Genomic DNA, 64,455 nt, shown 5'->3' with positions numbered 1-64,455 from the left:
CACAAATGCGCTTCTGGAAGAATGGTCAAAAATGCCCATAAACACACTCCTAAACCTTGTGGACAGCCTTCCCAGAAGAGCTGAAGCTGTTATAGCTGTAAAGGGTGGACTGACGTCATATTGAACCCTATGGATTAGGAATGGGATGTCACTTAAGTTCATATGCGAGTCAAGGCAGGTGAGCGAATACTTTTGGCAATATAGTGTATATCTGCAAATCCGATATCTTGTATCTAATTGGTTTTTCGTTAATTTATCATATTTTGTAAATATTTCTATTGTCAACACTTATGATCCACATCATAGATTAATAAGGATACAGTAAAACCTCGGCATACAAATTTAATTCGTTCTGGAGGCAAGCTCTTAAGGCGAAAATTTGCAAAACAAATTTTCCCATAAGAAATAATATAAATGCAGATATAACTAAAAAAATATAACACACAAAATATTAACAGCTTTCACTGACTTCATAAAATTTGTAAACTAGATTCAGTTGGCTTTGCTTGGCTTTCCACTGACACAAGCAAGTTTTGAATGGCTCCCAGGCATACACGCAACTTAGCCAGCGTTCGGTATAGTTCTTTCATATGCTGAAAATGATTCATATGCCGATGCAAATTTCTTGCAAAATTTCAATTCTTAAGGCGAAAATTAGTAAGGAAGGGCATTTGAATGCCAAGGTTCCACTGTAATCACAATATATCAATTTCACAGTAAAAGTATATAGTGCCAATATGGTAAGTTAAACATTTTAACTGGTTTCTTCACAAAAGCAGAAGTCATTGATATGTTTATGGTATTGAGAGAATGCTTTTCACACATGCACACACTGCACACATAGTTAAGTAGCGCATCTGCTATTTGGGTTAAGAATAAGTGGGAAGTAGAACCTTATAATACAAAGATCACAATATACCATTGAAATGAATACATTTACATTTAATTTGTAATTTAATTCTTTGAAACCTCTTTCCATAAATAACGATGGAAAGGAGTATCTCGTCCTACTGATCCAGATACTGGTTCACTAGGTCACAGACTAAGAGTATCATCAGTCTAAATGAACTATTCTTCATCATTTCCTTACCATGATCCATTAGCTTAAGGGCCATATATCATAAAAACTGTATTATCTTTCTTCACATTCCCACACTGGGGCTCGTGTCTAGGAAGGGTGCAGGTACATCCTCCCACAACTCCCATGTGCATTTTCCTGCTAAACTATTAGAAACCAGTGTCAAGTCTAAAGTGGATTATTTCCCAGTATGAACATACCTTCTAGTGCCCCTTCCATCATTCAAACATACAAGTTCCCTTTCCTCCAACAAATCTTCCATCACTTGACCATTTACATCTGTGTGCTCACTCCCCCAACGTACATTATGAGCATTAAAATCCCCACACCATATTACCTTCTGTTTATCTTGACCTTGAATTCCCACCATTTCTCCAAGTTCCAGTCTTTTATACGGGTTATACATATTTATTATTACCATTCCCTGCCCCTTACACCATATCTCAGTGATAATATATTCAGGGTTACTACCTGTTCCCACTATCCTATACGAAATACCTGATTTAATCAGTGTAGCACATCCACCACCACCTCCCTCTTCTCTGTCCTTAAGAATTATAACGTAACCCTGTGTTACAAAATCTAATCTAGGTTTTAACCATTCCTGCACACATATTACATCTGGCTTAACCATTTGCCTTGCTATAAAGTGTTTAAACATTTGTCCATTTGCTATGAGTGATAGCGGGATGATTTCCCGGTTAAATCTCTCACTTCTTCCCAAGTCACCCCAAAAAGCCCAAAATGGTGAACTGCTTCTTTTATGACAAGCTGAATTTTTTGGATTCCACCCCTGCTGTACTATTTATCACTCCTGCAATGAATGTCACAAGGTTCTTCTTTCCTATTACTATATTTTCATTTAAGATATGTTCAGAGATTTCAACTTGTCTCTTTGTTTGTACCTCTTCTTTAGCTCCTTCACCCCTCACTTGTCTTGCTGCCTCTGCATACGATATTTTCTTTTCCACCCTTACTTTTTGAATTTCACCTTCACGTTTCATTATTTCACATCCCCTGTATGATGTACTGTGAGCTTCTCCACAATTGCAACATTTCATTTGTACTCCCTCTTCACACTTTCCATATTCGTGATTTCCTCCAAGCCATGCACACCTACTTTGTTCTGTACACCTTGATGCCACATGTACAAACCTCTGACAGTTAAAGCATCTCATATGCCTTGGAATATAGTCCCTCATCATGTAACTCATTAAACCCAGTATAATCTCTCATTGGAACTCGATCAAAACTGTCCCTGTTTCTCTTCTTTCCCCATTTGTAAATGATTTCATTCTTTGAATATCCGCAATTACTCCTCCTTTCAAATTGTCTTTAATTTCCTCTACACTCATGTTAAGTGGCACACCTGAGATAACGCCCCTCCTTCCCCTATTTCTGTGCATATCCACCACTCCCCACTGACTTGCCTGCTCTTCTTTGTTGCAGCCTGTCAAAAATTTCCATCCTGGAGTACTTTTGCAAACTCAGTGTCCCCTACAGCTTTGTTTAATGTTTAATGGATTCATTTTGCTCACCCCTATTTTATCTCTGAATCTCACCACACATTTTTAATATTTCCCTTATTTCTTCCTTCAGATTCTCTTGATATACTCCTATTTGGTTTTCCCCCATCCTACTCCTCACCTCTCTCCATGTTTCCTCTGATACTATCCCTTCTTCTCCATCTCGCCTAGCTTCCATACTTTCATCACTGTCACTTGAATTACAATTTTTCCCTGATAAATTTAACGAAACACTTGCGTTTAGCTACCGCAGATTTACTTCTACCTTAAGATTCTGCAATCCTCCTGTCCAAGGATTCAACCAAAATAAATTCACTGTTTTTATTGCTGTTGTTCTCAATCGTTCAAACTTTCACCTAGTCTCCAAGGAAACACCTTTCTTACAAGTCTACCATAATAACAATAAAAAAATCCTCTTACAAATATAACGTTATTTCTTGATAGGAATAACAATATGTGTTTGCCTTAAAAAAAATATATATATACGTGAATCACAGAATTTAACACAATTTAAAAAAATAAAACAAACTAACAACAAAAAGAACTCGAAACGCTAGGAATTAAAAACAAAATTTTACTCAGATGTTTGTTCTTTCTGCTACTTTTTGCTCATTATTAAGGCCCAAGCACTACTAGTGTGCAAAGCCCTCTTGTTCTTCTAAGGATTTTTTTTTTCCAATCATCCGGGCACTTTTGGGGGTCTTAACATGCTCAAAAACTCATGAAAATCAGCGCCTCAGTTCAGTTCAACAACTGAACAACTTTCACAATGCATGTCATTGTCATATAATATCATCATATATATCAATATATAATGTATAGCAATACTGATATAGCAATATAGTTTAGAGGGAGAGTCATTGTCCCTTTTGACATCACTGGACATTGCTATGATCTGTTTCATTACACCCAAACTGTCATTTTTGTCCTTATATAATTTAGAGGCAGAGTCAGTTTTCTTTTTGCCATCAGTGTACATTGCTGTGATCACTTTCATTAGACCCAAATTGTCACTTTTGTCCTTTTGGTATTTCCCCTTTAAACACATGTACCCACTCTGCCCACTGTTTCTGGTGCACCTGGGCGGTGATGGCGCCGTTGCTTGGGCTCGATCATCATTGCTTGCAACTATATTTTAATTTTCTGTTTATTCATGCTTCAGTGTTCTGTGTTCTTCTTTCCAGTTTGCTAGTTTGTTCTTACCAGGATGCTAGCTTGTTATTCCAAAAATCACAAGTAGAGTTTTATACAGATTAGAGGGCGGGATAAAAGTCTCCATTGGTCCACTGCTCTTCAACCTACTGCCCTTCTCTAGCCAATCAGTAAAGTGATGTCACTGATGCGCAACACTGCCAGTTAATGTTTGAACCTGTCTTAAGCAAGTGAGAAGATTTAATTAAAAAAAAGCTTCTTATATTTTTGGCTTTTGTAGTATCTTGTCAAATCTCCTGTTATTATGCTAAAGAGTATTTTAATGAACGAATGAATGAAGTGTATCATTGTACAGTCATTAGCATCACAGCATAGAGTTATTGATGCTAATGAGTTATTGAGTAGAGTAGTGCCCTAGCAGCACTAAGCTCACGTGTTCAGTTTCATCATGATGAAATGTATACCTTTAAAGTAATGTCATTCATTTTGTGTTTACTCTTATCTCTGTATTAACCCAGACTCTTAATCAGAGTCCTGTATCACTGCGTCCACAGGCCCAGGTCAGTCAGATGCAGAGTCAGGGGCAGCAGGATCAGAGATGGACACATGCACTGATCAGGCAGTGGTGGGCCGTCAGGGCCAGCAAGACCTGGCCTAAACAGCAGTGATCTGAATCAATAACTTGCATTTTAATATATTTAATATATTTTTCCATGAATGTGTATTATTATTGTAGTGTATATTTATGATAAGAGTATTTATCCAATCATATTTCAGCCAGTAGCTGACATCATGTGTTGCCAGAGTGAAAATCTGCCTTAAGGCCTTCAGAATCAATAGTGCAGGCGCCCATAGCTTAAAATAAGTGGCAATGAAATTGTTACCTTAACCAATCAGATTTCGTCACTGGGGCCATCTAGCATACGATTACGTCAGCACGTCAATTTCCCGTCCTTTGATTGGATAATTGGAGTAGTCAGAGGCAGCGAACCGCACATATACATTGTTTCTATATTCACTGCGTCTCATTTCGGATGCTGCATCATCCGGAGATTACAGTTTGCTGCATACATCATCAAGAATGTCTTTTTTGAGAAAAACCTTACCTTTTTTGAGAAAAGCCTTACCTTTTCCTTCTTGCTGCCCAGCTCTTATGTGAACATATCAAATGCTCTTGCAGGGTATTTCTATTGCAGGTAGAACTATCGTCATTAGTCAGTTGGCAGATGACAGTCATTTTTTTTAAAGAACAGCTCTCAGATTCTTGTAGCGATCAAAGTATTGGAGTTAGGTGGGGGAGCACAAGGTCTCTAACATCCATCAGCTCTGTGATGTCATCATGGAGGAGTGGAAGAGGACTCCAGTGAAGCTCTGGTGAACTCCATGCCCAAGAGGGTTAAGGCAGTGCTGGAAAATAATGGTGGCCACACAAAATATTGACACTTTGGGCCCAGTTTGGACATTTCCACTTAGGGGTGTACTCACTTTTGTTGCCAATGTTTTAGACATTAATGGCTGTGTGTTGAGTTATTTTAAGGGGACAGCAAATTTACACTGTTATACAGGCTGTACACTCACTACTTTACATTGTAGCAGAGTGTCATTACTTCAGTGTTGTTGTCACATGAAAAGATATAATAAAATATTTACAAAAATGTGAGGGGTGTACTCACTTTTGTGAGATACTGTAATTATAATATATATGAACTGATCGCTTCCACAGAAAATTTAAAAGAAGCTGATCGATGACTTTACCTAGTTTAGGGTCTAGAGGGACAGACTGAGCTGCATAAGTAAGTCTTGAAAGACCTTCTGCTAAAGAGAGAAGAGCTTAAAAGAAGATCTTTTTGTAACCACTGGTTAAATCTTTTCTGAGTTTTATCAATAAGTGGCAGGTAATTAAGAGTGCATCTTTCATTTTGGTCTTTCACAATTAGAACCCCTAAATAAGTAACATTATCTGGGATATTATGAATAGAACAATAAGCACAGTCTTTAATAGCAAAGAGTTCACATTTCTGTAAATTAAATCGTAAGCCGGAGGCTTCTGAAAACAAATTGATAGTTCTAATTGCCAGGGGAATTTGTGTATCATCTATCAAATTTGAATAGTCTAAAATATCAAATACTAATTTTATATTGTTTGAAATATGTCTGTGACAGAGTGGTGAAAATGAATACTACAAATCTCTGTAAGAATCGACTACGCCACCCTGGAATTTATGACCAGGGTACACTACACACCCTTAACTATGTAAAAAAAGGGCACAGGTTCAACTTTCTTACAAGGGTTGGGCAAGAGATGTGGATACAAAAATATAAGCTTTATTATCACAAACAAATAACCTTATAAATAAAAAAACCAAAGCAATATCTAGCTTAAAATGATCATAATTCCAATTGCTGCTGATCTCCTTCAAAAGAAATAAACTAAGAACACACTCAAACACACAAACTTACAGAGCTGTGGCCAACTAATATCAGGTGGGCTAAAGCAGCATATGTTTCACAATCACACACTGCCAATGCACACATTCACACTCACTCGATACCCAGTGAGATTGTTATAAGTGATCAACACGGCACAACACAGCACACAGTGATGAGAAAACACTTCCACCGGAAAAGTGTGAGAAAGTCAGCCTCCCTGTATTTTAGGCCCACAGCCTCTGTAACAAATTAGAAACAAAATTAGACTAAATAACACTCACACACAAAAAAAAAAAAAAATAAACATAACACAACTTAAATCAATTTAATAGCAACACAAAATAAACTAAAGAAAATCAATAAATCCAAACCACACTTCTAAATGGATAAAACCATGAAGAACCTCAGCATGTTCTATATAGGCCACTAAGACCCAATAGAATCAGCAAAAGGGGCAATTACTTCAGATATCACAAACGATTAAAATGCAATCTTCACAATTATAAAAACAAAACAATTGAAAATGGAGAACAAAATAAATGTAACACGAAAAAAGAACCAGGAACAAAACAACAACGTTGCTCTGGATCCCGAAACCCTCAAAAACGACTCAGTAATACATATCAGGCAACGCGGGCAAAAACTTAACGAAACCAGCATGGACACCACACAGTATAGAAGCCCAGAGATGATACTAATGCGAACGTACTAGATAATACAGCCGTCCGCCACACCAAAGCAGAGCCGGTAACCATACGAACAGTGTAAAACGTGAGGATGATGCCGACAGTTTGGGAACAAGAGTTCAGTCAAATAGGCAGCCTAACAACACACAAGCTGTAAATTAGATTATTTCACATATGAATACGATTGATACAAAGATGCTAACATTAACAAACATAGAAAAATACTAAACTATGCTGCTATAATGCTTACCTTACAGGTACATACGAAGTAATTGACCCATGATAAGGCAAATGTGGGAAATTTCTGAAACTTTTACTTGTCTTATACCTAATCATTAAGTATGTTTGATTTTAATCAGTAAGGGAAGGTTAATGCTAATTTTAATTCTAATTTTAATCATTTTGAATACTTTCTTTTAATCCTTAAGATAGATCCAAGTCAGGTTTAATCATTAAGACATGAACAAAGAGATTGGATAAATTGTTTAATCATAGATAATGATTAGGGATAAATTGGTTAATCATTAGATTCATTCAGTTATGTTTAATCATATGATGATTTTCAATTTGGTAATCAGTACTTACTTTCATTATTAATCACCGATATGTTGCACTGATATCTAATTAGCGTCTCTAATTTATTGATTATTTGATAATAATCATAGTTATTTGATTATTTGGTTATCTAATAATTCTTTCACTGTTAAGCACCTGCCATAATCATTAGTCAGCGGGTAAGCTTATGATAAATAGATAAAATTAGCATAAACTTAAACATAGAAGTTATAGGACAAAAAAAATATATAAAATCATAAAAATAGAGTTGAGCAAAACTGGCTGAATCATCGTTAGTGGGTTATTATTCTCGAACTTTCTGGCTATGGAGTAAACATCACAAGGACATAGGCTAGCACATTGTACCATATCACGGTGTTGGCTCCACTGAGACCGAAAAAACATGTTGATGAAGTTCAGAATCCTTGGGCTTAAGGGCGAGAACACCATAACAGTCTTATTTGACCCAATTCTGAATAGAGTGTTTATTTTAGAAAAATTAAAGTTAAAACTACCCTTATATAATGTACAGGTGTTATATCACGTCTTATTATCTTATGAAAATAAAAAGTAGCTTACTGTAGCAAGTGGAAAGTTGGTAAAAGTCCTTGTGACATAAGTAAGAACTAAACAATAGGCACCGAGACGGGAGGGGATTTGGAGAAGATGTTATTGAAGCGCTAGCAAAATATTATTGCAGTGGCGGATGTTAATGTAAACATAGGGACACAACACACCGAGTAAGTGTAATGGAAAAGCACAGACTTTAATAGAGAGGATTTAGGAATTTAAATTAAATTAAATTAAATTAAATTAAATTAAATTAAATTAAATTAAATTAAATTAAATTAAATTAAATTAAATTAAATTAATCTGACTACTCCTAGCCTAAATAAATAAATAATGAACAAACTTAACGTAAACCAACCTAAACTATGCACAGAGCTATTTTGCCCTTTTATTTTTTACCTTATTACTTGGGTAACCTGATGTAGATTAAGGATAGTGCTCACAGCCTAAATAGTGGGAATACATAGAATGGTGTAAATGTAAATGTGATAATAAAAATAGTGGTAAAGTCCTCAGATTTCTAATAAATGTCAGCCAGTCACCTTGAACTACACAGGAACAACCACAACAAATACATGGAACATGTGGGTGAATGTTGAATTAAAGGTGTAAGGGGTATAATGATATAAATATGTTTTTTGGGCTAAATAAGGTTTAATAGAAGTTAGATAGATCAACAATATGTGTCAATATTAAAACTTGTGACCCATAGAGTGTATGAAGGCCACAGAAATGTGGGGCTGTTTTTCAGGGGGAATAATAGGTGAATGTCAAAACAATCCATAGAAACATAGAATCCAGCAAGGTTAGGCAGCTGGGATAAAGGGTATATATACTGGGGAATTTGTGAAAGGGGGGGGGGTGCTTGACTGCATCGATTCATGAATCTGTGTATTTGAGTGCCAGTTTCGGTGATATTTTTCTATATAAAACCCGTTGCTTTTTCTCATCCAAGCCTGGAGGAGTACTTTATTTCTTTGTTTTTCTGCAAATTTCTAATTGGAACTACACAACTATTGGATTATATTGGTAACTGGAGAAGGCTCTAGGACCACCCTGTGGTGTCCACCTGGAGGGAGGCTCTGGTTTCCGACACAAACCATGATATAACTAGCCAAACTGCTAACAACCATACGCAGGCAGGCACATGAGAACGACGCACACCTGACTGACGAAAACCAGACCCTTATACACACCTGTGGCTGCTAATAGGCTACCAATACCGTGACATCACTACTGGGAGGGTCTAACTACCCTGCCACATGTCTATTAGTTAAAAAGCCAGATTTTGATTCCTCTATTATAGAACTGAGAACATTCTTAATTCTTTTGGAGAATATTTGGGCCAAAAATTTATAGTCATTGTTTAACAAAGTAATTGGGTGCCAATTTTCAATAAAAAGTGAGTTTTTATTCTGTTTAGGGATGAGGGATATTATTCCCTAAGATAAACTGGGAGGAAGTTCGAGGTTTTGGATACTCTTAGAGAAAACTTTTAAGAAACTCTTAAGAAAAAGGGCAAGAATGTCTGTGAATTGTTTATAAAATTCTGCAGAGATGCCATCATTACCAGGTGATTTATTACACTTCAGAGATTTTATAGCATCAACAACCTCTTCCAGGAGTATGTCCTCATCACAGCATTCTTTATCTAAAAATTGAGTAGAAGAATCAGCACAATAACTAGATTTATAAAGATTATGAACAAACTGAGAAATAACTAGGGGATCATCAGTGACAAGACTGTTAATATTAAGATGATGAACTGTGTTACATTTACCTCTATGTCTTTCAAGATGAAAAAAGTTTTGTTCCCCCTTTTCCAACCATTTAGCTCTTGACCTGACTAAGGCCCCTTCTGCTTTCTGTTATAAATTTCATCCAGCTTATGATGTAGGTCACTTAAATGCATTTTTTCTTCAGGTGACACACTATCGGGAGATATCATGGAAAGAGAGGTAATTTCAGATACAACCTGCTCCTCCAAAGCTTTGTTAAATTTAGATAAAGAGCTACCATAGGCTTTCAGATATTTGCCAATTTCAAAGTTTAATAGTTCCCAATACCTGCCAAAAGTGCCCTCCTTCTGTGCCAGATTCCAGTGAAAGTTCTGGTTTAACATGTCCTAAATGAGAGTTATTCATTTTCCAAAAGGAATCATATCAAGCAGTTACAGAAGCAGAAGAATTAATATTTATAGAAATTGCCTTGTGGTCTGTTAGGGGAGTATTTCAACTGACACATTCTCTTTTGAGAAGCTCCCAGAGATTAACCAGAGGTTAACCAGAGATTAACTGCTGCTGTTGTATTTTTGCACAATATTTTTTTACATCATTTCATTTAATCTTATTTTATCTCACTTACATTCCATTACACATGTTCTTTTCTTTCCTTGGTTCTAAGTGTCCTGTGTTTTTTGTGTTGTCTTTCTTGTATTTATTGTCTTTTGCACTGTCTTGTCTATGCCCTGTTTGCACCTAGCTGCACTGTGCACTTTACATGGCTAAGACAAACTTCTGTCCTAGCTCTGTGGTGTTGTTTTTTTTTGTGTTGAACTCTTTGTTGTTGTATGTTTATGTAGCACCAGGTCCTGGAGAAACGTTGTTTCATTTCACTATGTACTGCATCAGCTATATGTGGTTGAAATGACAGTAAAGCTTCTTGAATCTTGAAATCAATTCAAGATTGTTTGGTACCACTTGCGTTACTCCACGTGTAAGCAGTTTGATTAGGATGAATCTCTTTCCAAATATCAGATAGATTGTACTTCTGCATGAAATTCTTCAAAATAGCATTTGAAGAGTTTGACTGCTTAAGAGGCCATCTATCAACTAGATCATTCAGAGTGATATTAAAGTCTCCCCAAAAAGTAAATAAGCATCTGGATATTTCTGAAACCAAAACAATAGTCTGTCGTCTAAGGACGTAAAAAGTTTATCATTTTCAGAATTGCAATTGTGCCCATAAATATTAACCAAAATAAAGATCTGATCATTCACATGTAAAGGTAAACATAAAAAGTGTCCCAGAGGATCTGAAAACCCCCCGAGGATATTTCCAGAAAAAGTGTTCTTTAAGGTAGTGACCCCTGCTGACCTCTCAGAACCATGAGTAAACCAAAGATCATTATTCCACTGTGACCTCCATAACTTTATATCATTATTAACAAAATTTGATTCTTGAAAGAAAATAAAATCAGTTTTGAGTTGTTTCGCATATAAGAATAAAGCTTTCCTTTTAACAGAATCTCTTAACCACCTGGTATTAAGTGAAACAATCGAGCAAGACATAGAACAAAAGCAAACAAAGCAGTGAAAAAGAGAAAAATGGCAAGTAAAAAACTACAAGCAAATGCGTAGCTCTTCTGAGCTCCATCACTTACTACAAGGAACAAACACACAAGTCTTAAATTAAAGTGTCTTGAGTCAATAGTCTGAAAGTAATAACACTGCAATCAGCAGCATAGGAATACCGTGTATGTAAAAAAAGTCATAACTTAATTTGACCTTCTCCCTGAATAAACGCTTGAGCCCCAGCATGGAAGGCAATTTTCCCGGCCTCCCGTGCTTGTTTAACAAGAGGCCATAGATTAGAGTGTCTCTCTCGGTCAGCTTTGGAGAAATCTTCTTTAAAGAGAAATCCGTTAGCTTTGAAAAATGCTGAGTACTTGGCGCGCTTCCACACTTCATTCCTCGACATGCATGAAATAAACTGTATAATAACGGGTCGTGGACGAGAGTCAGACGGGATTTTCTTACCTAAATGATGTACAGTGTTTATCATTTCTGAAAGTTGTCCTGATTCTTCTGGTAGAACATAGTGACAGATCTTAATGGCCTGTGCACGTACATTTTCATCGTTGATTTCAACTGATTCAGCTGATTCTCAGCGGACTCGTGGAGCCAGGTCATAGACTGATTCAATTGATTCTCAGCAGACTCGCAGAGCCAGTTCATCGACTGATTCAGCTGAGAATCTCACGAGTCTCAGCACCTCTAAAGTGCGTGAGCTGACATTCTTAAATGCCAATTTATCGGCAAAGCACTTTATGTATATAGTTATGCTTTTTGCACATTTTGCATTTTTGTTCAGTTTGGTTGTTTTATTCCTTTTTTAAAATATTTATTTTTATTCCATTTGGATACTTTTACATTTAACATATTTAATTTTTGGTTAACATAACTGATTTGCACATTTTTCATTTTTATATTTGTGTTAAAATTTGTGTGTGTGTTTGTGTGGCACTTTAAAATAAATGTTTATTGCCCTGGTATAGTAAGTCTTGATTCTTTTTAATTTACACAGAGACATGTTTATCATCCCTGTCAGTGGCGGAACAAACGCACATTGTGCCCTGAGGCAAACATGAACGTTTGGTTCCTTACCCATCATGCAATAGTCAAAGATTTTCTAAAAACTTGCAATTACTATTATATACACGCCATCACAGAACAGTAAATAGCTATACTCATTAAATTATTATAGTATATAATCACCTGCATTAATCCCACCATTCAATTACTACTTCTTCTTCTTTCAGCTTTTCCCTTCAGGGGTCGCCACAGTGAATCATCTCTCTCCACCTATCCCTATCTTCTGCATCCTCAACACTTGCACCCACTAGCTTCATATCCTCATTTATTACATCCATATATCTCCTCTTTGGCCTTCCTCTTTTCCTCCTGCCTGGCAGCTCCATGTCCAACACTCTCCTACCAATATACTCACTCTCCCTCCTCTGGCCATGTCCAAACCATCTTAACCTGGCCTCTCTAACTTTGTCCCCCAAATGTCCAACATGAGCTGTCCCTCTGAGGTACTCATTCCTAATCCTGTCCAACCTTGTCACTCCCAAAGAGAACCTCAACATCTTCAGCTCTGCTACCTCCAGCTCTGACTCCTGTCTCTGTCTCAGTGATATTGTCTCTAAACCATACAGCATGGCTGGTCTCACCACTGTCCTGTACACCTTCCCCTTGATTCTTGCTGAAATTTTTCTGTCACACAGAACTCCCGACACCTTTCTCCACCCATTCCAACCTGCCTGCACTTGCTTCTTTACCTCTTTCCCACACTCTCCATTACTCTGTACTGTTGACCCCAAGTACTTAAACTCCTGTACCTTCTTCACCTCTTCACCCTGTAATCTTACTGTTCCACTTCCCTTCCTTTCATTCACACACATGTACTCAGTCTTACTACGACTGACTTTCATTCCTCTTCTCTCCAGCGCAAACCTCCACCTCTCCAGGTTTTCCTCCACCTGTTCCCTGCTCTCACTACAGATCACAATGTCATCTGCAAACATCATTGTCCAAGGAGACTCCTGTCTGACCTCCTCTGACAACTGGTCCATCACCATAGCAAACAGGAAGGGGCTCAGAGCCGATCCCTGATGCAGTCCCACCTCCACTCTGAACTCCTCTGTCTGACCTACAGCACACCTCACCACTGTCCTGCTCCTCTCATACATGTCCTGCACCACTCTGACATACTTCTCTACTAATCCTGACTTCCTCATACAGTACCACAGCTCTTCTCTTGGCAAGCTGTCAAACGCTTTCTCCATGTCTACAAACACACAGTGCAACTCTCTCTGACCATCCCTATACTTCTCCATCAACATTCTCAGAGCAAAAATTAAATCTGTTGTGCTCTTTCTGGGCATGAAGCCATACTGCTGCTCACAAATTTCCACTACCTTCCTTAACCTAGCTTCCACTACTCTTTCCCAGAGCTTCATTGTATGGCTCATCAACTTTATCCCCCTATAGTTGCTGCAACTCTGCACGTCACCGTTGTTCTTAAAGATCAGCACTAATACACTTCTCCATTCCTCAGGCATCTTCTCACTCTCTAAAACCCTGTTAAACAGACTAGTTAAAAATTCCATTGCCGCCTCTCCTAGACACTTCCAGACCTCCACCGGGATGCCGTCAGGACCAACTGCCTTTCCACTTTTCATCCTCTTCAAAGCCTTCCTGACTTCATCCATTCTAATCTTATCTACTTTCTGTTCCACAGAGTTCACCCCTTCTACTCTTTGTTCCCTCTCATTTTCCTCATTCATCAGCTCTTCAAAGTACTCCTTCCATCTCCTCTTTACACTCTCCTCACTTGTGAGCACCTTTCCATCTCTATCCTTATTAACTCTAACTTGCCGCACATCCTTCGCATCTCAATCCCTCTGCCTAGCTAACCTGTACAAGTCCTTCTCTCCATCTCTAGTGTCTAACCTAGTGTACAACTCATCATACGCCTTCTGCTTGGCCTTAGACACCTCCCTCTTCACTCTGTGCTGTAACTCCTTGTATTCCTGTCTATTTTCTTCTGTCCTGTCCATGTCCCACTTCTTCTTGGCTAACCTCTTCCTCTGAATACTATCCTGAACTTCCTCATTCCACCACCAAGTCTCCTTATCTTCTTTCCTCCTTCCAGATGACACACCCAGCACCTTCCTTCCTGTCTCCCTGATCACTTCTGCTGTAGTTTCCCAGTAATTTGGCAGCACTACCTGACCACCCAGAGCCTGCCTCAACTTCTGTCTAAATTCCTCACAACATTCCTCCTTTTTCAGCTTCCACCACTTGGTTTTCTTCTCCATCTCTATCTTTGATCTCTGCTTACAGACCATCAAATTTATCCTACACACCACCATCCTATGCTGTCTGGCTACACTCTCTCCCACTACCACTTTATAGTCACTAATCTCTTTCAGATTGCCTCTTCTACATAGTCTACCTGTGTGCTCCTACCTCCACTCTTGTAAGTCACTCTATGCTCCTTCCTCTTCTGAAAATAAGTGTTAACCACAGCCATGTCCATCCTCCTAGCAAAGTCCACTACCATCTGTCCTTCAAGGTTCCTTTCCTTAACTCCAAAATTGCCCATCACCTCCTCATCACCTGTGTTCCCCTCACCAACATGTCCATTAAAATCTGCTCCTATTACCACCCTCTCACCTGTTGGAATACTCTCTATCACCTCATCTAATTCACTCCAGAATCTCTCTTTCTCCTCTACCTCACAATCTACCTGTGGGGCATAACCACTAACAACATTCAACATCACCCCTTCAATCTCCAACTTCAGACTCATCACCCTGTCTAACACTCTCATCACCTCCAGAACATTCCTCACAAACTCCTCCTTCAGGACCACACCTAACCCATTTCTCTTACTATCCACACCATAATAAAACAGCTTGAATCCTGCTCCTATACTACGAACCTTGCTGCCCTTCCACCTGGTCTCCTGTATACACAGTATATCCACCTTCCTTCTCTCCATATCAGCCAGCTCTCTACCTTTCCCTGTCATAGTACCAATATTCAGAGTTCCTATTCTCAGTCCTACACTCTTACCTTTCCTCTTCTCTTTCTGTCTACACACTCTCCTTCCTCCTCTACTTCTTGGACCAACAGTAGCCCAATTTCCACCAGCGCCCTGTAGGTCAATGGCGGCGATGGCGGGCGTTGTTAACCCGGGCCCTGATCCGGTATGAAATTTAGAGTACTGACGATTCGCATGGTTAAATTTGGGAATGTTTTACGCCGGATGCCCTTCCTGACGCAACCCTCTCTATTTATCTGGGCTTGGGACCGGCACAGAAGTCACTGGACTGTGACCCCATGGCTAGATTCCCACCATTCAATTACTATAGGGTGAAAAAAAAATCCACCACTATTTTCCAGCATGATTAGAGTTTGTACAGGAAATGAGGGCTACAAAAGAATCACTGACTCGATTCATTTCAGTAAGTGACTCAACGAAACCCGAGTCTTTAAAAAGAATAGTTTTTACCACCACTAGTGCATAATCGCCCATCTTCTCACTTGCTCAAGACAGGTTCAAACACTATCAGTGTCGCACATCAGTGACGTAACTTTACTGATTGGCTGGAGAAGGGCAGTAGGTTGAGAAGCAGTGGACCAATGGGGACTTTTATTCCGCATCTTGGAAAGAACACAGAAAACTGAAGCGCGAATAAACAGAAAATTAAATGATGAACAAAAAGTAGCAGAAAGAACAAACATCTGAGTAAAGTAAGTACAGAAATTTTTTTTTTTTAATTCCTAGCGTTTCGGTTTCTTTTTTTTGTTTGTTTTATTTTTTTTAACTGTGTTCAATTCTGTGATTGGCGTGTGCAATACTTATGGCACTAATTTGACGCCACAGCAGATGGCAGTAAAAAGAGGCAAAGAATCAGAATGGACACAGTAGATCTGCTTGCTGCTTTGCAGCTGGTGTGGACACACCACCACCCTAATGACCTCAAAGTGTGATGCATGTTCTTATTATTATTTTATCTGATGAATTATAGTCATGTGTATTCTTTCATTTCCTTTAAAAGTAATAATATTCAGTGATGAGTCAATGGGTGAGATGCTACTTCTCAGTTCTTTAATTATGCTTCATTAGTAATTCTGTCTTGCAATCTGAGGGGGAAGAATCATTAACAGTAGATTTTTTGAGAACAGGGAGAGCTCAGCCCTGTTAGTCTTTTTATACCAGTTGGCAATTTTAATAAGACAAATAAAAAAAAAGAACTTAATTGTATAGTTTATTTGCCTCATAATGTTTCAGCTCAGTGCGTGTAAAGATGTGCAAATGAGAGTAATATTTTAAGTACAAGGTGTTTGTTTATCAGGAAATTAAAATAAAGAAACCATAGCAGAGGAAATGTAGTAAAGTGAGGGTGTGGATGGGGTGGTGTTTCCTGTTTGCAGCTGCCTCAATGTGGATTTTATCTACACCCAGATGTCTGTTATCTTTACAAATAGAATAAAATTAAATGGAGTGAATTTGAGCTCAGCTCATTGACTCTCATTGTGCTGATATACTTTTTAAGTTATCATTTGCTAGAAAAGAAAGTATGTAGATATTTCAAACTTCCTAAACTGTCATGTAAAAGTTTGAACATCCTGCATTTACCAATTCTTTGTTAAATGTAAAGTAATTGGTTCAGTTTAAAATATTCTAGAATTACAGAAACCTACACTCCACATCCACTTTATTAGGAAAACCTTCACGTTCATGCAGTTCTCCAAGCCGTCGAGCAGCAGAATACATAAAAACAAGCAGATACAGGTTAGGGGCCTTAGATTTGCATAAACGTTGGAAAACCTCATAATGTGAAATTCCCAGGAAATCAGCAGTTTCTGAAATACTCACATAAGCCCATCTGGCACCAAACACCATGATACAGTTAAAGGCACAGAGAGCACAACTTTTTTCTGTTCTGATGTTTAATAGGAACAGTAACTGAGCTCCTGACCTGTACCTCCATGATTTTTTGCATTGTGCCACTGCCACATGATTGGCTGATTAGATAACCGCATGAATAAGCAGGTTTACAGATAATCCTATTAAAATATGTATGAATGTATTTGTTACAGTTAGCACTATGTCTAGTGTCTGTTGTAAGATCAGTCTAGACTTACAATAACATCTCCAGGGTGCAGTACTTCACTTAGGAATCTGTAAAGGATTTAAACAGAAGCAACATCGTAGACAGCAAAGAGCTTCAGAAACACTTTATTTGGGTCTCTATAGTAGTTATTACCTTTTGTGGTGTTTTAACAGACAGCCTGTGAGAAGACTGTTTCTGTGATGCAGCATGTCATTAAGAGGACTATCGCCTACGCCAGGGGTAAGACCAAAAAATCCCAGAATAACATACTCCCATAATACTGTAATCAAGCTGCAGTTAGAGGCAGTGGGTGTGACAGAAACATTATGTGTATTATGTAAGTGTTCTGCTGCAAAGCTCTTGAATAAAACACTTCTTTCATTTTCTCAGAGGCAGCAGGTCCTGACCCGAGGCCGAGCCCTGCACAGTTGGAGTTGCAGACATTGAGGATTCTACCATAACTGTTAATGCTATTGTGCTCTAGGGTTTCACTTCCAGCCTCCTCTGGGCTGTGGCTGAGTCCTGACACACAACAGATAATTCACATTTCAGAAAACACAAACACATTATTGTGTAGAGTATGAAAGACACACATGTAAAATCACGGGTCATCCAAATACTAACTAAAGCCATGTTGGTGTTTGTGTTCGACTTCAGTACTGTATGAGAACGACACTGTTGTTTTTAATGTTCTAATAGAATAATGTGAGTGAAAGGAAGTGCTGATCAGGGATTGCTGTAACCAGTTGGTCAGTTGTATGCTGCTACAATGGAGGACTTTAATTTAAAGGCCACATTATTAGGATGCCACTACAATATATTCACAACAGTTTCTCAGTTACAGCAACAGACTGTTAAGACCGTTAGACACCACATCCTTATCAGGAACATGGCATGACACCAAATCCTAACTTCTGTATTTCACTTTTACATTCATCATGAATAGTCTAATGTTTCACTAATAATGTTAGTCTAGTTTCTAGGGAAATATTAGAGACTTAATTTATCAAAATTTATCAAAATATTCAGTAGCAAAAGTGGCTTATGGAAATTATGTTTTTGGGGAAAAATTTATTGATTTTTAATGAGCACCGGCAGTCAGAGGGCCAGTACTATCTTACATATAACATGTTAAGTTTTGCACTTCTCTTGAGAAAGATTGGTCTTATGAAATTTGCTTCATGATTTACAAAATAGTTTTGTACACAATCTGGTTTCTTACCTTATTGTGGAAAATGTGTTAGTATGTTCACAAGCTAGTAATTAAGTGATCATGTGTCTTTTTACAAGTAACTGCTGAATTTATAATATAAATCAATCAATTAACTGTTAATTGTAATTTATTAAGAAAAAAATATTAATTTTATTAATATTTTTCTTAGCAAATACATTAACTATCTGCCTTTCATTTGTGTTTATTTGCTGATCCACGAGGTGACTAAAGAAAATAAAGATTTTAAATAAAGGTAATGTTCTTGAGAAATACACAGAATTTGTGTTATTCCTGTGAGCTACCACTGTATCACCTAATTCACATGAACAGTTTACTTATAAGGGTGAAGAAACAAAGTGTTGTACAAATGTAAAATAGAAAAATTGATAAACTGTAAAATGCAGCATTGAAATATGCATAAAATAATTTTGGTAGAATAAAGCTTGTAATAATTCAGTTTCAAGTATCTGTAGGAAACACAACAGGAACCAACTCTTTCTTTTCCCTGGTACATCTGTCTGTGGTCTATCTAACAGGCTATATCCATACAAGCAACAAGCCCCTCTTTTAACCATCACTTTCTATCATGCTACAGTTTGTCTTAGTTAAAAAATATTGTGTATTTTTTTTGGGATATATTTTCCCCTATTTTCATGAAGGGTGTCAATAATTCTTATTTTAAAAATAAATGATAGAAAAACATTATAAATAGCTGTTTATATCATTTTCCTTTTAAATACATTAATCACATCAGCATATTTTGTTATCTAGTATTGACCATAACATTTTATTTCCTTCATTTTATCAGCCTCCATATGGACATGCGAAGGTTAGTTCACATCGTAGCCAGCCAGGTGAGAAGATTAATGAGTAACCTAAGCCTTGAGTTCTTCCGAGTTATAATGTTACTAAGCACTGGGATGGAAAAGCAGTGTATGTTTGATGTGGCAGATGGAGGTTATTATTCAAAAACAAGGTGAATGGGAGTGGCACCTCAGGGCTCCAGGGGCTCCACTTTGATCATGAGCTTAGGTTACTGACTGTGTGGAGCTTCACATAAGATTTTTTGGGGTAATGTGATGTGTTTTGCATGTGTAAGGTGTGAAAGTTGGTGCTGAATTATTGAAATGTATTTTACATTTGATATTTACACTGTTTTATTTGTTTTCCTCTGGCCTTTTGATATTCACCACTCCAACGCTCTGACTCAACAGTTTGGGTGCATGTTTAAGTAATCTTACATTTCAATATTTCCTTTATGGAAATAGTATTGTTTTTCCATTCACCCTTTGTATTGTGTATCTTTATTCAGTTCTTGCTTGTCCACCACACCATTTAGCTTCCATATACAGTAGCTATTTGACTAGGGTCAAAAATGGGAACTGCAAGTGTTTGGTTTTTCCTGCCCCTTCTCCTCATTATAAACAGTGTTCCACTTCCCCAAGAGTTGGAAAATTGGATAATTAATTTGTGCTAATTATAAAAAGCAGATTCAGTGGTACTTGTGTAAGGATGCTTTCTAGACCCCTTACATCTGAGTACCATTTAAACATGAGCAGGATGATCAAGCAAGTGATGTTTAAAGAGTCAATGATTCAAATCATCAACTTGCACATACACTACATAACATACACATAGAGTCGCGAACCAGTATAGAAACATTAATTAGGAGTGGGAGCTAACTGTTTTATTTATGTTTAGTCAGTCAGTGTAGTTAGCGGGCATACTACGCCCAAGATTTACTACAAGATTCTTGGGTCAGTTAGAATGTGTTTTGTTTTATTCATTTCTTTGATTTAAGCTCCGCTCATGGCTCTCACTGTTGAGTGCGCCACTTTGAAACATTTGTATATATTTTTGTAAACATTGTTTCTTTCATTTCAACTCTGGTTTCCACTGTAATCAAGGAGCAATTGGGTGTAACGATGTAAATTCTTCACTAAAGTTTGCTAACGCTTATTGCAAGTCTTGAGTTTGTCTCTCACCCAGAGAATACCATATCAACACATGGCTGATATAGTAGGACTATATTTATAGTAGAAAAATTCACAGACAACTTTCAAAAGAACACCTAATTCACCTGATTCAACTCAAGAAGGCGTTAATAACTGATTCAAATAAAATTCAAATTTTATTCATCACATAAAAAATCATACACAGTACGACGTGTAGTGAAATGCTTTTTGAAATGCAAGTGAAATTACCTTGAAATGCAAGTGTGTGGACATGAAAAATAAAGGGATATAGTTAAAAATATAAAGAGAAAAATAGGGAAAATTAAATGTAGAAATTGGAGACAAAAATAATTGTGAAAAACCAATAGTTATCAGATATGCATATGCAAATATGTGTGTATATATATAGATATATATGTATATAAATATAGATATGTATATAAATATAAACAGTGAATATAATATAAAAATATAAAATTAAAATAAGAATATATATAAATATAAAATATAATATAGTATAATATAGTGTATATATAAAAATAAAATAAAATATATAAATAAATAATATATGTGTAAACTCTATAATATATAGAAATTTTATAGTGATAAGGTTTTAGTGATGAACAAGATTATTTCATCACTAGTTTTTGCAGAACCTGCAGACCCCTAGCCATCACTTCAACATCTATGCTATGTGATTAAAAATAATTTCATTTCATTTCATTGTCTGTACCGCTTATCCGATCTATTCTATTCTATTTGATCTATTCATCGGGCATCAAGGCAGGATACCCCCTAGACGGAGTGCCAACCCATCACAGGGCACATGCACAAACTCATTCACTCATGCAATCACACACTACTGGGAAATTTAGAGACTCAATCAGCACAATCAGCCTAGTAGCATGTCTTTGGACTGTGGGAGGAAACCGGAGCACCCGGAGGAAACCCACCAAGCATGGGGAGGACATGCAAACTCCACACACACAGTCAAAGTCAAAGTCAAAAGAGCTTTATTGTCACTTCAACCATATATAGCTGATGCAGTACACAATGAAGTGAAACAATGTTCCTCCTAGACCAGAGGTGCTACACAGAATGAAAACAAAGTACAGTTGACATGGACAAACAGAACTAAACTAAACTATTCCTACAAGGTGCATTCTTTACAAACTAAACATACAACATAAGTGCACAAGACACATGACAAGACAGTGCAGACAGACAAGACATATAACGCTGACTCTTGTGCAAAAAAAAAAAAAAAAAAGCAGTGTTAACAGTGGATGCAAAGACAGATAGAAACAGGTTAGGACATTGAATATATATGTAGAAGTAACAAAGTAATTTAAGTTACAACAGATACATTTAGTTAAAGTGACCAAGTGAACGGTTATAAATATTTAAAAGTATTTATAAAATATTTAAAATGTAAACAAGATCAATGTAAAAGTGAGCGGGAGTGAGGCTCAAACCCAGGAGGTGTGAGGCAAAGGTGCTAACCACTAAGCCACAAAATTTCAATTTTAAATTCGTTATGATTTTTTAACTGCACGCCATCATTGCCCTGGAGGAGCAGGACCGAGCAGGATACAGAGTCTGCCTGTGAATAAATTAGCTAAGGTCAGGATAATCATATTTACTGTTTACACCTGTTGATGTTAGCCTAATGTTGACTTAGCTAACATTAACATACACTCTTGTTGCTAGGTACCTTCAGACTGTTAGCTAAATATTTAATGTAGATTAGATCATTCTGTGTACCATGAAAACGAGTTCACTTTAAACCGCACAGTTTCTGTCAGCAATGTCTGACTCTGGATGCTAGTTTAATGTTAGACTCAATATGATCATAACTCAGTCATTTTCTTATCAGATGACAGATGAGGTGGATAGTTAGGATACATGGAGAGGGATTGAATGGATAGATAGAGGGCAATAAAAAAAATTTCTGTATATTAAAGTTAATTTTTAACTTTTAAAAAATTTTAATGTTTGTGAGATTGTGTGACAATCTTTCATCCTGTTTACCAAATAAGTAGTGCATCTATTGTGTTATCAATTTTCACATCCTTTTGGATTACAGATCATTATTTCCTACCCTGGTATAATGCAGTTTTGGATGCATAAAAATGAACTACTTTAGGTATTTGTGCTGCACAGAAAATTAGCACCAGGAATGTATTTTTTTAATTTGTTCATTAACTAAGGGTGGTTGTTATACATGAAAGACAATTATTAAAGTAATGACCAACATTTTCATATAATTACATATTAATTTTGCTGCTGTCTATCTGCAACTGATATTACAAAATAGTGATTCAACACACAGTTCATAAAAGCATTTTGCTGTTTCTATTCAAAACCCCTGCCGTTTGGTGGATATGTCTCTGACAAACGTCCTCTGCAACATTTGATTTACTTTACATTTTCAGGTACAGTGCTTAGTTACAATAAAAGTTTGTTTAGCAGTAGAAATTGAGTCTCACATTATTTAAATTTTATTCACACACAAAACATTAATGGTGAACATTTTTGACTATAAAATGATTCTCTCAAGTCTTGGTGATCGGCCCCTATTAAACAATAAAGAAAGTACGACATCTTTTTTATATACATAGTTTAGCAGCCTACTATTGTTTTTGGCAGAATTCATCATTATAATCAACTTAATTATGTCCTGTATTTTATATCACCATAGTCCCTGAATGTATGTAAATGCAGGAAATGGGATTCAAATAAAAAACATTTTCCCCCATTTTGTGTCCTCCCCCACTTCTCAAAACAAAGTTCACTCTTGCCTAAAATACCAGAATGTTATTTTCAGCCCAATGGTTTTCACAGAGGAAACATCTGTTTTAAGAGGAAACATTGCTAAGCTAACCCATGGCAGCTTGTCTACTGGGGCAAGTAGAGCAGGATCCTGCAATTTATATCAGCAATTTACTAAATGTTAAAAGTATACAAGGCTTAATTCACATCTCAATACATTGTAAATTCTACTGGAATATTCAGTGGAATCTCAAGAACAGTGGAGTTAGTGTCATTGTGGCTAGTGATAGTGGCTTGAATTACTGTTTCTGGATCAAGCTCGCTAATCATTATGAGGAAACTAATGATTGTAGAAGCTTAAATATTCTGTCTGTCTCATCTTTTGATCAACCAACAAATTTTACTATTTGACAGATTTTCTGTTGATTTGACAATTGTTTTTGCTCAATTATCCATCGAGTTAGAGTTAATGTACCTAGTGGTCAAAAAAAGGGATGGGAACTAATAGTAGAAGATCTTGTTTCATAGCAAATATAAATATAATTAAATATGACAACTGTCCATAAACAAAGGTGCAGAGAGTATTCTAATGATGTACAGAGGTATTTACCACAAATTTAAGATTGGGAGAAGGAAAGGGAGATCTATGGAGAGAAGATAATGTCTGTTCACCAGAAATATGTATACACCATGGTAATCTTATATCCCACACAAAGGCTAAGGGGGAAAAAAATTTTTGTCTGGTTTTTGGTTGGAAATCTACCTAAAACCTGTTAACCCTGGCAAAGGCACATCTATGCAACTGTGTCAAGGAAAAGGATCTGTATCTGTACAGGGTTACTCTAATGTTTTTTGAGAGATGAACAGAGAGAGAGAGAGAGAGAGAGAGAGAAGCAGCACAGAGCTGTGTGAATGTGCATCAATAAAAAAGCAGCTGAAAAGTGAAAACCATTCATCAGGGAAAAAAGGCCTTCATCAGGGGGAAAAGGCCTTCATCAGGAGGAAAAGGCCTTCATCAGAGGAAAAAGTGGAAAGTTTTAGACTGGCCGATCACCATACACCAAACCCAACTGTGCAGCATTTCACATCCTGAAGAGGAAATTGAAGGGAGAAACACTACAAAACAAACAAAAACTGAAAGAAGCTGCAGTACAAGTGTGGTAAAGCATCACAAAAGAAGAACACAACAGTTGCAATTTTATCAAGCAAGGGATATATATAACCAAATAAGTCTTGTGTACTGTTGGTACCATTTTTTTTTTGCTCACCAAAACATTGGGTGGTCTGCCACTAAAGGTGACATGCTACAAGTTGTTTAGCAAATCTAGATCCATCTACCTGGAAATTATAGCCGAAATTCATCTTTTCATCTCAAATACTAATTTGTAGTCTAAACTACCTCCCTGTGCTTGAGGCATAACCCATGACTTTCATTTGAAATGTGTCCCATGACAATACAGATATACAGACAGTGTTACTGAGTGTTCCCATGCGAAATATTGCTTCTGAAATCTGTTGCGATTTTCCTAATAAGCAGAAGGTCACTTGACTGTAGGGCACTGTGGACGAATCGTAAAATCACTTTCACTTACAGGTGAAACTACACACAGACTATGTAAACATCTCACATTAATGTTCTTTATTATTTTTCATAAATGTTTTTAACTCATGAGACAAGGCCATCATCAGATTAGATTTAGGTGATAGGTGGGGGTCGACTCTGGTGATCTTCCTCCCATTCAATGCTTTGTTTAAGAGTATAACCTCTAGGCTTTTATATTGTCACACCTTCAAGGCCTGCCTTTTCACTGGACTTGATGACTACAGTGCCACTGCAGTGTGTTCTGATCTCCAGTAAAAGATTCCTGCTGAACACTACTTCCGAGTCCCCTGGTCTGCTTTGGTGAATTCACACAATTCACAGTATATACTTTAGACCAGTCAACATACAGATGTGTTTATTTGTTAAATCTGTATTACTGACTATACAGTTTACTGTTCTGAGGAGTTAAATTTACTTATCACTGTTGTAGCTGACCAGCCTGCTGCTAACAAAAGACAGTCAAGGAGGAGTCCATAGATATTTCCCTGCTGTTTTCTGCAGAAGAAGCAGTGGGAACATGCTGAAAAAATGTGCAGATCTGTGGCCTTTTTTTGCTGAAATACTCCTACTGCTTATGAGACAAAGAAACTGCTCAGACAGTAAACACAGACAAGCAGAAACACAGTAATTATTATATATGAAATGAAAATAGTTTTCAGTCAAGCCCATATTCAAGTTCTTTAAATGATGGTGTAGATATTTTGATTGAGCCTTTTGTAATTGGTCATTTTACAATCACTTTTGTCCCACACAAAGCACACCGTATCCCAACTGACACCCAACAACTTGTTCAGACAATGTCGCACTGTTTCACTCATTATTCAATTATAGTAGGACTTGTTCATGATAGGAAATTCTAAAATAAAAACTTGAACGAAAAGGAGGAACGGGAATCTATCCAACCCAACACATGACAATATTCTCTAGTATTTATAAACATTTTTGACTCATGAGACAAGGAATCAGATTACTCTAGATCATATGACATTTCCTCACACATGCTCAGTGTCAGGGGCGTTTCTGGGATTAGAAAACATCACGGGCTGAGCCAAAAACATCAGGGGCTAATTAGGGAGAGAGGGTAAGCAAGAATAACATGTTTCCTATTTACTTTACAAATATAACTTTTTAGAAAACAAAATTCCTTCAACACAACTTTAAACAGCAGATCAACAAAGAGATGAATATAACGGACAAACTGGATAATCACAAGGCCAAAAACCCCAAACATACAAAACTAAATATGGTGCTTACATTTTACAATGTAACATCAAGCTAGTCATACGCAATATGCTTAATGCAACACTGAAAACCTGCTAAGTAACACATCATCTACAACTCTGAAACACTGCTAAGGTCTGTATGTGTGTAGCAAATAACAAATATATATAATATGTAATAATAAGTAGGTGGCACGGTGGCCTCACACCTCCAGCGTCCTGGGTTCGAGTCTCGCTCCCGCTCACTGTGTGTGTGGAGTTTGCATGTTCTCCACATGTTAAAAAAAGTTTATCTCCTCTTGGTTCTGATGCCTGGGTGTCATTCTCTCATTTCTATGTTGCTATAGTCCTGTTGAAGAATCATGCTCATGACAGCAGATGACCACCTTTAATATTGACATGTGGAAACTCAGTAGGTTACAAAGCATGTTGGACCATTTGGTTTCTCCTCATCTTGAAGGAGAATAAGCCCCTCCACCACGACAAGGTACGGTCCCAGTAGAGGGGTTTGATTCATTCATAGAAAGCCCCTAGGCAAAAGAAACATCCTTCATGTAATCACTAACATAAGTGAGCAAAACAAGGGAATGGAGAAATAAAATATTTTACCTCTTCCTGGTCTGAAGATGAAGTGGGCACAGGATCCGGCCTAAGTGAAAACAGAAAATAAGCAACTCACTTAACTGTTTTTATGTTTATAATCTGCTCTCACTACTAGACTGGTAAAATGACCAAACTCACCACAGTATATTTCTAAAATACTGAGGCACATTAAATTTCCAAATGAGAAAACAGCAAACTCCAGCAATGAGGGTTATGATGTACAGAATCCAGCAGGTTTTGGATTCTGAAGCTGCAATGCCATTGAGAAAGTATTATAATTAGTTCACAGTTCACACAACACACATCATCAAGATTTATATCTTGAGATTTATATCTCAAACTGAAGCATTGGTGGTAACGTATGTTTCAGAGGCCAATATCCTTATCTACCTCTTTCCAGAAGGTTGCATGTTATGTAAATCACACAGTGTAGAGCATATAAGCGAAAGGGGTCTGTTGGTTTTCCATCATGCACTCCAGTACATTAGACTATAACTGGAACGTTAAGACTAAGAAGTTGAATAAATGTAGGTTGACTTGTAATTTTATGTTTATTTATTAAACTCTGTATTTATAAAAAAAGAAAACACATTTAATGTAAACTGTCAACTGTCTCACAAGTAAGAGCATTTATATTATATACATATTAATAAGTATACAGATTATATACATACTCACATTGTTTAACATGCATGTAGAGAGAACCTACAGATTTCCCATACTGGTTAGATGCCACACAATAGTAAAGTCCGTTACTGTCAGGGTTCAGCTGAATAATCAGTCTGCTATTAACACCGCTGGAAAGAGTGTCGTTCACTGGAAAATATCTAAAAGGAAATCTATTTGTTAAATATTGGTATGTGTAATTGTATAAACAGCATCTATACAGATAAACATCATACTGTGGAAAAACTGCTGTCAAAACACTTATTTTGCACGTCATGTTTTTAATAACAACATTTGCAGTGACTTGAGGCATGTATTAGCATTTAAACTATTTAAAACTCTATGCCCCAATGATGTTGAAATTTACATTATTAGAACAAAGTTAAAGCTACTAGGCTTTGTACTGATGATACACACTTTCTAAATACATCATGCAAAATATCAGCATAATAGAGAACAGAGTGGTCCGACTTTAAGACTGGATTCAGATCAAATTATTAAACATACAGATTACATTAATAGATTATTAACACATTGTTACAAATCAACATTAAGATAAACTCAAAACCTAACAGTGTAATAATATAGATTAGGTTATTTTTATTTGCTATTACTGTTAAAGCCAAAACAGAAACCAGGCCTGTGCTCTCAGGTTCATCATTTATCGTGTAACAGGTACAACTTTGCTGTTAAATATGATAAGCCACATAATATGGCTCATGTACAATAAATATCTGAATGCTCAATTTGTTAAACATTTTATTTAAAGTTTATGTTTTTTTAGTTTATTTAAAGCTGCTTTGTACCAGTGCTTATTTTTAAAAGAACTATAAAACTGAAGTGATAAAGCCTCCACATTTATTATTTGACAGATGAACAGGTGCAGCTTCACTGTTAAATTTTAGAAACCATATAACATGGCTTATGTACATTACATTTCATGATTATTATACAAAGACAACTCGGCTCCATTACCTGCTCCAGGTGAAGTTTGTAGGTTTTGGATTAGCATCTGCTTCACACTGAAATTCACGAGTTTCCCCTTGATCACCTGCTGAATTAATATAAACCACCTGAGGAGGATCTGAGAGAAAAATGAAAAGAAACATTAATACTTTACACAATGTTCTGTTTCACAATTCAGTGAAACAGAATTAGGTGTAATACTGATATTTACAAGTAGGGCAAAAAGGACAAATCCACTATCATAATAATATTTATAACTGACACCCAGTCTTCATTAGCATCCATTCTGCTTTGTGTTACTGGTTATTTAATTTGAAATGAATAAGAATAACAGTACACCCTTTAGTGTCACATATAATACTATAGTTCTAGAGACTTGTTTTAATTAAGTTTAACAAAATATACTTTTGTTTCAGTATATGATTATAAGCATCTGATTAAAAATAAGGAACTTGGCATCTTACAGTGAACATTCAATGTGTAACTCAGTTCCAGTTTCTCCTTCAGACCAGGGTGTGTAACCTCACACTGAACCTTCTTCTGGTTTAGATCTACAGATGCATTTACAATCAGGCTGCTTTTAACAGTGTATCTTCCTTCAGAGTCCACAGTGACAGTATTTTGTACTTTCACTGAGTTATTTAAAGCACCCAGACTCCATGACACTTCTGCTGCAGGCTTTGCATCACCTGCAGTGCAGATTGTTAAAATCACATCAGTGTCACCAGCAACAGCAGGAACATCGGTGGTCACACTGACAACAGGAGGAACTAAAAACAAACAAAACATAAACAAGCATTAAAAAAACATCAAAAATGTTTTTTATTGAACAGTGAAGGTGTTGTAGACTCGTTCTGAGAAGTCAGACTTTAGAGCAATGTACTTCACACTACACCACTTTATGATGACAAAAAGGTACTGGATGCCCAGGTAAGCTCAAGTTCAAGTAATCAAATGCGTTTTGGTATACATTTGAATGCCCTTTCAACAGCCTGAGTGTTTAGTTTTTGTATTTATCTAGGCTCAGCCATTTTAAATATTTACACAACAGTATTTTAAATCATGTGAACAGATCATGAACTTGAGTCAACAAAACACAATGTACATTTAACCCCAACTAACGTGACAAAGAATACTACCTACTTTTCGTCAAACTGCGTTTTGACAGTTCTAGGTGAAAGGTCGTCCAATCAGAATGTGCCACGTCGCGAAGTCCCTCCCCTTTATTATCCAGTCAGAACACATTGTGTTAGGAAGTGCCTTTCCTCTCTTAAACTTTTTTTTTTTTGCCGTATATGGTGTGATTTTGAATCTTTTATTAATACCCTTTATTTTTGAAACATAAACGGTTATATGCAAAATAAAAAATATTTTAAATTATGCATCACATTTTATTCTGTTTCCCAGCGCGTTCCTCATATTCTGAAAATATATTTTATGAAAATATCCTCATACTCTCTTTTGTGACCTGAAAATTATATTTTAATTCAAGTACCAGGATTCATTCTGATTCTCGCGGTCGCAGACCACGTGTTGGTGGCGGATCGTTACGAATGGTACTCTTCCACCTTCTGAAACGAGGATATGAAGCGACAGGTGTATATGGTTGCTCGAGAACTTGTGACAGGTGTATTTGGGGGGAAAAATGCTCAAGAACTTTAGGGTATATAAGAAAGGAAATGGTCTAACATTTTCCATGAAGAAATCCAGGGATCAGCATGATGGTTCATGGTAAGAAAACTTGTTGAATTTATAAGGTATTTCTTTTCTCTTAAAAACATTGTTTAAATAAACACTTTATGTATTCTCAGCTTGAACAGTTCAAGCTGAAATTCATCAGGTGAATCAGAGTAAGCTTTTTCTATTAATTTCTCTTTTATTTTAACTCTTCTGTACTTTTTTTTAAATATGTTTTTCTCTTTAATAAAGTTACCCTGGAAGAGCTAGAGGGTATTAGCCTCACTCAGATGGAACCAGGTACCGTGTTTTTTTGTTTTTGGCCTCTGTTATTTAGCTCTGGTAAAAACTTTTTTTTTACTACGCATGACAGATTTTACACACGTTATTAATTCTGACGAGTTTGCGAGGGACTCGGGAAGCGACAGTCTCGCCGAGGATTCGGATTTCATTCTAACAGGGGCTTCACTCGCGATCTCACGAGATCACTGCGTTCCGCAGGGACTGAAATTCGTCAGTAATAGTCCGTCGATAGTGAAGAGGTTGTTTACAGGTATGTCTTTTATTTCTATATTTATTTTTCATAAATATATACTGTATATTTATAACGGGTCGTTAAACATTCTTCTAATCCCATACAGATCCGGCTGAATCACACGCGTGTTCACCTGCGTGTTCAACCAGGGAAGTGGAGTGCGGATCTCAATGCATGATTAACAGTGTGTTTGTGTGAATAAGTTTTTTTGATACAAGCCTTCTTTTTTAAAAACAATCAGAGACCGAAACGGATAACGCCCCCGAACCAAATCAGGAAGCAGAGCGATGCCGGAGAGAGCGCGGACATCCCGCTAGACCTCTGTTTAAACACAGGTTTGCTCAGCGACGGGTTAACAGTATGTTGTTTATGTATATATTTAGATTACATTTCTTCTTTATATACCTATACGTATAAGATTTTTGATAAGGATTTTTTTTTCAGGCAACGTCTCTAACCAGGAAGTGAGACCTGAATGGTTCCGACGGCCGACTCTCCGCCAGTGCCGTGACGGAGGATTCTTGCGCTTCGCCTCTTCGGCAAGATCCTCTACAGGCAATAGAAAATGCAATCCTCAGTTTAAATAGATCTGATAATCCGTTTCTGGAAATTGAAGCCACTATTTGTTCTATAAACACAGAAGCGGGAGAGAGAGAGCCGTATGGTGAGGAGGGGGTAGAAGGAGGTGCAGGTGGAGGAGGAGGATATGCTATGGCCAAAGACGAACGTAGAGCCGATGAAAGAGAAATCAATGTCACGACACACGAGAATTTTAATGCCGTAAAAATGAGATGCGTGTTAACAATCCCACCAGGAGACATTCCTGATATCGCTACATTTTATCAAAACGTGATTGGCCTCATTCAAGAATCGGTCGACGATGCGAGAGTGAGTGCCGTGAGTGCCGACTGCCCCGATTTGATTTTTTATGACTTTGAAACGTTCGCCAATGAGAACGGCGTGCACATACTTTTTCTGGTGTATGCAAAAACGTTGAAAGGTGAAGAGAGGTGGTTTTACGGTCAGGACTGCGTTAAACATTTTCTTATGTATTTCAGAAATGAGCGCTACAGACGTAACGTTTTTATTGCTCACAACGCCAAAGGGTTTGACGGCTATCTGGTTTTGAACGGTATGCTGAAAGAGGGGTTATCGCCTCGGTGTATTCTCATGATGGGGAGTAAAATCCTCAGTTTTGAGGAGCCTCATTATGAGCTAAAATTCATACACTCTCTGTCTTTCCTTCCCATGCGTCTGAGCGATTTCCCAAAAGCCCTAGGTTTTGCCAGTCAGACCAAGGGGTATTTTCCTCATAAATTCAGCTCGGCAGGGCGTCTTGTGTACGTAGGGTCCTATCCTCCTGCCTCCGATTTTGCTGTAGAACGCATGTCGGAGCGCGAATGTCGGGATTTTCACAAATGGTACGCAGAGGCCGCGTGTGGCGTTTTTAACTTTAGGAAGGAAGCTCTGCGTTATTGTAAAAACGACGTGATCATACTCTCCCAGGGTTGTGTCAAATTCAGAGATCAGTTTCTCGGAGAGACGGGGGTGGACCCGTTTGATTCGATCACCATAGCGGCCGCCTGCATGAAAGTGTTTATCACAAATTATATGACAAATTATATGACTAAGACATTGGCCATACCCTGCCCCTACAGTTACACTCGGATGTGTAAAAGATTCTCACACGAGTCTATCCAATGGCTAGAATGGGTCATGGTGAAATACAAAATCTTTATACAGCACGCTCTAAATATGGGGGAAAAGCAGATCGGTCCTTTTTTTGTAGACGGTTACGCCAAGATCAACGGAGAAAAATACATGTAGGAATATTATCAGGTGCTTTTACCACGGCTGCTTGTTGTGTTTGAACCCGGCGGAGACGTGCCCGTTGAGAGGTGTCAGTTTCGGCGAATTGTGGACGAGAGAGAGTGAGGACGTTAGAGTCTGAACACGACGTCCACGTGACGGTGGTGAGAGAACACGAGTGGCTTGAGATGAAAAAATCTTTCGAGTGTGTGAGTTTCTCCTTACGTTTAATCCTCCGGAGCCTCTGATCCCTCGAGCAGCTCTTTATGGAGGGCGAACGAGCGCTCTTAAGCTTAGACACACTGCGGGGCCCGGGGAAATGGTGTTGTACGTAGACGTTGCCTCTCTGTATCCTTACGTTAACAGCGCCTGCCCTTACCCTTTAGATCATCCTACGATCATATACAAAGATTTCGGAGACCCCAGAAACTACTTCGGTCTTATCATAGCCACGGTCTACCTGCCTCACGGTTTCTTATTTATGTGGTCAAGGAGGGGGAGACTCCTTTAGAATTGGGTAATTACCTAGGCAAGCTGACCGACGAATTGGACGGAGATAGCATACAAGAGTTTGTGGCTGCAGGGCCCAAGAGCTATGCCTATCAGACGAAGAATAAAAAAAAAGTGGTGATACGCGTCAAAGGCATCACACAGACCCTAGAATGTTGCGAGAGGGTCAACTTTGACAGCGTCAGAGATCTGGTGGAGGATTACCTAAGGATCTCTGGGGAGGGAGGGGAGGCGGGCGCTATCAAGATCCCTCAGCATGGGATAACTCATGATAAAAAGGGCTTCTCGTTAAAAAACTCGACATTTCAGAAAAAGCTTCAGGTTGGCTACGACAAAAGAAGACTCTTTCCAGACCGTTCGGATATTATGGTCGCCGAACGCTCTCCGGTCGTCCAGAATATCAAAATACTCGACCACATATTTACCAGAAAACAGATAGCTGAAAAACTTTATAATTTTTAGAGGGGCAAATAAATAAAATGTCGCATGTCGAGATTTTAGAAGAAACAGATTTCGAACACAGGTTCGACTGTCCTTTCTCTTGTATGAAAACGGGCCCTAGCGGCTGTGGGAAAACCTATTTTGTGAAAAGTGTATTGGAAAATTGTGAGTGTGTCATGAACGTAGTACCCGAAAACATTGTGTGGGTCTACACTTCTTACCAGCCTATGTACGATGAATTGCAAAAGATGAATAAAAAGATTAAATTTGTCAAAGGGCTTCCTGATTCTTTCGAAGATGAAAACCTGTTTCCTCATGACTTAAACCATTTGATCGTTCTGGACGATGTTATCTTTCAAGCATCCGGACATCCTGAAGTGGTTAAAATTTTTACTCAGTACAGACACCACAGAAACATGAGCATCATAATGCTGACTCAAAACGTGTTTCAGAGAGGTAAACACAACCGTACCATTAGCATGAACTGTAATTATCTGGTAATGTTTAAAGACCCTCAGGATAAACTACAGGCGAGCGTATTAGCCCATCAGATCTTTCCCTCGCAAAAGAGTTATTTCCTGGAATGTTTCGAAGACGCTAGCCGAGATCCTCACAGCTATTTAATCGTCGACCTCACCCTGATGTGCCCAGATCGCTACAGGATGAGGAGCGGGCTGCTTCCTCATCAGTGCTCAATCGTGTACGTCCCGAAAACGTAAGGCATGATGGCTCGTATAAAAAGGAACGCTCCCTTGCTCGCTGCTCTGTACCACGCCGCTCCCAGGAAATGTAAAGACATTCTCAAACGCTGCTCTCCTGACTTTATCAGAACACTGTGTGAGATCTCTTTAAACCTTCTCAAGGGTAACATCCCCTTAACCCCTTCACAATACAAAAAACTCAAAAAGTGGAGAAAAATTATCAGGCTGTTGGCCGATGAAAAAACCTGTTTAAAGAGCAAACGTGGGGTTCTGAAGAAACAGACCGGCAGGTTTCTTTTACCTTTGCTCTCGACCGTCATACCTCTGATTGGGAATCTTATCGGAGAACTCTCTAGTAGACAGTAAAAAGTAAAATAAAAAAATGACTTTGAAGAAAGCTCAGAAAATGTTTCTCGTCTCTCCCCGTTGGTTAAACGGTATGACTCGACCTACGGTCAGAGAAACGGCCGAAGACGATTTGAACGATAACATGAGGGAGGTATTAAATGAACCGGGGTTGAGTTCTTATGAAAAAATAAAAAAATACGATTCTTTACTGCAGAGATATTTGACGTTGCTGAATCAGGATCGACGAGATGAGCGTAGAGTCACTCTGATGTTATGGGAGAGAAACGAGGATGGTGAGGAGGACGAGGAGGAGGGGGCCTCCGCCGGCGCGGACCTCTCTTCTTCTCCGGCTCGAAGTGTGCGCACGCCCGACGTGGCCGATTTTAACCATACGGGCGATGTTTTGAAAAGCCTACCCCCTCAGGATCGCAAGAACGCCGGATACATCGTCGAGAAATTAAAGGAGAGCGGCGGGGGTTGGAATTCGAAGGGGGAATTTGTTTATAAGGGTGAGATGGTGAAAGGGTCTCATATGATCAATTTATTCAAACATCTTTCTCTCTCCTATAAGAAAAAAATCCCCTCCCGCTGGTTGCTCGCAATTTTTGAATACTCTATCAGAACTGAACGTCCCTTTATCTTCGGTAAATAACCTGCACGCTCGCGATCAATACCACTCCCTGAAGGAAGGTACCGATATTGGTTTAAAAACACATTGCAAAAGGACCTCTGAGAAGAATCCGTCCCCGCCTTGGATCATACCCTCGGAACCTCTCGCCTCTAAGAAGCTTGGGAGCAGAAAACAAATCGTTCTGTCCCCTCGGTGGATCGAGTATTCACAATAATAAATGACAGAAACGATTATTTCATCAATAAAGAGTTTATTAGTCAAATCATTATACGTACAGTCTTTCATTTTCACACATAAGCCGATAAAGAACAATGTAGCAAATTTAGCTCAAAATTTAAATATTTAAGTGTAATTATAACTGGTTATAATTAATTATAAATATTCAAATAGGGGTCTTAGAACTAATGGTCAGAGAATCAATAACACAATTATTTGATTTGTCCGGCCACCGAACAGACAGTATAATTATGTATTAATTCCAGGGAAAGTTATCTTCCTGAACAAGAAAGAATAACTACTTTATAAAGTACTAGCTGTAATTTAGCACGTAGCAAGAGCAATGTTCAGGGACCCCGAAATTGTGAGCAAAGCACAGAAACAATCACTCGTGAAAAAAATTTAATAAAACAGAAACACACAACACATACTAACTACGACACACGTACATAAAAGACAGGATAAGGATTATAGAGAGGGGATAAGTAGGCAAAGAGAGATGGAGATTAAGGAAGGGAATACGAAGGAAATCAGAACAAGAGAGAGAGTGAGAGAGAAAGAGATAAGGAACTAGAGAAGAGATCAAATATGGCAAGTTTCAGATCGAGTTTTGATTACAACTGTGTGAGAATCGTCAAGGTAATTAGGATTCGCCTTAATAAAGGGGCTTCAGCTTAAAATTGCGGATCTAAAGTAATTAGTAACTTTTACTTGCATTGGTTCGTTGATAAGAGTCCTGATGTAGTGGATCAAGGAGGTTTGGAGATTCAAAGTCTTCGGAGCAAGCACGAGATTCTGCTGGAACGAAAAAGGTTTCGGTGGTGCAAACAAAGTTCTTCGATTGAAGCTGCCGGCAAAGTCTCAGAAGAAAGTGAAAGTCTTGTCCCGAAGAAAGATCGGAGTCGAGTCAGGCGATGATAGAAGAGGTCGTGCCGGGAAGAAAAGGTGCACGGGGGCCCCCCCGACCGCAGAGCGGAGAGGGGGTTGGCCCCTGTGGGGCCAAACCGAGCTGAGCTGGACAAAAAGCCAAAGCTGGACAAAAAGCCCAAAGCTGGACAAAAGCCACGATAGATGGGTGCTTAGGGTTTTTATTGATCCCTTGGTCGCGCCCAGTTTTTCAGAGTGACCAATCCAACACCTGAAACTTTTGGAGGGAAAAGTTTCTTTGTCTCCGCTTGGTCACTCATTTGCATACTTTATGGTGAAGTCAGGAATGGATAAAGTTTCAATTAAAGTATCATAGGCTCATATTATGTACTTGGATGACCACATGGCATACACCATTGCTTATAAAAGTAAATGCGGATCATTTTGATAGTAGACACGAAAGAGACAGTATGAGAGGAGAGGAAACTGGGTATAGGCAATTAAACATATAATCTTATCTTATAAAACATGTTCTGTTTCATGCAAAACACAGAACAACAGGTCATGAGTGGTAATACAACAATAAAAATATAAAGGTAAAAAGGGGAATACATATAAAGGTGTGTTAGGCATGGGTCAGGTAGGGTTTTACTATTGTTTTATTGAAACTTGAATAAAGGAACTCTCCTTATGTGTGTGTATGTGGGGGTCAGGATGAGCGTTTCCAGATGCTTTGGGTGTGTGTGTGTGTGTGTGTATGTGTGTGTGTATGTGTCTTCAGTCAGAACTTTGGTCATTCCCCGGTCAAGGCATTGATTCGGTTTAGATTAGGGAATTCCTGTTGACTTTTAACGGCAGTAAAACTGCTAGGCGCAGGGTGATTTGCATGTTAAGGTCACAAGTTGATGGGAAGTTCCAGGGGTGTGAGGCTGGGCTATCAGTACTGATGGTCTGCAGAACCCCAACATTCATGGAGGCAGGATTCCTCCTTTGTCTCCAGTCTCATTGGGGGGGGTCATTGGTTATCCAGAGCCATCAGACATCCCGGAACCTGGCTCCCATGAGTTACAGCATGTCGGTTGAGTCAAAATGAAATGACTATAAGCGAAATAGGTCAGTTGTGAGCTGCATAATGGTTAATTGAGTTTTTGAGGATGCAACGGACCCCATGAGCAAGTGAGCCGACCTGGAGACGCTACAACAACAACCCTGTCCCCTGCGGCTTTTATTTTTAACCCCACATTTTTTCACAAAGTCACACACCATAATATCGTTTTTTATCGCTTCCTTGTCGTACAGAGACAATACTTGTTCGAAAGATAAGCCTCTGACGCGGTGGTAAAGATAATAGACGTAATGATGACCGCATACGGTAGACAGCCGATGTTGCAATTGACCCGTGTGGTATTTGATGTTTTCGGAGCGTTTTTCCAAAAACCGCAGGATGCTCGAGGGGTAGTACCAAAAATCCGGGGGAGATCCGTAAGAGTCAAAAAAGGTAGCTTCCCCGTCTTTTTCCAGGGTTAAAGCCAGCCAGTGTTCCCCAGGCATGTGAGAGGGATGTGTGTTGACCACGAAATACGCGGGGCGAGTGAAGGAAGGGTTCAGAGAGGGCAAGTGATCGGAAGCCCACACGCTGTAAAACACTTTTCCAGGAAGACGACGTAAAAGACTCTCTAACTGAAGATTATCCATGATTTCTTAGCATTTAGTAATAATCCACTAGCACTTGCCTTTTAGAGTCTATTTCTAGAATAGAATCGTAACAAGCGTAGACGATAAGCATAGTCATGTTCAGTAGAGGCACTCTGAATCTCATCTCCAGTCTGAAATTACCGTTCGATACGACTGACAATGCATCGTTGTCGTCGGCGGGGTTGAGATTAAAAGTGAACAGAGCATAGCCGGCGTTAAAATTGTCGCGGTTAATACACAGAGGTAAATCTTTAAGATGTCTCCCGGTAGCCATGAACATGTTGTAAAACTCTGTAAAACTTTCCCCGCTGGAAAGCCTTGGCGGGGATCTGTCTGCTGTCCTGACACAGAGCCAAGTATTCTACGTCGTTATGTACAAAGTTAAAAGGGGACAGGTCTCTTCTCCCCTTGAATGCTTTGTGGTGCACCATACCTAAAACCACATATTTAGAAGTGGTTCCGAGAAATAGATTCTCCTGGTTGCATATCCTAGAGTTCGCCGGCACAGTGTATGTTTTCATGATGACGCGCAAGAGGGGGTAGAGAGTGTTGGCTTTCATCAGGGCGGCGGCATGCCCTAACCGCACGGCGGGGGCTACGGTCATTTTTTTCACAAAAAGAGACGCTCCCAGCACGTTCAGTCAGAATCCAGAGTCACGCGCTCCCATGAGACAGAACGCATCACCGGCGCGCGTCAGTTTGACTCTCAGGTCGACCGAGTTCAATAAAAGCCTCTCGCAGAAAAATATGTCTGCATGAAGAGGCCCAAGCAGATGTACTTCTCTCGAAATGCTCTTGAAATTGGCTCTCCTGTTTAATCCTTTGTTCAGGCCATTAACGACCGTTATAGAATCTACTGATCCCGAAGTGTCTTTGTAGAATAGACCCGCTGTGAATTGACTTTCGAGCGTATAGCGTGAAAAGTTGAGCAGAGTCTCGATCACGACTCAATAGGGATGCGTGGCACTCGACTGTGAGATTAATCAGTCCCCCAGAATGACGTCGCATTGACTGAATATCGTATTCAGAGGATAATTGATGAGCCCTACGGCCGCACCGTCGGCCAGGTCCGTACCGTCGGCATTGGTGATTTCCACACGGAGATGCAGCAGGGTGTCGTTCAGATCCAAATACTTTTCCGCGTCTCCGGTGATGAAAAACTCGATGGGTCCTGTGTCTGTGATGGCTGACACAGGGGAGGTTTTGTTGTATATTTTATCTTCGATCGAAAGCTGGGTCATAGGCGCTGAAAAAAGATCCAGCTCGCACAGCGTGCACTCGGAGGATTTCTGATGCAAGAGAGCCATTTTGTCAGTTAAAATATATTGGAGCTCTGGGAGGGTTTCCTCTTCGCGCGAGCGCTTCTGGCAACTGTTTTCTTCTTCTTACCCATCGAACGTTTATTAGAACTCGACGAGAGACGCTCCCCCGGAGGTCGTCTCCTCACCCTTCGTGACAAAACCACGATGCCCCCCTACCTTTCTTGGGTAAATAATATGGCGATGAAATGAAATGACGAACCCTCGCAGGCGGCGTCCATTTTTTATATATTTTTTAAATCGCTTTCTCTGATCCAGCTGTTGAATTTCTCAGGCCAATTTTTCCACTGTACAAAGACCCTCTTGTCACCTGCTCCAGTGTCATTTTAATGCTGCTGTGATGAGTGTTATTGTAGCTTTTCACTAAGTCCTGCAGCATGTCGATGTATTGCAAGGTGTTGTTAGCTGTCAAATATCTCCACATTCTACCTTTTAAAGTATGATTAAATCTTTCAACCACCGAAGCTTTGAGATCGCTGGATGTGGAAAAATGCACGATGTTGTGTTTTTTCATCAAACCCTCGAAAGTCTTGTTAAAAAATTATTTTCCCGTGTCGGTCTGTAACTTTACAGGGGTCTGACTTTCGGAGAAAACGGATTCTAGAGCCTTTACCACCTCCGAGGATGTTTTTCTTTTGAGAGTTCTGACGTAAGCTTTCTTGGAAAATACGTCTATGACCATTAATAAATAATTATACCCATCGTTATAACCCGATAAAGCCTGCATATCACACAGATCAGCTTGAAATTGGTTCAAGGGACGCGGGGCAAAAACTCTATTTCTAGTAAAATATATTCTGGCCGGCTTGTGTAGAGTATAAGCATCCTGCTCTGATAAAAAATCTTTTACCCTTTCCACAGACAGCGGCTTCCCATTTTCGTCTTGCATAACCCTTCGTAGTCTTTCTGAACCTCCATCCCCGCAGGACCCTCGCCAGCGTGCCCCAAGGCGACAGGTTCCTCAGAACGAGGGGGTGAAAGCTGTTGCAAGAACTCGGGGGTCGCGGGAGGGGTCGGTGGTAAAGGAATGGCGTAACTGTCCTCCGGAGATGAAGGAGGATTGGACATCTCTTCCACTACATCTTCTAATGCCTTCGGTTCGATCCGGGTAGGCCTGATTCTCTTAAGCACGCGCTTGCAGCCGGCATCCATATTTCTCTTTCTATCTCTCTTTTGCTCTTCTTGTCTCTCGATTGAGTCTTCTTTTATACCATAAAACGAATATGCCCCTATTTTATCCCCCCCCCCGGTAATACGACCCGTGTTGTGTGCGCATGTGTTCAACAATGGTCCGTTTTGTCAATGGCCAGGGCTTTGTTCCACTCACGACAGCTGCGAATGAGCGAAGTAATTTTATACTCAATCTCCGCCATCTTTTCCCTCCATGTTACAAGCGGCACATCCAACACTGTATTAAAAACACCACAGTCCAAGCTGAAAAGATCCAGAACAAAGTACTCTCTGGATTTTTTTACATACCCCTTCTCTCTCCACGCAGTAACTAGCCCTGTAGAACCAACGCACAGTGCCTGAGGCTCCAGTCAACCAGATAGGCATAAACCTGACTTTTCACTCTGAAACCTCTGGGGTACTGGGAAAAGTCTCCGGGAGAGAGACCCTCCTGTTCCCTCTCCATTTTCCTTCATCCTCGTCAAAATTCTTAAGGACGACCTTCTTTAACACACCCCAGTCGTTAGAGGATAACGAGGCTGAATGCGTCTCTCCACAGTTCAACTGATAAAGCTGCAATTCCCCTATTTCATATCTAAAAACATAACCCCATCATCCTCCCTGTCCCCAGGAATCCAAAGACCATTCCTCACACAACGGATCCGACGGTGGGGCCTGAGTATGACAAAGATATGCGTTGCTTTTCCACGGACCGTCTTTGTCAGAATCTTGAAAAATCGATATAATGGTCTCATTGATAATAGAACACCTGTGATATGCCATTAATCCTCTTTTTGCATATAACCGTTTATGTTTCAAAAATAAAGGTTATTAATAAAAGATTCAAAATCACACTGTACGCGGCAAAAAAAAAAAAAAGTTTAAGAGAGGAAAGGCACGACCCTTGCTGCCGACCTCGCACGCTGTCTGAAAACTTTCAGTCACACATTTGCACGCACGACCGAAGGGGTGGGAGAGAAAGGGGGGTTGAAGCGCGCTGCCTGAAACCCGACCTCACGCACTGTCCGAAAACTTTTGGCCTCACATTTGCACGGAGCCCCGGCCGAAGGGGTCAGAGAGAAAGGGGGGTTGAAGCGTGTGAACAAGACCCAAAATTAGGGAGGGGGAATCGGGGTGGGACATCCGGAAAAAAAGAAGAATCTCATTGGTCGAAAGGGGGCTGGACTTCCTAACACAATGCGTTCTGATTGGATAATAAAGGGAAGGGACTTCATGATGTGGCACATTCTGATTGGACGACCTTTCACCTAGAACTGTCAAAACGCAGTTTGACGAAAAGTAGGTAGTATTCTTTTTAATGTGATTAGTGAGCACTTTTCCACCCTTCCTTCTCTGTTACTATTTGACAACTGTACATTCTCACAGTTTCACAAAGAGCTTGTTCTTCTCTGCTATTTTATTTAACTGGTTTGCAGTTTGAGATTTGTGGACAGAGTTAATGGACAGAGTCATCAAAATGCTTGAGGGTAAAAGCATTTCCATATATAATGCTTAATTAAATATAATATACCTTTTTACACCCTAGGTTGTTGTATGTAAAATTGACTCCAAAGTCTGTAGAACAAAAAGTCTTGTGTGTTCATCAGGTGGTACTACACTATAGTGCCAAAAGTATTCGCTCACCCATCCAAATAATCAGAATCAGGTGTTCCAATCACTTCCATGGCCACAGGTGTATAAAATCAAGTACCTAGGCATGCAGACTGTTTTACAAACATTTGTGAAAGAATGGGTCGCTCTCAGGAGCTCAGTGAATTCCAGTGTGGAACTGTGATAGGATGCCACCTGTGCAACAAATCCAGTCGTGAAATTTCCTCACTCCTAAATATTCCACAGTCAACTGTCAGCTGTATTATAAGAATGTGGAAGTGTTTGGGAACGACAGCAACTCAGCCACGAAGTGGTAGGCCACGTAAACTGACGGAGCGGGGTCAGCGGATGCTGAGGTGCATAGTGCGAAGAGGTCGCCAACTTTCTGCAGAGTCCATCGCTACAGACCTCCAAACTTCATGTGGCCTTCAGATTAGCTCAAGAACAGTGCACAGAGAGCTTCATGGAATGGGTTTCCATGGCCGAGCAGCTGCATCCAAGCCATACATCACCAAGTGCAATGCAAAGCGTCGGATGCAGTGGTGTAAAGCACGCCGCCACTGGACTCTAGAGCAGTGGAGACACATTCTCTGGAGTGACGAATCACGCTTCTCCATCTGGCAATCTGATGGACGAGTCTAGGTTTGGCGGTTGCCAGGAGAACGGTACTTATTTAACTGCACTGTGTCAAGTGTAAAGTTTGGTGGAGGGGGGATTATGGTGTGGGGTTGTTTTTCAGGAGCTGGGCTTGGCCCCTTAGTTCCAGTGAAAGGAACTCTGAATGCTTCAGCATACCAAGACATTTTGGACAATTCCATGCTCCCAACTTTGTGGGAACAGTTTGGAGCTGGCCCCTTCCTCTTCCAACATGACTGTGCATCAGTGCACAAAGCAAGGTCCATAAAGACATGGATGACAGAGTCTGGTGTGGATGAACTTGACTGGCCTGCACAGAGTCCTGGCCTCAACCCGATAGAACACCTTTGGGATGAATTAGAGCGGAGACTGAGAGCCATGCCTTCTCGTCCAATATCAGTGTGTGACCTCACAAATGCGCTTCTGGAAGAATGGTCAAAAATTCCCATAAACACACTCCTAAACCTTGTGGACAGCCTTCCCAGAAGAGTTGAAGCTGTTATAGCTGCAAAGGGTGGACTGACGTCATATTGAACCCTATGGATTAGGAATGGGATGTCACTTAAGTTCATATGCGAGTCAAGGCAGGTGAGTGAATACTTTTGGCAATATAGTGTATATGTAGATGTAGGTAAGTGCAAGTGGGAAAAACAAACACACATTGCAAAATACAATGCTGTATACTATAAATGTTATTTCCTAAACATCTATGATTGAGATTATAAAAAAAATCTACAAAGAATTTTACCCTGTACTGTGAGACGAACTTCTGTTTTATAAGGTCCACTTGGAAACACACTGAAGATGCAGGTGTAGATTCCTTCATCTAAAACAGTAACATTACTTAATAAAATTGAGCCATTCAGTCCTGCGAAGTTCGCTGCGAATTTTAGTTGATCCCTCAATCCATTTATATATTCCTGTTTGCCACCTGAAGTGATAATCAGAATATCTGTATTTGTTGGCTTTTCCTTTGTTCGTCTTTGCCACCTAATACTTGTTAGAGGCTCTGCGGTCTCAACCACTTGACAAAACAACTCTGCATCATCTCCTGCTGTCACAGTCACATCCCGTCCAATGACCCTTATTGCTGTATTTTAAAAAGAGAGAGAGAGAGAGAGAGAGAGAGAGAGAGAGAGAGAAAGAAAGAGAAAATATTTTAATAATATATGAAATATGAGTATGTTCACACCATAAGAATGAGCAAACTATTGATTTCCTCCAGAGAGCTTACTGTGTGTTATGCACCTCTACTGTGCCATAAACCAATCAGAGTTCAGGTGAATGCTGACTGGTTAGTGGAGAAGAGTCTGATTTTGTACCCTGTATGGTTTACCTTTCTTCTAGGAGTTTTAGGAGAGGTGTCAGAACAATATTTTTATCTCAAGTGTAATATGATTCAAGTCTGGGCTTTCAATCAAGGACATCCAGAAACTTGTACCAAAGCCATACCAGTGTTGTCTTTGCTGTGTGAATTGGCTGATTGTCATGCTGAAAAGGGCACAACTTCATAGTGATGCCCATGGTTTTGGAGCAAGGTGTCCACCAAATTCATATACACTCACCAGTCACTTTATTCGATACACCTCTACACTCATTCATGCACTTATCTAATCGGCCAATCATGTGGCAGCAGTGCAATACATACAATCAAAAAAGCATCTCAGAATGTAAAACACATTGAACCATGAGACAGATGAAACAACAGCAGAAGACCAGGACAGGTTCCACTTCTGTCAGCCAAGAACAGAATGCCTAGGCTACAGTTGGTACAAGCTCACCAAATCTGGGTAGCTGAAGACTGGCAAACATACTTTTGGCACTATTCTGAAGTTTATTTCACTTTTCTGGAAAACAAACAGCTAGTCAGTCAGGGTCTGTAACAGGAGCAGATCCTACACATACTGCTAGCTTTCTGAGTTACATACATACAACATTGGCATAAAATCCCCTCGTATCAGGTATTAAACACTGTTTGGGAAAAAAAGAAAAACAAAAAGGTATGCTTCTTGTATACATTGAGTATTGCTTTTCTTTTACATTGCTTTTTGTTTTTTGCCCCAAACTGAAATAAGAGCCCGTGTCTCTTCTCCACTCTGACTCCATGTGGTAAACAAAGCATGGTGACATGACCTGTGCCAAGTCATGATAAGATGAATCAGCACAATAACATCATAGGATTCAAAATATAAAATGTCATGTAAACCCAGCTAAGCTGATTGTTCTTAAACCATTTGAGGTAAGTGACTGCCTCAAGTGGTTTAAGTAATTGACAGTAGAAAAAATTAATTTGTTTAAGTAGAGTCAACTTAAATGCAAAGTAGACAGAACTTAATATTTTAAGTCAAATATACTTAAAACCATATTTGTACTAAAATAATTGGGATAGAAAAATTCCACTTCAGTTAGTTTTTTTTTTGTGAATGACCACACAATGCAGTACATTTTTATTTTTTATTTTATTGAAACATATTACAAAGCAACAACAAACAAATAAGCTTTAAACAGCTTTAAATGACAAGAACAGTTATATAACCAAAATGCCTTTTTACCACCAGGTAATTGATTGTGAGAAAAAATGTCTGCAACAAAATATAAGAACTACAGTCTATTCTTATATTTTGCTGCAGACATTTTCTCTCACAATCAATTACCTGGTGGTAAAAAGGCATTTTGGTTATATAACTGTTCTTGTCATTTAAAGCTGTTTAAAGCTTATTTGTTTGTTTAACTGCATTAAACTTTAAGTGGCACAATATGTTACAACATTCAACATGAAACCATTTTGTTTACAGCAGGGGTTCCCAAACCAGGTCCTCAAGTCCCACTGCCCTGCTTGTTTTCCAACTAACCCTGCCCTGCAAACTGCTGATTACCTGGATTGGGTGTGTTCAGTCAGGCATGGTAGTTTGAAAACAAGCAGGACTTTGGGCCTTGAGGACCAGAGTTTGGGAACCCTTGGTTTACAGGAACTTTTTTTTTTTTTTGGAATGAAAATCTGCTTTACCTGCTAAATATACAAAACACAACTTTCTAAAATGTGTCCTCTGTTAAACAATTTCAGTTCTAGTTAAACAAACATTTTTAACAATCACATATATTATAAGAAAACCATTAGAAACATATTACAAAATGAGCAACAGCAAGAATATTTGAAATTGTGCCATGATCATAAATGTCTTACACTGCAAGATCATTCTTCAGCTTTTGAACCTTCGGTGGTAGCTCACTTTGACCTACGTTTAGCATTACCTGCTGAATAAAGATAAGAATAAAGTGTTTTTCATGCACTTCGGGTACTCCAAGTGGAGTGCATAGGTAAAGCCAAACAAGAGGCATATAGCTTGAGGCAGGTTGCTGAATGCATCCATTACAAAGCTGCCCCCTAAGATAATTCCCACTCTTGAGGGGTTCAGTTGTGGTGATGCTGGCTTGTGGCTCTGTTGTCCTCATAGCAGAGAATTCCCACTGGAATGTCCAAGGACACTCCATCATTAAGATTCTTTGTTGTGTGAGAGACAAGACAATAAAGAGGAGTAAATAGAGAAGTAAGGAGGAATAAAGAGTAGGGCAATAAATGAGACTAATATTAAAAGTAGGCATGAAATATAAAAAATACCATGCTGCTTTTGTATGTATTGGAGTCAACCTCAAATTTACATACATTCTGATGTACACATATTTCTAACTAGAAAAGTTTCAACTGTGTCTAATTTGGAGTACTTAAACACAGAAAACAACTCACTAAGTTCACCAAGAAAATGGCCTCTTCTTTACTGCAGTCACCTGTCATTTAAAATAGTCCAAACTTGTGAAAAACAGAAAAATGCAAATGCTGTTTTTTTCAACTGCATGTTACTGCAGTTAAGTTACAGGCAGAAAACGTACTTGTCCAAGGAGAAGGTAAATTGCAGAAAAGACCAAATTTACTGTGAAATTAAGAAAAAGGTGCAATTTTCTCAATATCCTCCAACAAACAAGCCCAGACTAGTCTTGAATCTTGAGCCAATCAGCTGCAACAGGGGTGTGGCCTTAGGTAAAACTTAATAGTTTAAGTTTTTTAAACTTACAAGATTGAGTCCCCCTAGTGATTGTTTCATGTACTCATACTGTTTAAGTAATGCAATAAAACTCATTTTTAAAAGTGATATTTACTCAAACTGTTTGCATAGAAACAACTTTTGGGTTAACAGTGTAATAGCTCAGTACTAAGAAAAGGGCAGTTCATAGTGACCTCTCATTTATTAAAGAAACCACTGGACCAAGAAAATGGAAGTACTGGCTGAAGATATTTACACACATTAACTAGACTAAGATAAAGACTATGCTTTATGGAAGATAAACCTCCTTGTCACACAAGTGGGGCAGACCTTTATTAATCCATAACAAGGCAGTTAAGTGAGAGAAGTGTAAAGTACATATCTGAAATGAGAAGACTGGGCTTAATGATACCCTTTGCTTTACAGGAAGATCACTGTGACACTAACTTTTTGTAAAAAATTATTGTAAATGCTACTTTATAATAATAATAATAATAATACTAATAATACACTTTATTTATAGGCGCCTTTCTCAACACCCAAGGACACCGAACAATGAGTGACAAAACAAAGCACATAGAAACAATACGACAAAAAAAAAAGCAACAATAACAACAAAAAATTATACAGAAGACTGTGACTGTGAGAGGGCAAGTAAGATTTAGGAAGAGTAAGCAAGCTTAAACAGGTGGGACTTGAGTCTAGATTTAAAGATAGACAGAGAGTCAAGGTTACGGATGTCAGGAGGTAAAGAGTTCCAGAGCCAGGGAGCAGGGCAACAGAAAGCCTTCTGCCCCATGGTGGCGAGACAAGCAGAAGACACAGAAAGATGAAGAGAAGAGGCAGATCTAAGAGAACGAGAGGAAACATGAATATGGAGAAGATCAGACAAGTAAGAAGGGGCAAGATTGTGAATAGCTTTAAAAGTGAGAAGAAGAATCTTAAAGTCTATGCGAAGCTTGACCAGAAGCCAGTGAAGCTACTGCAAAACCGGAGTGATGTGGTGAAATGAAAGTTTTTAGTGATGATACGAGCTGCTGAGTTTTGAACCAGTTGAAGTTTAAGAAGAGATTTATGAGAAAGACCAAAAAGAAGGGAGTTACAATAGTCAATACGTGAGGTAACAAGATTGTGAACAAGAATAGCAGTAGCATTCTGTGTAAGGGAAGGACGAAGACGGTTGATATTACGTGGATGGAAATATGCAGACCGGGTAATGTTATTAATATGTGATTGAAATGAGAGTGTACTGTCCAGGAGGACACCCAAACTCTTAACCTGAGTAGAAGGGGAAACAATAGAATTGTCAATAGAGAGGGAGAAGCTATTTATTTGAGTTTATTATTTATTAAGTTGATTTAGTACCAATTAAAAGAAATTCAGTTTTCTCACTATTTAATTTGAGGAAGGTGGAAGAGAACCAGGATTTGAGTTCATTAAAGCAGTCAAGAAGAGAGGAAGGAGGGAGGGTAGCATTAGGTTCGCTAGAGTAATAGAGTTGGGTGTCATCCGCATAACAGTGGAATAGAATACCGTATTTTCGAAAGATATTGCCAAGAGGAAGAAGGTAGATGATGAAAAGAAGAGGTCCAAGGACAGAACCTTGCGGGACTCCAGAGTTAACAGGGGAAGATTTGGAACTAAAAGAGTGTAATTTGATGAACTGCGTGCGCTCTGATAGATATGATTTAAATCAGTCAAGAGGGGTGTTAGTAATGCCAACTGAGATAAGTCGATTAAGAAGGATGGTATGAGAAATGGTATCAAAGGCCGCACTTAGATCAAGAAGAATAAGAATGGTGACTGAACCAGAATCAGCTGCCATGAGAAGGTCATTAGTAATTTTTAAAAGGGTAGTTTCAGTGCTATGAAAAGGGTGAAAACCAGACTGGAAATGTTCATACAAGTTATTACAAGTTAAATGAGAATGAAGTTGAGAAGCAACTATTTTTTCAAGGATTTTTGAAAGAAAAGGTAAGTTGGAGATAGGGCAGAGATTATTTAAATTACTAGGATCAGCACCAGACTTTTTCAGAATAGGAGTAATAGCGGCAGTTTTAAGTGGGATAGGAACAATTCCAGTAGTAAGAGAGGAGCAAATGATAGCAGAAATAAGAGGAATCAGAGAGGGAAGACAGGCCTTGACCAGAACAGTGGGAAGTGGATGCAGCGAACAAGTAGAAGACTTGGACTTATGTATAAGATCTGAAATATCTGAATTGGTAGGAAACTGGAAAGCGGAGAAAGGATAAGGAATAGGGTAAGATTCAGAAGAACTAGTAAGGGAGGATGGTGAGCCTAAGTGCAGATGAATTTTGTATATTTTATCATTGAAAAAGGACATCAGAGAGCTGCAAAAGGCAGATGAATATAGATGAGAAGGCAAAGAACATTGGGGACTAAAAACAGTATTGAAGAGTGAAAACAGCATCTTAGTTTTGCCTTCATAGGAACATATTAAACCAGAATAATACCTGGATTTAGTATTAACAATACAGTTCTTATAGTGCATAGTATGACTTTTGTACAAATATTTGTGGACAGTAAGACCAGTTTTCCTATAAAGCTGTTCAAGCTGACAACATTTGGCTTTCATTAGCCGGAGCTCAGAAGTAAAAGGTGAGAAAAGGTGACTGTCCTTGTTTTCAGAGGAGCAAGAGAGTTAAGAATACTATTAAGACCATCATTATAATGAAGAACCAGATCATCAGGGTTGGATAAATTGTTAATGTTCATACGATTATCAATACTACAGGAAAGAGCATCAGAATTGATGTCCTTAATATTGCGAAATGAGATGATACGAGGTAGCTTGATTACAGAAAGAGAGAGTTGAACATTGAATGAGAGAAGTAAGTGATCAGTTTTAGGGAGATCATCAGCAGTACAAACCGAAGGAGTAAGACCAGAACAGCAAATTAACTCCAAAATGTGTCCCTTTGAGTGAGTAGGAAAGTCAATATGCTGCCAGAAACCAAAACTCTCAAGACAGGCAACAAAGTCTCTAGTAAGAGGGTGGTTAATATTGTCATATCTGTATATTAAAGTCACCCAACAATATTATATTTGAGGAAAGAGTGATTAAGTGGGTGAGAAAAGCAGCAAAATCAGATGTATAATTGTTTTTTGGTTTAGGGGGGCGATAAACCACTGCAACGATGGTGGGAGTGGGCCCAGGGAGTTCACACACAGTTGATTCGAAAGAGTCAAATGCAGGAGCGGAGACTGGCAAGACTTTCCACTTCTCACGATGAATAATCGCGAGACCACCTCCATGGCCAGAGCCACGAGGTTTACAGATATAAACAAACCCAGGAGGAGTGGACTCATTAAGGGCAGAAAAGTCATTGGGTTGTTGCCAAGTTTCTGTCAAACAGAAAAAGTCAAACTTTCGGTCGATGAGGAGATCCTGGATATGATGACTCTTGCTTGTAAGAGAGCGGATATTTAGCATTAGCCGACCTACCTGGTCTAGCTAACACACTGTGATCAACACCCCGGCCAGTGTAGCACGAAGGACGTCGAGAAGAAGTCCAGGTGGATTTTATTCCCGTAGGGTTGTCGAAGTGGAAACTCTGAGGCGACCCTCGATGGATGTATCGATGACGAGGCAGGCGAGCAATATCTGGGTAGAGATGTAGCGCCGGCGGAGGCTCCGACACGTGAAGGTGTAGCCAGAGCAGCTCAGCAGCCGAGTACTGGAGCAATCCTGTCGCAGGTTTGGAGGCAGGCAACAGAAGAAGCCAAATGATGGCATACCAGAAATAAATCCAGCCGACCCACATTGTAGACGAAAACTCAGAATAGTTTAGGTAATAAGGCAAACAGACCTCGGAAGCAAAACAAAACAAACACACACACACACTGCCGGAGAGCAGCGGCAGCAAGCACGCGCCAGTGTCCACTCAACTGGATGTGAAAAATTTACAATATTAGACAGAAAATCAACATTAACATAAATATATTTTTTAAAAATAGCAGTGAACCTACTGCATAATGCACCTTTCGTGAAATCATGCAATATTGTGGTCTCATTATTTTTATTGAATAAAAAAATGTTGCTAGGTTTAACACATTAACTTAATGCTAGCAAAACTAAATAATCTAAAATCATATCCCACCATCTCTTCTATCAAAGTGTGCATGGCAGCTGTCAAACAATTGTATGCTGCCATGCCTTCTCTCCAATCTTTCACATTGCTTTTGGGTGACTTTATGCCACTTCTAGGACAAAAAATCAAACAGCTCAGGTTTGTTTGATGGATTGTAACCATACATTTTCCTCTTGATCACCTTCCAGAGGTTTTCAAATGGGGTTTAAGTCTGAAGATTGGGTTTGCCATGACTGAGTCTCGATGTGGTGGTCCTCCATCCACACCTTGATTGACCTGGCTATGTGGCATGGAACAGTGTCCTGGATCATCACCAATCCTCCACCAAATTTCACAGTGGGTGTGTGACACTGTGTCTTTTAGGCCTCTCCAGGTCTCCTTCTAACCATTAGATGACCAGGTGTTGGGCAAAGCTGAAAACTGGACTCATCAGTGAAAATGCTCTACCCCAGTCCTTTATGGTCCAATCCTTATGGGTTTTTTGAAAACCTTAACCTGGCTCTTCTTTGCTTCTCATTAATGAAGGGATTTTTCTAGCTGTGCATGACTTGCTGTCATTTACCATTCTTTTGGTAGGTCACTTGATGTGATCCTGAGGTTGTAAGTGACATATTAATGAGTTGGCTCTCACCCTGGTATTAAAATAAAGCTTTTTAATTTCTGCTTCAACAGGTCTCCACAAGCTCTACAAGCCCTACTGAAAAGGCACACAATATTTCATAATACTGCCAAAACTGTAATCTCATACATGAAAGTAACTATCTCTACTGATTAGCTCACAAAAGTCTCATTGTCCGAACACAATTGCCAATATTCAGTAGAATGTGTTGAAACCTTTATTATCACCTTATCTTGCAATTAGGACATAAGTCCTATTTCTTTCCTTCTGCAGTTACAATTATCTGCTTGGTCATGGACACAGTTCTTTTTCTCTAAAATAACACACACATACACTACTCACAAAAAGTTAAGGATATTTGGCTTTTGGGTGAAATTTATGTAAAATGTAAAAAGTTCACACTACAGTGATATTATATCATGAAAGTAGGGCATTTAAGTAGAAGCATGCAATGGTGATTTCCTCATCTCAAACAATTTACTGAAACAAAAGCCAACAACAGTGGTGGGTATACCACAATTCCACTCTTCTTGAAGGGCGGCCCTCAGGTCATTGAGGTTCTTGGGTTTACGAGCCTCTACATGGTGACTCAGCTGATCCCATAGGTTTTCTATGGGATTCAGGTCTGGAGAAAGTGCAGGCCACTCCATTTGAGGTACCCCAGCCTCCAGCAGCCATTCCCTAATGATGCGAACTCAATGAGCTGGAGCATTGTCGTCCATGAAGATGAAATTAGGCCCGTGTTGTTCATGCAGGGGCACAATGACTGGATTAATGATGTTATTCAGGTAGTATTGGCTTGTCACTGTACCATTCACAAGATGTAGGGTAGTTCTGTATGGAGTAGACACACCTGCCCAGACTGTAACACCACCACCACCACCACCAAAGGCTCGTCTGGTGACAACAGTGGCTGATGCATAGCGCTCTCCTTGATGTCTCCAACATTGTTGGAGGCCATCATTTCTGCTCAACGTGAATCCCTCGTCCAGCATAAATGTTCCCTGGCCCATGCAAGACGATGATGCCTGTGCCTGGTGGTGTAGTCAGGTACCCTTCCAGGTTGTCTAGCACGCAGACCACGCTAATGTAAATGGTTTCGATTGGTCTAACGTGACACTTGGGCGCCTCTCACCTCCCTTAAATGTGCCTGGAGTTGATTGGCATTCATCATCTGGTTCCGCAGGCCACTGTTCACAATGAAGCAGTCATCAACATGGGATGTGGCCAAAGGACATCCACTTCTATGCCTTTCTGTGACTCTTCCAGTCTCTCTGTATCTCTGTCGCAACCTGCTGATGACACTCTGTGACACTCTAAGCTCAGTGGCCACTTCCCTCTGAGAACATCCTGTTTGAAGCCTAGCAATGGCGAGGTACTGTTGTGCTCCGATCAGGATTTTTGTGGCCGATCACTGATCTCCGATCACTAGAAACTGTATCGACGGATACTGATTACAGGGTCTATTTCAAGCCTTATCATATAGCATTATTTAGTAAACTATATTTAACAATGTAAATTAAAATATTAAAATTATGAGAAGAAGAATATCATGAATTGATAACTATTTATTGGCAAGCAACATGTGCAACATGTCAACTTAAAACATAGCAGTCTCTGATTGGTCAGTAATTGGGAACAGCTTAGAGCTGGACAAATACAACTTTCCTGTAGATTATATAAAAATAAATGAAATTACAGACAGAACAAACAGAGTCTAACTAGAAATTAACTAATGTTATGTTGTCCTTCAAAAGGCTCTCGACATGTGTAAACACTCTGGAATAACTCAGGGATTATTCTAGGATTTGAAAACATCAGGGGCTGTCTGTTCTGGTCTATTGTTCATCTAAGTCATGTCTGTATTTTAACTTAAATACTGCATTAGGTGAATAGTAGAAAGTCATGATGTTCAGACTGTAATGTCTTAGTGCTTTAACAGTTTATATTTTATTTAGATTTTTCTTTAGGCTTATTTAATTTAAGGCTTTTGTACATATTGGGTATGGAATAATATTCTAAAGGGTCTTATATGTCAGGGGTTTTCAGAATCAGAGACAGTGGGCCTCCTTTTTGACACACATTTGTTAGCCAACTTTTATCAACTGTGTTAACATTAAATATTAGAAGTTAGACTTTTATCTGAATAATAGGATTGTTGTGTTTTCTGACCGTTTTTTAAATCGGTGTCGTGCTCAAGGGCTGTAAGGTATTTTAGTCACGTGGTGTGAAAGCACAGACCGATAGGTGTGTGCCATTACAGTGTCGCGAGAGTGTTTCTAGAGCATATTCCAGCGCACAATCTTGCAGTATTTTGGTGTGTGTGTGAGAGAGAGAGAGAGAACGCACGTGCGGAGTTAGTGGCGCTTGAGTTGCTAAACTCTCCCGCTCTATCTTAGCGTTAGCCATTTTAGCAGTACGCGCAAAAAAAAATTGCTCTATTCAGTAAAAACACAGCTGTTTTGTTTTGTACCAATCCGCACAGTTACACTTTGGTATAACTGATACAGAAAGAGCTCCTACCGTTAATGTTGGTGAAAAAAAAAAAGCACCAGATAAATCCATGTTGACCCCGTCCTGAAATACAACATTTTACACCATTTTCAAGTTGATCCATCTGATCGAAAAACAAAACAAAAAGGGTGCCACCGCCATCGAGGACTGAAACGGCCCAAAGTAGTCAATATAAATAATTTATTACTTCATAATAAATTATTTAAAAGAAATTAGATTGAATATTGGATCTAGGATACAGTACTATTAATTACAGTACTATGTTTTAAAACATGTCCTATGTTGTTTCTCTAATTCCCTACCATTTTATGCTCCACACTCCAATCCAGTAGGTAGTGGAAATGCACCCTAAGCTCCAATAAACACAAGAAGAAGAAGACATCTACCGGAGGCTGTTTGTACTCATGGACATTACGATCATTGATTTAATCCTGCGATTAAAAATGTCAACATTTAAATTATGACTGTGTTGTTCAGTGTGTTGGATAATTTCATAAGACCCGGAACTAACGGAGATTAAACTGTTCAGATTTCCAAAAATAAACAGAACATAACATGATGCCTGCATTGCAGCAGTGAAGCGAGAAAGCTGGACACCAAGTAGCGATGCGTTTACATTGCAATCAATCAATCAATCAATCAATCAATCAAAAAGCGTTGTGTAGTAACCAGAGTGTAGTACTCAGTGTAGTAACCAGACGGACATCAACTGACGATTCAACTCCTCTTTAATCCGATAACACATAAAACAAAGTTTACAGTGTGTTTTCCGCCCTTTTTGTCTTTCCTCTCCCACATGGAGACAATACGAAAAGGGGGGAAAAGTTTTAAGCAAAAAAATAATAAAAAATGAGAAGAAGCATCCAGTTGTAATCTCTTGATGAAATGTTAAAAAAAAGTTTGTGATCTCCTCTTGGTTCTGCTAATACTTGTTAGAGTCTCTGCTGTCTCCACCACTTAACAGAACAACTCTGCATCATCTCCTGCTGTCACAGACACATCCCGACCGACCAATGAACCTTATTGCTGAATTTTAAAAAAAGAGAGAGAGAGACAGAGAAAGAAAGAGAGAACATTTTAGTAATATGTGAAGCTTACTGTGTGTTGTGCAACTCTACGGTGTTGTCTTTGCTGTGTGAAGTGGCTGACTGTCATGCTGAAAAGGGCGCAACTTCATAATTGATGCCCATGGTTTTGGAGCAAAATGTCCACCAAGTTCATATACACTCACCAATCACTTTATTCGATACACCTCTACACTCGTTCATGCACTTATCTAATCGGCCAATCATGTGGCAGCAGTGCAATACATACAATCAAAAAAAGCATCTCAGAATGTAAAACACATTGAACCATGAGACAGATGAAACAACAGCAGAAGACCAGGACAGGTTCCATTTCTGTCAGCCAAGAACAGAAAGCTTAGGCTACAGTTGGCACAAGCTCACCAAAACTGGACAGCTGAAGACAAACATAGTAAACAAGTTTATTTCACTTCAGTCAGGGTCTGTAACAGGAGCAGATACTACACATACTGCTAGCTTTCTGAGTTACATACATACAACATTGGCATAAAATCCTCTCGTATCAGGTATTAAACACCGTTCGCATTAAATAAAAAGCTATGCTTCTTGTATATATTATGAGTACTGCTTTTCTTTTTTGCCCCAAACTGAAATAAGAACCTGCGTCTCTTCTCTACTCTGACTCCATGTGGTAAACAAAGCATGGTGACATGACCTGTATAAAATCATGATAAGATTTATCAGCACGACAACATCATAGGATTCAAAATATGAAATGTCATGTTCATAATAGCTCAGTACCAACATCATTGTTATAAGGTAAACTTTATACTCTTTTTTTTGCTGCTGGTCTCTGAGAGCTACCAACCAAATTTCGTCTTTAGACTCTTACTCTCTTTGAGATATACAAAACCCCGGGCGGGGAATACCTGCTTTAGGAAATTCCCCACCAGATACTGAACCTGAGGATTAAGAGGTGTAGTACAACCAAGAGAAAACTAAAAATGTTCTACAACGAAACAATTGAGTCTACTCAGTAAAAACACAGCTGTTTTGTTTTGTACCAATCCACACAGTTACACTTTGGTATAACCGATACAGAAAGAGCTCCTACCGTTAATGTTGGGGAAAAACAAAAGCACCAGATAAATCCATGTTGACCCCGTCCTGAAATACAACATTATACACCATTTTCAAGTTGATCCACCTGACCGAAAACAAAACAAAGGGTGCCACCGCCAGCGAGGACTGAAACGGACCAAAGAAGTCGATATAAATAATTATATTTACTTCATAATAAATTATTTAAAATAAATAACATTGAATATTAGATTTGGGATATAGTACTATTAATTACAGCACTATTTTTTTTTTTAAACGCGTCCTATGTTGCTTCTCTGAGGTTTTATGCTCCACACTCCACACACTAGGTGGCGGAAATGCACCCCAAGCTCCAATGAACACAAGAAGAAGAAGAAGAAGAAGAAGAAGACATCTACCGGAGGCTGTTTGTACTCATGGATATTACGATCATTGATTTAATCCTGCGAAGAGAAGAGAAGACCGCATACCTGATAACACATAAAACAAATGCTTTTGACAATAATGTGAATGGCAGGTTTGTGACTGGATGAGCAATATTTATGTCTGTTTGGTGTTATGTATATCCTCAGTAAACACCACATGTGGATGAACTCTACGAATGGCCTAAGTGTGGTCTTTTTCGGGAGTATCTGACTTGAGAGCCAGAGAGGGGTTACACTTGCTCCAACTTCATCACAGACAAATGCTCACACTTTAGTAGCAGCTAAACATTTCTGTTTAGATAATAGTTATAAGCATCCAGTCTGCGATAAGCTTTTACAGCTTCTCTCTTCTCTGCACATTATTTGCAAATACCTTATTTGCAATAACCATTTACTTCGAACCAGACATAAAAAGTGCCTGCTAGTCATTTTATTTTCACAGATCTGATTTAAAACTTGTGCTGGAAATATTTCAGGACCAGATTAACGGTAATTATCGTTTACTCTTGAAATGGTCTGTAGTGTGATTACATAATTTCCCTCTACAAATCTGTTTTTCAATCTGTCTACCCATCCATCTATCAGAATCCAGAAGTGTGCTCTAAAAAAAATCTGTGGCATCTGTCAACAGAAGACGGTGTAACGCCATGTCCAGTGTGAACAACCTTGTTGTTGATAATAATGGGAACCATTAAAATAAAATCTAGCTTAAATAACACAATGACTTGGTATAGTACATTGGTAGTTATGGTTGGTTATTTATTTATTTATTTAATTTTTAATCTCTCTTTCTGACCAGGGATGCATAATAGTATTTTGAGCAGTGCTTTTCAAGCTATCTTTATTTAAATTTTTTATTGAAATAAATTCAATTAATTTTTTTTAAATTAAATTATTTGTAATGCTTTTATTGAAAATGTACTAAATAAATGCAGCGTCATATTGTTTAACAATACAGTGACTTTTCCAGAGAAAACAGCACATCTATTCAAATGTCAACATGAAGCAGTAACATAATATGAACTGATACAGCTTGAGCAAGATATGAAATAAAATTAACATTTATCTAGTTTAGATTGCTGGCTTATTATTTTCAATCTGTCATATTCATTAGGATTAGTTTTAATGCAGTTAATATTCAATTGTTTGATTATGTTCATTTCTTTTCTTTGTAAATCCTTTTTGATTCTTTACTGAATGAAATGTACAACAAACAAAAGAAAATGTAAAATAAACAATACTAGGTGTTAGATCTTTATAGTTTCTGATTTCAGCAATTAATAATTTAATCTGTTTGCAGTAATATTTTTTTTAGCAGACTAGAGTTAATCCTCCAATTTGAGTTGAGTGAATAAATCCTATTTTTTGGTTTAATGTGGATGTTTTTTGCCCAAGTTCATGGAACTTCAAGTTTATTAACAAATGGGCCCATCTGTGAATGTTAAGAGATTTTATTAACTATTAAAAACTAAAAGATATGGTATATTAGGTCGTTAAGACATATCTTTTTTAAGAACAGCCATGTACAAAACAATAAAATGGTTTTATTCGCTAAACAGTAAATTATTCATTTCATTTTATCTGCACTATTATTTTCAATGGAAACAGAAGTAGAAAAGATGCTTGTTTCAAATGACTGGTTCTAAGCAAACCTCTCCTTCACAAGAAAGTCAATGAAATTATTCAATTATATCTGAATGAGGTAATTTACATCCACATCCATTGCTTTCTGATATGGTGTTTGACTCCATGCTGCAAGGCATATCGTTCGCAATGTACAATTATCAGCTAAAAAATAAAAGCTTCATTGTGGTTCCTTATCTGTTAAATGCCACATTTCATTATTTAAAAAGCTAATTAATTATTTCTTCCTTATGTTCCCTTAGGTTTTTGCAGAATGCTTTTGTTGCATTTCTTATATTTTTTGTAGTTGGTATTAATATTCTTATGTATGTACAGCAGGTGAAATAAGTATTGAACACATCACAATCTTTCTCAGTAAATATATTTTTAAAGGCACTATTGACATAATTTTTTTACCAGATGTTGGAAACAACCCCTGCAATCCACACATGCAAAGAAGTCAAACCACAGATGTCCATGAATTATGTTTGGTGTAACAGAGTGAAATGACAGAGGGGAAAAAGTATTGAACACATGAAGAAAAGGAGGTGTAAAAAGTAGGGCTCGGCAAGTTAACGCGTTATTATCGCGGGACTCATGCGATTAAAAATTTGAATCGTTGCCCAGCCCTAGTAAAAAGACATGAAAAGCCATGAGACCAGCCGAAATCAGTCTGTAATTAGAAAGCAATCCTGCCTTTTGTCAGAGCAAATTAATATCAGCTGATTCAGACCCAACTGATGGCCTATAAAAAGGTGTCTCCTTGCCAAGGTGTCATCAAGAAACATCTCATGATGGGTGAAACAAACCAAAAAAAACAAACAGCGCCATACCAACAGTTAAATTTTTCAGGTGGGAAAATGATCTGGGGCTGTTTTTCAGCATATGGTACTGGCAAACGTCACATAATTGAAGGAAGGATAAATGGAAAAATGTACTTTTTTTTGACCTGCTGGACATTTCAGCAAGTCAATGATTCCTAACACACAGCGTAGGAAACTCTTTGTTTCAGAGAAAGAAAATAAAGCTGAATCACCAATCACCTGACTTGAATCCAATTGAAACTATATGGACAGAACTAAAGATCAGAGTTCATTGAAGAGGCTCACAGAACGTTCAAGATTTTAAGACAGTTTGTGTGAAAGAATGGACCAAAATCACACCTGAGCAATGCTGCAACTAGTATCTCCATACAGGGGGTGTCTTGAAGCTGTCATTACCAACAAATGCTTTTGTACGAAGTACTAAATAAATTTCATTAAGCGTGTTCAATCATTTTTTTCTGTCTCATTTCACATTATTACACATAATATATGGACATCTATGGTTTGACTTCTTTGCAAGTGTGGACTGCCTGAGTTGTTACCAATATCTGGTGAAAATTCCATGTCAATAGCACCTTTACAAATATATTTACTAAAAAAATGTGACGTGTTCAATACTTATTTTACCCAATGTATTTATCTGAGTCATGTTGGTTCCAATATCAACCAGCCTAAAACTTCAGTAAGCTTCAGTAACCGGTGGCATTTTTGGCACGGATTTGCCGCCATAGTTTGGATAAGACCTTGCTGGATCTCATAAAAAGGCGTACTATGAAAATTCTTATTTGATCTGATGCACTGATCCTAGCCATAAAATCCCATAGGATTGATTTAGCCACACCCCCTCGAAAATTGCCAAATTTTGCATAATATGCAAAAGTTTTGAACTAAGCTTAGGATTTTCAGCCTATTTTTGCAAAGCAGGTGGTAAAATATAGCTGTGCTTTCATAAACATGCAACAGAAGGCATCCTTAATTCTACTATATTAAATGTAATGTCTTAATTGTACATATAAACGTAATACTTAAACACATGTAAAAAGAAATACAGCTAAGCAATACCAATAAATTCTTTTCGCAATCTTATAATGTATATAGTAATGGATATAGTTGTCAAACACAAGGCCTGTGGGGTAAATCTAAATCATTTGGGCCATGAGAACTTGGAAAAATAATACGGAATTGCACTACTGCTCAGCATTTTTACTCTATGCAACAGCAGATCTTTAGTGTAGCCATCAGAAGGGCAGTTACCATAAACCTGGGTGTGTGCACTCCAGTTTAGTAAAGCTAAAATATCTTGTTAATAATCAGAGAAAATAACACTCAATATTATTTATTTCAAACTGCTTGTCTTTTGTAGTAAACTTCAGCAAGCTACCTCACCATCTTCATATATTTGTACTTATAGAGGTTAGTAGCCTACAAAACAAAAACATGAAAAATGTATCATCACAATTGGCTAATACTGTTTATGCTCACAGGAGCTTTTATCCAGTTAAATGTTATTAAACAAAGGAATGCATTCCATATCCTTGAATTATAATCAGAATAGTAAATGTTATCACCTTATAATGCATACATACACCAATAGTTTTTGTTAGTCCTTCTTTTTTATTACAGAAACATTGTCTAAGAGTTTCAATTACAGCCCTTCAGGGTCTTACAAAAATGCTGACGTGGCCTGGGCAGAAGTTGAGTTTGACATCCCTGGATTATGAATTTGTTTAAATGTATCATCTAGGTGACAAAAGTCAGGCCAGTGTTTGGGATTCATTATTGGATCATATTTTAAATACATTGTACCATTTGAATACTGAGCACTGAGGGGGTCACAATCAAACTGTTAGTAATGGCAGACTGTAAATAGCCATTCATCAGGTGATTATGTATCATTACTGCTAAGATAAAATATTGAAGAAGGTTATTGTTAAAGTCAGCTGTTAAAGCATCCAATAAATGCATCAGTGCATTTGTGTTCAATGTGGGTTTATTATCAGTAATGAAGGTAATCATTAAAACACACACACACACACACACACACACACACACACACAGGAAAGTTGCCTAATCACAGGCCAGTGGCACTATTTGAAAAGAAATTTTGCTCATTATTCTTTATGGCTTGCAAATTTCTCAAAGACCTTCTGGTTAAAGTCAGTCATCCCAGTCACCAGTGTCTTTTCTATTGACAGCATGGCTGACACCACAGTTCAAGATGCAAGTTTTTCTTCGTGTCCTATGTTCGGTAAGTGAAATTATGTAGATATATTGTGTAGTTATTTTGTGTGATTATTAAGAGTGAAATATGTTTATTTATAATAAATGACAATGCAGCCATAATTACAATATTTCCCGGTCAAACTTTTACAGCATAGCTATCAAGTAACGATATTTTATTAATTGTTTTGTGATGGTATGATAACTGAGATATCAAATGATTCTGTATTTGATTCGTAATACTGAAACATGTTAGTTAATACACTTAATCGTCGTGCAATCGTGTATTTCTGCGGGAAAGAACATGGCAGCCACTTCCGAGACTAGTTCATTTCTGCCCGGTCAACTTGTTTCTTATTTTACCTATGAGATATACATATTTGATGAAGTCGCCTAATCGTTTTTCTGTGTGAGATACAACATGACAGCTACTGCTTAACGTTACACCATGTGGGTTATTTCTTCCCGGGCAAACGTTGTCAGTGTCGCCATTAATTAAAGAAAAAGCGCAGGTGATGTGTGATCTACGATGTAACTTAAATGTTTTGAACTGCGAGAGGTGTTACGCTTTCTTCGTAAGTTGAATACAGGAGGTGGCCTGCCGGAATGTGGCCAACTTTTTTGTACAAGTCTTCAAAATAATAAACGTCATTTATACTGCATACTTTAAAAAGTGTATACAAAATTCTTTGCAGGAAGCATGTACATTTACATAAACTCAAATGTATGCATGTCAATATAATTTTAGATTAGGGTTAGTGATTAGTTTTTTTCTTAATAAACTTGTGCACATTCTGATAAACATGCATTGATGATAAACCTTTGATTCCTGATCATAATACTCTATTTATACCTGTTTTTTCACTAGGTGTCTGAGGTATAGTTATAGGTATAATTACCTTATAGACTAAGGTATAGTTTCAGTTACACACACACACACAAGGTCAGCACAGATTACACAAAAAAATGCAAATTCAGTGACAAACAAACACGTAAATGCTCAGATTCTTCCACAATAAATGCAGACATACCTGCTGTAACTGGTTTGATTTGTTCTTCAACCGGTAAAAAACCTCTTCACGTTGTTCAGGGAGAAGGTGGGGCAACGATCGAAATCTGGGGTCCAGGGCTGTTCTCTCTATCAGATAATCATCTACTTCTGTGTATCTGCTTGAGAGGTTTTGCAGGATTGCTGTTTTCATGTCAGATACAGTTGTGGAGTCTTTTTCATCCAGCATCATGCTCTGCTCAATCATGGATTTCAGGGGAATTATTAGTGAAAGTGTGGCACTCTTTTCATCAGACAGGACAGTGGTGGCTTTTTTGAGAGGTTTAAGAAGGTTTACCATTTTTTCGGCATCACTGATGTCAGCGCTACCCATAGTATCAAGTTGACGGGCATCTTTGTGCACCTCTGGGCTAAAGAGCGCTGCCGTAATAGCCGCGTGTTGCTCAAAATAGTGTTCCAGCATATCCATTGAGCTATTCCATCTTGTCACCACATCCATGATAAGCTTATGTGATGCGATCTCAAGCAAGTTTTGCTTTGCTGTGAGCACAGCTTTTGCTGTGGCACTGAGGTGAAAGAAAGCCACGACTTTTCTCACTCGACCAAGCAAGCGACTGACACGGCGGGGAACATTCAGTCCTGCTTGCGACACGAGATTAAGTGTGTGAGCGAAACACTTAATATGCGGTGACAACCCGGCTTCTCTCACTGCCACATCCATGTTACGTGCATTGTCGGTTACGACAGCAATGTTATGATGAGCCCTCTCAAGTTCCCACTCTTGTATAGCCGCTTTTAAAACTTCGGCTAAATTTGTTCCAGTGTGCGAAGCACAAAACTTTTCATTTCCCACTCTGTGGTGATAACATGCGCTGTAACTGTAATATAGCTTTGAACAGCCCTCGACGTTCACCCGTCAGTTGTTATTGCCACATTCTCTGCCTTTTTCAGACAATCAAGCACATTTACTTTTGCTTCAGAGTACAGGGCTGGAATTACATTTTGGCTGAAGTGTGGGCGTGACGGAATATGGTACCTGGGCTCAAGTGCTCTAACCAGTCCGCAAAATCCAACATTGTCGACCACAGAAAACGGTCTCATGTCTTTTGCGATAAAAAGTCAGATTCTCCTGGTTATGTCTTGAGCCCTTGCACTTGACTGAGCCCACGATGCCGCAAAACTATGCTGGATTGACGTTTGGCCATCTTTCACTCTCTTTTTCGCGTCCGTTTGGAGGACTTTGTCGCTGTGGTGCCGTTTTAAATGACACATCATATTCGTAGTGTTCGAAGTTGTGTATATCAGCCTTTTTTTTAGTGTTTACACACAGTTTGTGTTTTGTCTACAATTTTTTTACCGTCCTCTTCCTGTCGAGTGACCGGAAAACCAAAATGCTGCCAGACGTTAGACTTGTAAGAGTATGGAGCGTCCTCTATTTCGATGTCAGTTCCAGTTGAACACGTTGCTAACGTTCAGTTCTACATTAACGTTCAGTTCTAGAGATTTCTGTAACTCCTTTGAATGTACACGTAACGCTATTGCAGAGTGGGTCACGTCTTGGCAGCTCATCCTATGGGATTAAACGACCGTCATATCGTAGAAATATCGCCATCTATCTACGATGCATATTGTGGCATTTTTGCTTCGCGAAATATCGTACTACGATATATCATTACACCCCTACTTTCCACTGACACAAGCAAGTTTTGAATGGCTCCCAGGCATATGCGCAACTTCGGTACAGTTACAGTACCGGTGTTCAGTACAGTTCCTTCATATGCCGGAAATGCTTAATATGCTGATGCAAATTTCTTGCAAAATTTCAATTCTTAAGGCGAAAATTAGTAAGGAAGGGCATTCGCAAGCCAAGGTTCCACTGTAATCACAATATATCAATTACACAGTAATAGTATATAGTGCCAATATGGTAAGTTAAACAACATTTTAACTGGATTCTTCACAAAAGCAGAAGTCATTAATATGTTTATGGTTTTGAGAGGACGCTTTTCACACATGCACACACTGCACACACATTTTGCAACAGCACATACACTATATTGCCAAAAGTATTCGCTCACCTGCCTTGACTCGCATATGAACTTAAGTGACATCCCATTCCTAATCCATAGGGTTCAATATGACGTCGGTCCACCCTTTGCAGCTATAACAGCTTCAACTCTTCTGGGAAGGCTGTCCACAAGGTTTAGGAGTGTGTTTATGGTAATTTTTGACCATTCTTCCAGAAGCGAGTTTGTGAGGTCACACACTGATGTTGAACGAGAAGGCCTGGCTCTCAGTCTCTGCTCTAATTCATCCCAAAGATGTTCTATCGGGTTGAGGTCAGGACTGGTTCAGGCCAGTGGTTGAGGC

General features: G+C 38.7%; 2 protein-coding genes and 2 long non-coding RNA genes across 7 annotated transcripts; 2 read left to right on the top strand and 2 right to left on the bottom strand.

The window, feature by feature from the left end:
- Positions 1–15,806: 15,806 nt before the first annotated feature.
- LOC131354940 (uncharacterized) lies at positions 15,807–19,041 on the top strand. Its single transcript, XR_009204796.1, has 3 exons — positions 15,807–16,042; positions 17,583–17,649; positions 17,800–19,041. It is a non-coding gene; the product is annotated as an uncharacterized LOC131354940 (long non-coding RNA).
- Positions 19,042–21,573: 2,532 nt separating this feature from the next.
- LOC131354151 (cell adhesion molecule 1-like) lies at positions 21,574–56,333 on the bottom strand. 4 transcript variants are annotated; one of them, XM_058391471.1, is made up of 9 exons: positions 55,998–56,333; positions 53,868–54,884; positions 43,322–43,663; positions 28,872–29,096; positions 28,417–28,525; positions 27,454–27,602; positions 26,914–27,025; positions 26,782–26,821; positions 21,574–26,702 (listed from the first exon to the last, which is right to left on the bottom strand). In XM_058391471.1, exons 2-9 carry the CDS (start codon positions 53,959–53,961, stop codon positions 26,622–26,624), a joined length of 1,152 nt encoding a protein of 383 aa, XP_058247454.1. In that variant the 5' UTR covers positions 53,962–54,884; positions 55,998–56,333; the 3' UTR covers positions 21,574–26,621. The 4 variants fall into 4 exon arrangements, with proteins under 4 accessions (XP_058247454.1, XP_058247452.1, XP_058247453.1 ...); XM_058391469.1 differs by having other exon boundaries at positions 28,872–29,177; positions 55,998–56,332; XM_058391470.1 differs by lacking the exon at positions 53,868–54,884 and having other exon boundaries at positions 28,872–29,177; positions 55,998–56,330.
- On the top strand, positions 30,504–31,260 carry LOC131354154 (uncharacterized). The gene is made up of 3 exons (XR_009204707.1): positions 30,504–30,637; positions 30,726–30,977; positions 31,064–31,260. It is a non-coding gene; the product is annotated as an uncharacterized LOC131354154 (long non-coding RNA).
- On the bottom strand, positions 45,246–53,861 carry LOC131354152 (uncharacterized). The gene is made up of 2 exons (XM_058391473.1): positions 46,319–53,861; positions 45,246–46,075 (listed from the first exon to the last, which is right to left on the bottom strand). Exon 1 carries the CDS (start codon positions 49,207–49,209, stop codon positions 48,307–48,309), a length of 903 nt encoding a protein of 300 aa, XP_058247456.1. The 5' UTR covers positions 49,210–53,861; the 3' UTR covers positions 45,246–46,075; positions 46,319–48,306.
- Positions 56,334–64,455: the final 8,122 nt, after the last annotated feature.

The sequence above is a fragment of the Hemibagrus wyckioides genome, linkage group LG06 (genome assembly GCF_019097595.1).
Source record: "Hemibagrus wyckioides isolate EC202008001 linkage group LG06, SWU_Hwy_1.0, whole genome shotgun sequence".
Classification (NCBI taxonomy): domain Eukaryota; kingdom Metazoa; phylum Chordata; class Actinopteri; order Siluriformes; family Bagridae; genus Hemibagrus; species Hemibagrus wyckioides.
The sequence above is the reverse complement of the archived record's forward strand: the minus strand, read 5'-3'. Positions and strand labels throughout refer to the sequence as shown.

Excerpts from the sequence above, each read along its gene's own strand:
- LOC131354152 (XM_058391473.1), bottom strand. The coding sequence starts at position 49,209 with ATGAAAGCCAAATGTTGTCAGCTTGAACAGCTTTATAGGAAAACTGGT.
- LOC131354151 (XM_058391469.1), bottom strand. The coding sequence starts at position 53,961 with ATGGATCAACTTGAAAATGGTGTAAAATGTTGTATTTCAGGACGGGGT. Across the intron at positions 43,664-53,867 it reads TTTTTTCACCAACATTAACG|CAATAAGGGTCATTGGACGG; the intron begins GTAGGAGCTCTT and ends TTTAAAATACAG. Across the intron at positions 27,603-28,416 it reads ACAAACTTCACCTGGAGCAG|ATATTTTCCAGTGAACGACA; the intron begins GTAATGGAGCCG and ends ATTTCCTTTTAG.